Genomic DNA, 71,480 nt, shown 5'->3' on the forward strand with positions numbered 1-71,480 from the left:
GGACCAGTGTCAACATGACTGAGGAGACACATGACCTGGTAGTGGACCAGTGTCAACATGACTGAGGAGACACATGACATGGTAGTGGACCAGTGTCAACATGACTGAGGAGACACATGACCTGGTAGTGGACCAGTGTCAACATGACTGAGGAGACACATGACCTGGTAGTGGACCAGTGTCAACATGACTGAGGAGACACATGACATGGTAGTGGACCAGTGTCAACATGACTGAGGAGACACATGACATGGTAGTGGACCAGTGTCAACATGACTGAGGAGACACATGACCTGGTAGTGGACCAGTGTCAACATGACTGAGGAGACACATGACCTGGTAGTGGACCAGTGTCAACATGACTGAGGAGACACATGACATGGTAGTGGACCAGTGTCAACATGACTGAGGAGACACATGACCTGGTAGTGGACCAGTGTCAACATGACTGAGGAGACACATGACATGGTAGTGGACCAGTGTCAACATGACTGAGGAGACACATGACATGGTAGTGGACCAGTGTCAACATGACTGAGGAGACACATGACATGGTAGTGGACCAGTGTCAACATGACTGAGGAGACACATGACATGGTAGTGGACCAGTGTCAACATGACTGAGGAGACACATGACATGGTAGTGGACCAGTGTCAACATGACTGAGGAGACACATGACCTGGTAGTGGACCAGTGTCAACATGACTGAGAAGACACATGACGTGGTAGTAGCCCAGTGTCAACATGACTGAGAAGACACATGACCTGGTAGTGGACCAGTGTCAACCTGACTGAGAAGACACATGACATGGTATGAAAGACAAAACTAAACCAAAATGGGGAATATTATTGACATTACTTTGCACTTTTCACTGGCTGTCCCTCAGGTTGTGGCAGTGGGACACACATTTGGATGTCAAAACTTAACATTTTGGCTTTTCACCCAATAACTATTTGTTTTTTCATAATATTTTATAGTTTGAAATTATTTGTACTGAATGATAATTTTGGGAAAGAAAGATTCTCTTAGGTCTGAGTATTTGTCACAGTGTAATAAGAAATGCAGCTCTGTCTCTACCTCTCCCCTGGAGCAGAGTGAGCACAGACTGTCCTCTCTGAGCAGCCAGGTCTGTCTGTGACGACCGGTCTCTATAGCCAGACTGTCCTCTCTGAGCAGCCAGGTCTGTCTGTGACGACCGGTCTCTATAGCCAGACTGTGCTCACTGAGTCTGTGCCTAGTCAGTGGTTTCCTCGGTTTTCTATCAGTCACAGTGGTCAGGTAGTCTACCACCATGTACTGTCTGTTTACTTGGATTTTTTTGTGAAGTCTTTCAAATAGGTGTGATATATTGAAATTTTTGCTTTGTGATGATTTGTTTGGGCCAGATTTTCTGAGTGCTGTCCTGAGGCTCTATGGGGTTGGTTTGGGTTGGTGAACTGAGCCTCAGAACCAGCTGGCTGAGGGGACTCTACTCTTGTTTCATCTCTTGACATTGTAGAGCTGTGTGATAGAATCTTTTGGGGTCACTTGTTTTTAGATGGCTGTAAAATGTGATGGCTCTTTTTTCTATTTGAATAAGGAGGGGGTTTTGGCCCAGTTCTGCTCTAGATGCCTTATTTGGAGGTTTTCTTTGGACTTGCAATACAGTCTTGCAAAACCCTGCATGCAGTATTCCGATTGGATGTTTGTTCCATTTGGTAAATTCATTATTAGAGAGTGGACCCCATACTTCGCTGCCTTTTGTTCTATAACTGATTGGAAAATGTTGAGGGCTTAATAAATACATTTGATTGATTGATGTTCTAATAGAACTGTCCAAATAGTTTTTATATCTGTGATCCTGATTTCCAGACCTCTTTTGGAATATCCTTATATATATATATTTTTTTAGGTAAACGGTCAGAGCTCAGGTCTGTCAGAACCTGTGATTAACGGTCAGAGCCCAGGTCTGACAGAACCTTTGATTAATGGTGCCTTGATTTCAGTGTTGTGTAGGCTGAGACCAGGTGCCTGATTTCGGTGTTGTGTAGGCTGAGACCAGGTGCCTTGATTTCAGTGTTGTGTAGGCTGAGACCAGGTGCCTTGATTTCAGTGATGTGTAGGCTGAGACCAGGTGCCTTGATTTCAGTGTTGTGTAGGCTGAGACCAGGTGCCTTGATTTCAGTGTTGTGTAGGCTGAGACCAGGTGCCTTGATTTCAGTGTTGTGTAGGCTGAGACCAGGTGCCTTGATTTCAGTGTTGTGTAGGCTGAGACCAGGTGCTGCAGATTCTTCTACTGTTTTGGCCAGTTCATGAATGTAAATGTTAAATAGTGTTGGACTTATTGGGCCGCCCTGTTGCACTCCACGTCCCTGAGAGAAGAAGTCTGTTGCCTTGTTGCCAATGTTGACCTCACATTTGTTTTACGTGTACATTGATTGAATAACATCATATGTCTCCCTTCCAGTACCACTTCCTATTAGTTTGTGTTGTTGATATGTGGTAGTAGAGTAGTGGCCTGAGGGCACACACTTCATTTGTTGTGAAATCTGTTGTGAATGTTCTGTTGTGAATGTTCTGTAATGTTTTTAAAATTGTAAAACTGCCTTAATTTTGCTGAACCCCAGGAAGAGTAGCTGCTGCCTTGGCAGGAACTAATGGGGATCCATAATAAACCCCAGGAAGAGTAGCTGCTGCCTTGGCAGGAACTAATGGGGATCCATAATAAACCCCAGGAAGAGTAGCTGCTGCCTTGGGATCCATAATAAACCCCAGGAAGAGTAGCTGCTGCCTTGGCAGGAACTAACGGGGATCCTTAATAAACCCCAGGAAGAGTAGCTGCTGCCTCAGCAGGAACTAATGGGGATCCATAATAAACCCCAGGAAGAGTAGCTGCTGCCTTGGCAGGAACTAACGGGGATCCTTAATAAACCCCAGGAAGAGTAGCTGCTGTCTTGGCAGGAACTAATGGGGATCCATAATAAACCCCAGGAAGAGTAGCTGCTGCCTTGGCAGGAACTAATGGGGATCCATAATAAACCCCAGGAAGAGTAGCTGCTGCCTTGGGATCCATAATAAACCCCAGGAAGAGTAGCTGCTGCCTCGGCAGGAACTAATGGGGATCCATAATAAACCCCAGGAAGAGTAGCTGCTGCCTCGGCAGGAACTAATGGGGATCCATAATAAACCCCAGGAAGAGTAGCTGCTGCCTTGGCAGGAACTAATGGGGATCCATAATAAACCCCAGGAAGAGTAGCTGCTGCCTCGGCAGGAACTAATGGGGATCCATAATAAACCCCAGGAAGAGTAGCTGCTGCCTTGGCAGGAACTAATGGGGATCCATAATAAACCCCAGGAAGAGTAGCTGCTGCCTCGGCAGGAACTAATGGGGATCCATAATAAACCCCAGGAAGAGTAGCTGCTGCCTTGGCAGGAACTAATGGGGATCCATAATAAACCCCAGGAAGAGTAGCTGCTGCCTCGGCAGGAACTAATGGGGATCCATAATAAACCCCAGGAAGAGTAGCTGCTGCCTCGGCAGGAACTAATGGGGATCCTTAATAAATACAAATACAGTGTTTTTTCTATAGTTATAGTCACTGCCTGTTAATATCCTCTCTCTGTCCTGTCCTCTGATCTGTCATTTACCTGTAACTGGCCTGGTGATAAGAGACAGTTCTGCAGCTCTCGTGGATGCAGTCTTTTCTAATATACCCAGACCAGGACCAGGACCCGACCTTAACTTGACCAGGACCATACCTTAACTTGACCAGGACCAGACCTGAACTTGACCAGGACCAGGACCCGACCTTAACTTGACCAGGACCAGACCTTAACTTGACCAGGGCCAGACCTGAACTTGACCAGGACCCAACCTTAACTTGACCAGGACCAGGAACAGACCTTAACTTGACCAGGACCAGAACCCGACCTTAACTTGACCAGGACCAGGACCCGACCCGACCTGAACTTGACCAGGACCAGAACCCGACCTTAACTTGACCAGGACCAGGACCCGACCCGACCTGAACTTGACCAGGACCAGGACCAGGACCTTAACTTGACCAGGACCATGTCAGAGGAGGTCACAGTCAGCCTGGAGCAGAAGATGAAACAGATGCCTGGACAGAGGGTGAGGGGTCAGAGAGGGTGTCTGAACAGAGGGTGAGGGGTCAGAGAGGGTGTCTGGACAGAGGGTGAGGGGTCAGAGAGGGTGTCTGGACAGAGGGTGAGGGGTCAGAGAGGGTGTCTGGACAGAGGGTGTCTGGACAGAGGGTGAGGGGTCAGATAGGGTGTCTGGACAGATTGTGAGGGGTCAGAGAGGGTGTCTGGACAGAGGGTGAGGGGTCAGAGAGGGAGACACTGGAACTCCAACTAGATGGGCATCTTGGGTATTTTGGGTGCTTTAGGTATAAAGCTTTAAAACGCTCCAACAGACTGTAAATCCCAACTCACACTGTCTCACAGTGACAGCTTCACAGCCAAGCTGCCAGGTAAGTAACAAACATCTAGCACCCAACATTACTCGTAAACACTGTACACAGAGAGAGAGAGAGAGAGAGAGAGAGAGAGAGAGAGAGAGAGAGAGAGAGAGAGAGAGAGAGAGAGAGAGAGAGAGAGAGAGAGAGAGAGAGAGAGAGAGAGAGAGAGAGAGAGAGAGAGAGAGAGAGAGAGAGAGAGAGAGAGAGAGAGAGAGAGAGAGAGAGAGAGAGAGAGAGACTGCATGCATGCAGAATTCAGCAAACATATCCTGTACAACGTGAAACACCAAATAATGCAGAGCAGAATTAGGTCGATACCCACTAATTATCCAAATCTAGAGAAGAGCCATTAAATTCTACAACCACCTAAAAGGAAGCGATTCCCAAACCTTCCATAACAAAGCCATCACCTACAGAGAGATGAAACTGGAGAAGAGTCCCCTAAGCAAGCTGGTCCTGTGGCTCTGTTCACAAACACAAACACACCCTACAGAGCCCCAGGACAGCAGCACAATTAGACCCAAACAAATCATGAGAAAACTAAAAGATAATTACTTGGCACATTGGAAAGAATTAACAAAAAAACAGAGCAAACTAGAATGCTATTTGGCCCTACACAGAGAATACACAGTGGCAGAATACCTGACCTAAACTTAAGGAAAGCTTTGACTATGTACAGACTCAGTGAGCATAGCCTTGCTCCGCCGTAGGCAGACCTGTTTCTCAAGAGAAGACACTGCCCACAAAATGAGGTGGAAACTTAGCTGCACTTCCTAACCTCCTGCCAAATGTATGACCATATTAGAGACACATATTTCCCTCAGATTACACAGATCCACAAAGAATTTGAAAACAAACCCAATTTTGATAAACTCCCATATCTACTGGGTGAAATTCCACAGTATGACATCACAGCAGCAAGATTTGTGACCTGTTGCCACAAGAAAAGGACAACCAGTGAAGAACAAACACCATTGTAAATACAACCCATATTTATGTTAATTTATTTTCCGTTTTGTACTTAAATTGAATTGAAATTGATTTGAGAGAGAGAGAGAAATATATATATTGTGAGTACTTTGTCAGACCCCTTCCCCACTCCAGGCATCCCAATTTCTACTGAATATTAATTTATAACAGTAGAAAGTTGTTATGTTAATAATCTGTGTTTCTTAGATAGCATCAGTCCATTCATTACACTGTAACTACACACAGAGCAGAGAAGCGCATGGAAACGGACCTTTATGTAACAGAGGGGAACAGTGGGCCAGTCATCGGTAGGCCTATAGAAGAGGTGACGACAGGTCAGTGTCAGCAAGGATACAATGAGGTAGCATGGCAAATTGAAACAGGTGGGTTGATTTAGAAACATGAAACAGGAGGTTTGTGCTCAAACAGGAAAACAGCTGCTACCAAAAGGCAAAAATAAGACATTCATTTTCAAAAGTCACAAGTAAAATATGGTGAATTTTAGTAAAACAGATATACTTTTAGATTTAGACTCTTGTCTCAGATGTTGAATGGGTTGATGTCTCCTGCTTCTCCCAAACAAACCCATTCAGAGCCACAAGGACCAGGAAGTGCAATGTCACAAAACCTATTTTCTTTCACTCCTCAACACATCATTACAGGTGTTTGTGTAGGTTACTGTCTATTGGGGGTTGGCTGTTCAGTTCAGTGTGTGTGTGGCTTTGAGAGAAAGATAAGCCCAGTGCTGTTGTGTTTACCAGGGTTGTGCTAATGACACCAGCTCGTGTCTGTGAATCTGCCCGGGAGTCGCGCGGGGATGCGAGAGTCTCTGGAGTCTAAACTAAACTGAAAGACCGGAGGAGGAGGAGTCCCACTGTCTGAGTGAGTCTCTCTGTCTCTGTGTGTGTGTGTGTCTCTGTCTCTGTGTCTGTGTGTGTGTGTGTCTCTGTCTCTGTGTGTGTCTCTGTGTGTGTGTGTGTCTCTGTGTGTGTCTCTGTCTCTGTGTGTGTCTCTGTGTGTGTCTCTGTGTGTGTCTCTGTGTGTGTCTCTGTCTCTGTGTGTGTCTCTGTCTCTCTGTGTGTGTGTGTGTGTGTTTGTGTGTGTGTGTGTGTGTGTGTGTGTGTGTGTGTGTGTGTGTGTGTGTGTGTGTGTGTGTGTGTGTGTGTGTGTGTGTGTGTGTGTGTGTGTGTGTGTGTGTGTCAGAGAGAGAACTGGAGTGCGTGTGGCTCAGGTCGCAGAAGGGAGTGTGTCTGCGCAAGCGTTTAAGCACCATGGACAGCAACCGGGAGCCAGTCTCGTTAACAACCAACCAGTGGGAAGTTTAGAGCAGCCCGCTCTCCTCTCAGTGTTGACCGGAGGAGCTCCCGTTGTCAGCGACAGAGACGACTCACTTTTGGATTTGGAAATAATGATCTAGTCTTTGTTCATGCAGGTTAGTGTCTGATAAAAAAAATATATAGCTAAATAAATAAAAAATGAAAATCTACTCGACATCATTCCCTGATCTCCTCTTCCAGAACTTTCCTCAGCACCGGGATATGGACTAACATCACGCCACCCGCCAAGGGCCAACAGGCGGACACCGGCTCCTCCAGGCTCGGGTTGCTAGTTGGCACAAAAACATGACATTTTTTGAAACGGGATGAAACAGGGACCTGAACTTATCAGTTCATCTTTATTTAATCAGAGTCGTGACTGTTATCCGGGGAGTAGCTTAAGAAACGCTAGTTTTCGTTTCAAAACGTTTTGCTGCCAACCCTCCTGACTGAGGCCAACCTAGGAGGACAGACCGGCTGGTCTCCAGGAGGATGCCCGGGCAGGATGTGCTCCAGCCGAAAGATCCTGTGGAGCCTGCTGCTGCTGTCAGTGTTGGAGGTGGGTCTGGGGGTGACCAGTATCGTCCTGGGAGCCGTGGGGCTGAGCCGGGTCAGGGAGGAACACAAGCTGCAGCAAGGAGACGCTTCTCCCATCTGGAGCGGCATGTGTGTACGTAGAACTTTTAGCTTACCATCTCTGTGTGTGTGTGTGTGTGTGTGTGTGTGTGTGTGTGTGTGTGTGTGTGTGTGTGTGTGTGTGTGTGTGTGTGTGTGTGTGTGTGTGTGTGTGTGTGTGTGTTGGGTGTGAATTTAAAAAACTTTAAGTATTCATTTCCATGTTGGCTCTATGCCTGGAAATGCCCTTGTCTGGAGCAAAGATAGATCATTTCAAACTCAAATTTCAAAAAAGGTGTTTACAATTTTTAAAAGGAACTAGCAATAATTGACATTAACTGACTATGGTCTTGCAATAGCCCTCTGTGACTTTAAATAATATTTTTCTTAAAACTGTAATTCCTTAAAGATGTGTCTGGAGATTTGGTCAAGTCGTTCAGATTTGTCTAAATCCTAAATGAATCGGGCATGAGTAGGGTCAGCTACACCATAAGGACCCCTTCTTCATTTACCCATTAGTGCAACAAGACCACTCATGCTCTAGAAAATTCTCTACTTATGATAGATTTAAACAAACAGTATTGGAATCACCATGGCAACGAGCATAAACCGTCAACTCCACCTGGCTTGACTGAGGGACCTTACAGATTGTATGTGTGGGGTACAGAGATGAGGTAGTCATTCAAAAATCATGTTAAACACTATTATTGTACACAGTGAGTTCATGCAACTTATTACGTGACTTGTTAAGCAAATCTTTACTCCTGAACTTGTTTAGTCTTGCCATAACAAAGGGGTTGAATACTTATTGACTCAAGACATTTCAGCTTTTCATTTTTAATTAATTGGTGAAAACATAATTCCACTTTGACATTATGGGATATCGGGTGTAGAGGCCAGTGACACAAATGTTCAATTTAATCCATTTTAAATTCAGCAAAATGTGTGAAAAAGTCAAAAGGTGTGAATGCTTTCCGAGGGCTCTGTATGTTCTACATCTAGAAAAACATGCCACAATGGTAACGAAATTAGCCCTGGAGCATTAATTAGTTCAAAGATTTTTATAACATATTTGAATAATCTAACGTTAGAATTAAATAATCAATGATTTTAAAAACTTGGACAATAATTGTACAAATGAAAGCCTTTTATAGTGTGTGACAAGAGTAAATCCCTAAATCCAGTAACTTCCATTTTATGAAGAAAAAAAATTAAAAATTAGACAGTTGCTACTTTACATGGTATGATAGCTGATACATTTGTCTGTCAAAATATACAATTTTGTTGAAATTACGAAAAACTTTGGTAAACAAAGTGGAGACTGTCCTGTCTTTCAGGAATCCCTCATACAGTGAGATCTCCCGCTCTCTACATCTGTCTCCCCTTCGGATGACTTTTCCGCGCTCCCACCAATGAAAGCCGGTTTGGATTCGGATCTGATTGGGTTCTGTTCTTTCTCTCTCAGTTTCTAATCTGTGGGATGTGTGGAGTGCTCTGTTCCAAGAAGAGGACTGGACTCATCGTGAGTACACACACACACACATACGCTCACACACACACACACACACACACACACACACACGCTCACACACACTCACACACACACACACACTCACACGCTCGCACACACACACACTCTCTCTTACCCTCCTGTCTGAAGTCGCTCTCTCTCCCCAAAGGGGCTTTATTGCCATGGGAAACCTATGTTTACATTGCCAAAGCAAGTGGAGTAGATAATAAACAACATCAACAAAAAGCATAACAAAATTAACATTGCACTCAAAGGTTTCAAAAGGATACAGACATTTCAAATGTTATAATATCAGCTATGTACAGGGTTTTCAACAATGTGCAAATAGCTGTAGTACAAATAGCAGGGGAAGATAAGTAAACAAATAAATATGGGTTGTATTTACAATGTAGTTTGTGCTCGACTGGATGTCCTGTTTTCGTGGTGTTTTCTACTGGGATTGCATACTGCAGCATTTCGCCTAACAGATATGTGCGTCTATCAAAATTAGATTTTTTTTGACATTTCTTTGTGGGTCTGTGTGATCTGTGGGAAATATGTGTCTCTAATATAGCCATACCTTTAGCAGCAGAAGGAAAGGAAGTGCAGCATAGTTTCTACCTAATTCTGTGGGCACATAGGATGTTCTGCCTTGTGTGGCCTCTCTCAATAGCAAGGCTATGCAAACTGAGTCTGTACATAGTCATAGTCATATTCTGTTACTGTGTACTCTCTGTTTAGGGACAGACAGCATTCCAGTTTGCTCTGTTTTTTGGTTGATTCTTTCCAATGTGTCAAACAGTTATATATATTTTTTTCTCTTGTAATTTGGTTGGGTCTAATTTTGTTGCTGTCCTGGTGTCTGTTTGTGAACAGAGCCCCAGAATCAGCTGGCCGAGGGAACTCTTCTCTAGGTTGATCTCTCTGTAGGGGAGGGCATTGTCGTGAAATGTGTGGGCATGACTTCCTTTTAAGTGGTTGTAGAATTTAACAGCTCTTTTTTTCTGGATTTGAATAATGATTCCTGATTCTGCTTTACATGCATTGTACATGAATGATATTTTAGCAGATTTCTGCATGCAGTCTCAATTGGCTGTTTGTCCCATTTTCGTGAAGTCTTGGTTGGTGAGTGAACCCCAGACCTCACAACCATAGAAAGCAGTGGGTTCTATAACTGATTGAAGTATTTTTTAGCCAGATCCTAGTTGGGATGTCAAGTTTTATGTTCCTTTTGATGGCATAGAAAGCCCTTCTTTCTTGTCTCTTAGATCGTTCACAGCCTTATGGAAGTCACCTGTGGCGTTGATGTTTAGGCCAAAGTAGGTATAATTCTTTGTGTGCTCTAGGACAACGGTGTCTAGATGGAATTTGTATTTGTTGTCCTGGCAACTGGACCTTTTTTGGAAACCCATTATTTTTGTCTTACTGAGATTTACTGTCAGGGCCCAGGTCTGTCAGGGCCCAGATCTGTCAGGGCCCAGGTCTGTCAGGGCCCAGGTTTGTCAGGGCCCAGGTCTGTCAGCACCCAGATCTGTCAGGACCCAGGACTGTTAGGGCCCAGGTCTGTCAGGGTCCAGGTCTGTCAGGACCCAGATCTATCAGGGCCCAGGTCTGTCAGATTCTATGCAGAAGATCTAGGTGCTGCTGTAGGCCCTCCTTGGTTGCTGACAGATGCATCAGATCATCTGCAAACAGTGGGCCCAAGTTGCATGCCTGTCTCACCCCATGGGCCTGTGGAAATACATGTTTGTTTTTTACCAATTTTAACTGCACATTTGTTTATGTACATTGATTTGATGTCATATGTTTATCCCCCAACACCGCTTTCCATTCATTTCTAAAGCAGACCGTCATTCCAAATTGAGTCAAAAGCTTTTTTGAAATCAACAAAGCATGTTTTGGTTGGTTTGTTTGTCAATTAGGGTGTGTAAGGTGTATATGTGGTCTGTCGTACGATATTTTGGTAAGAAGCCAATTTGACATTTGCTCAGGACGTTGTTTTCGCAGAGGAAATGGACTCTACTGTTGATGATACTGCAGAGGATTACTGTTGACACAGGTTCCACTGTAATTATCGGGGTCAGATTTCTCTCTACTTCTGTGGATTGATTGATCAGACCTTGGTTCGAAACACTGGGGAAGATGCCAGAGCTGAGGATAATGTTGAAACGGTCAAGAAAATATCTTTTTAATTTGTGGTTTGTATATTTGATCATTTTGATTAGTAGGTCAACAACACCACAGGCCTTTTTGTGTTGAAGGGAGATTGGAGAAGTGGTTTATCCATACATCTCCGTTTTGGGATATATAACTCTTCATGTTGTTTGTTTAGTGTTTCCCAGAAGTGGTTAGATTCTACAGATTCTTCAATCACATTGAGCTGATTTCTGACCTGCTGTTCTTTCCTCGTAGTGTATATCTGTATTGTTTTAGTGAAGGTTATCCTTTTCTGGGTCTCTGTGTGTTTGGTTGTGTAACGCAGATGCTGGGAGACGACAAGCAAGTACGGGGGTGTGGCTTTAATAATAAATAAACATGAAGACAAAACACAAACGGCGTCTGGACATAAGAACAGGAACATAACAACAAGGCTGACTGGGGAACGAACCCGAGGGAGTGACAGATAGAGGGATGGAAATAATTTAAGTGATGCAGTCCAGGTGAGTCTCATGAGTCGCAGGTGCGCGTAGCGATGGTGACAGGTGCGTGTAATAATCACCACACTGTCGACGTGCGCCAGAGAGGGGGAGCGTGGGTAAATGTGACAGGTTGGATATTCTCAATATCTTTCAATGGTTTTTGCTTTCTTCATTAAACCATTTCTCATTGTTGTTCATTTTCTTAGGTTTTTTAAATATATTTTTTAAATTATTGGTAGTTACAGTCTTGTCTCATTGCTGCAACTCCCGTATGGACTCGGGAGAGGTGAAGGTCGAGAGCCGTGCGTCCTCCGAAACACAACCCAGCCAAGCCACACTGCTTCTTGGCACAATGCCCACTTAACCCAGAAGCCAGCCTCACCAATGTGGTGGAGTAAACACTGTACACCTGGTGACCGTGTCAGCGTGCACTGCACACAGCCCAGAACAGGAGTTGCTAGTGTGTGATGGGACAAGGACATCCCTGCAGGCCAAACCCGGATGACATTGGGACAATTGTGTGCCGCCCCATGGGTCTCCCTGTCGCGACAGAGCCTGGATTCGAACCCAGAATCTCCAGTGGCACAGCTTTAGGGGGGGCTTTAGACCCCTGAGACAGAGCCTGGACTCGAACCCAGAATCTCCAGTGGCACAGCTTTAGGGGGGGGCTTTAGACCCCTGAGACAGAGCCTGGACTCGAACCCAGAATCTCCAGTGGCACAGCTTTAGGGGGGGCTTTAGACCCCTGCGCCCCTCAGGAGACCCTTCTTAGGTTTTCTGCTAGAATTGTTTTACATTTCATACAATATGTTAACTGATATGTCAAATTTACTGTTCAGGCTTCATACTGCTAAGTTTACACCACTACTGCAGGGAAACATTTTGTCCAGGAAGTTGCCTAGGAGGGATTTATTGTAAGCTAATTGTTAGTTGGTAGATTTCTACACTAACCTCTGTCCATCTATAGCATTTCTTAACAACCAGCAGTTTGTTCAGCTTCGATAACTCATGGTTTAGTATTACTCTGTTCAAGTAGATTGTGATTTCGCTGTGATCTGATAGGGGTGTTAGTTGGCTGACTGTGAATGCTCTGAGAGACTCTCGATCGGTCAGTGATGAAGTAGTCGACCACTGCCAGGGAATGAGCTGAGGGTGTACCTACTAAAGGAGTATCACCGAAGCCAACCATTGACTATGTACAGACCCAGCGTGCGACAGACCTGCAGGAGTGGTGACACATTTTTGTTGGTTGTTTTGTCGTAGTTTTGTCTAGGGGGGCATATTTTGGGAAGGAATGCTGACACCTCCAGGAAGGTGCGTGTCCCCCTGTGTGCTGAGAATGTTGGGTTCTTGTCCAGTTCTGGCATTTAGGTCACCACAGACTAGTACATGTCCCTGGGCAGAAAATGATTGATCTACCCCTCTAGGATGGAGAAGCTGTCTTCATTAATGTATGGGGATTCTAGTGGGGGGATATAGGTAGCACACAGGAGAACATTATTCTCTGTTGAGATTATTTCCATTTCTAGCCAAATGTAAAATATTCCTGTTTTGACTAAGACCGTGTATATTCCAGGATGCTTTGTGGTCTATAGTGTCCAGTGTTGTTATTCGTGTGGTTTAGGCCCGGACAATTAGGTTTGAGCAAAGCATGCTGAGCATCTGAGGATGGGGCTGTTGCTTGGCTCACGGCCTGGGCGTATGTCTCGCTCTCCTCTTCTCTCAGCAGTCAACCCTCTCTCTCCTCTGACTCTCCATCTCCTATCCTCCCCCAATCTCTGTGTGATGATTAGGTTATGCTAGGTTAGTGTTTCTCTGGAGTCTGATGTGTTTCCAAACAATGGATAATGACTGAAACAGGAGCTCTGATTTTCCATGCGGACATTTAGTGAAGGCATGTGTTACATTAGGAAACCTAACGTGTCTATCTACACACACACATAAAGGGTGTGGGGCCTCTGAGTGGGACAGGATACTTAGAGGCTTGTTCACTGTAACTGAGCTCCCAGGAAAAGTCAGAAGTGTGTGTGTGTGTGTGGATAATTATGTATAGTACTGAACCACAGCCCAGTATTTACAGTGTGTTCCATCTCATTTTCAGGTATAGAGCAGGAAACTATAAACCGTGTTCCATCTCATTTTCAGGTATAGAGCAGGAAACTATAAACCGTGTTCCATTTCACCATGTGTTTCTGCTGACAAGGTGGCTATAGTATTTGCAGGAGCAGTCATTTAAGTCTGTTTGTATTTATAGCGCTTTGTTCTTTCTCTTGTTTTTTTCTCTCTCTCCATTTTCCCTCTCTCCCTCCCTCTCTGTCTCTTTCAATCTCTCTCCCTCTCTCTTTCCCTCCCTCTCTTTCTCTCTGTCTCTTTCAATCTCTCTCCCTCTCTCTTTCCCTCCCTCTCTTTCTCTCTGTCTCTTTCAATCTCTCTCCCTCTCTCTTTCCCTCCCTCTCTTTCTCTCTGTCTCTTTCAATCTCTCTCCCTCTCTCTTTCCCTCCCTCTCTTTCTCTCTGTCTCTTTCAATCTCTCTCCCTCTCTCTTTCCCTCCCTCTCTTTCTCTCTCTGTCTCTTTCAATCTCTCTCCATCCCTCTCTCTGTCTCTTTCAATCTCTCTCCCTCTCTTTCTCTCTCTGTCTCTCTCCCTCCCTCTCTCCCTCTCCAGATGATTCTGTTCTCAGCTTGCTGTATCTGTGGTCTGATTGGAGGGATTCTCAACTTCCAGTTCGTTAGGGCGTTGTCACGACGACCAGACTCTCTTCGTTCCCTACACCTAGCAGCCATGACTATTGCCTGCCTGGGTTTGCAACGCTATGAAACACTAGAAAACACTGAAATATAGTTAAACATTATATTACATTACATGACACTATTATCAACTCATTCCAACTCCAGGTAGTTGAGGTGTGCGACGCTGACCCAATACCTCCTCTAACCTGCATGAAAACGTCTCCGTATGTATATGAAAAGGTAACATTCAGATTCTGGCATCATTAAATTCAATTAGTCATCTCCCTCTCTCCCGTAGGTCTCTCTTCCTGTACTCTCTCAACCTGGTTAACCTGTCGTCTGGCCAATTCAGAACAACAGAGGATGTTTCTGGAGAGAGAACACTCATTACACCACTCACACGAGATGGCTGAGAAGGATTCATACACACACGGATCTTTCGTAAGAAACAAAACACACACTCACAAGCTTTGACAGCAATCATACATTACTCTTAATTGCTCCTCAGTGACAATCCACAGCTGAGTGATAATAACGTGTGTGTGTGTGTGTGTGTGTGCGTGTTTTTCCAACAGGAGATCCTTGACAACTCCAGCAATGGGATTCCCCAGATCTCCTACAATGCTAACACCACATCTCCTTAACAATGGACACACCTTGTTGCCCTGACAACTGGCACATCTTGTAACCCTGACAATGGAACCACCTTGTTGCTCTGACAATGGACACACCTTGTTGCCCTGATGATGGACACAACTTGTTGCCCTGATGATGTACACACCTTGTTGCCCTGACAACTGGCACATCTTGTAACCCTGACAATGGAACCACCTTGTTGCTCTGACAATGGACACAACTTGTTGCCCTGATGATGTACACACCTTGTTGCCCTGACAACTGGCACATCTTGTAACCCTGACAATGGACACACCTTGTTGCCCTGATGATGTACACACCTTGTTGCCCTGACAACTGGCACATCTTGTAACCCTGACAATGGACACACCTTGTTGCCCTGATGATGTACACACCTTGTTGCCCTGATGATGGACACAACTTGTTGCCCTGACAACGGAGTGACATCGTGTAACAGAGCTGAGCAGCATTATTACACAGCTGTGTGTAGAGAACTTCAACACAGATGGAAGAAGTTTCCCAAAATAAAACAACAATGAATGCTATTCTTGGACAAGTTGTTACGAGTTCTGATAGTCCCAATACACAGAGTCACATGACATATGCCCTCGCAGACAGGAGGGACACACAGCCAATCAGACACTTCAAACTAATGATCACAAAACACGCATGCAATTTATTTTAAATCTCTCTCCCATTCCTCTCTCTCCCTCTGGTTCTGGCTATATGAATGTAGGTGTATGGTGTATGAAGGAACAGTGCTTTAGCAATTTCATGCAGAGCAGAATATGGAATTCTTTAAAGTATCAGACATACAACCAACGATGCACACTGTAGAGCTGCTGTGGGTAACCGTCCTCCTGTAGAGCTGCTGTGGGTAACCGTCCTCCTGTAGAGCTGCTGTGGGTAACTGTCCTCCTGTAGAGCTGCTGTGTGTAACCCTCCTCCTGTAGAGCTGCTGTGGGTAACCCTCCTCTTGTAGAACTGCTGTGGGTAACCGTCCTCCTGTAGAGCTGCTGTGGGTAACCGTCCTCCTGTAGAGCTGCTGTGTGTAACCGTCTTCCTGTAGAGCTGCTGTGGGTAGAGCTGCTGTGGGTAGAGCTGCTGTGGGTAACCGTCCTCCTGTAGAGCTGCTGTGTGTAACCCTCCTCCTGTAGAGCTGCTGTGTGTAACCGTCCTCCTGTAGAGCTGCTGTGGGTAACCGTCCTCCTGTAGAGCTGCTGTGGGTAACCGTCCTCCTGTAGAGCTGCTGTGTGTAACCGTCCTCCTGTAGAGCTGCTGTGTGTAACCCTCCTCCTGTAGAGCTGCTGTGGGTAACCATCCTCCTGTACAGCTGCTGTGGGTAACCGTCCTCCTGTAGAGCTGCTGTGTGTAACCATCTTCCTGTAGAGCTGCTGTGGGTAGAGCTGCTGTGTGTAACCGTCCTCCTGTAGAGCTGCTGTGTGTAACCCTCCTCCTGTAGAGCTGCTGTGGGTAACCCTCCTCCTGTAGAGCTGCTGTGGGTAGAGCTGCTGTGGGTAACCGTCCTCCTGTAGAACTGCTGTGTGTAACCATCTTCCTGTAGAGCTGCTGTGGGTAACCCTCCTCCTGTAGAGCTGCTGTGGGTAGAGCTGCTGTGGGTAACCGTCCTCCTGTAGAGCTGCTGTGGGTAACCCTCCTCCTGTAGAGCTGCTGTGGGTATCCCTCCTCCTGTAGAGCTGCTGTGGGTAACCCTCCTGTAGAGCTGCTGTGGGTAGAGCTGCTGTGGGTAACCCTCCTCCTGTAGAGCTGCTGTGGGTAACCCTCCTCCCGTAGAGCTGCTGTGGGTATCCCTCCTCCTGGAGAGCTGCTTTTCTCCAGCAGTGCTCTAACCAGATCCCGAAGCAGAAACCTACACACCCAGTAACTCTCCAGGAGGCAGGTTAGCTTCACCTCCTGCTGTATATTCATGTACTGTATATCAGGAAATTACAATATTTTTCTATAGGCTTCTTATAACATTGAAATAAAACTATGGAAACGCTAGATGGTGGTGTAGATTTCATAGACAGTTCCTGGGACAGCTGAGAGAAACGACTGGTTGCCGTACGCACACTGACCTCAGGCATCCATCTTGATATCTTACAAGAGGAGACATGCTCTCTGCTGGGGGAACTATTGCTGTGGGAGTAACAGAGATTATTGATCTCATACGCCAGTGTGTGTGCCTGTCAATTGTGCTTTTAATCAAAGGGCTTCTCAATTGGTCCCCTGAAATCTGACTTAGTTAACCCTATTCACACACATCTGTCACGAAGGTCAACACAGTTAGTAACCAGACTACTTAGTTAACCTTATTGATCTGTCACTATTCTTTACTATAGACAGGAGAAACACAGCAACCAGAGTCTGTTACAGTAACTAACCAAGGTAAGACTGTGTGTGTTTGTTGACAGGGACAGCGCCAACAGATTCAGCAAGGGGCTCTTTCGCTGACTAAGGAGAGCTGCGTTACTATTTATCACTGTGACAACAACATACACACCCAGAAGAACACCACCACCTGCTCTAGTGTGTGTGTGTGTGTGGTTCCGAACACAGGCGCCCAGAGCTGAATCAGACAAAACACTTGAGCGTGGGGTCTCTGACCTGCTGTATGATAGACAATTTAGTTTGAGTTAAATTGGGTCTCTGTCCCTTTCCCTCTTGTTGTGGATATCAAGTGATCTGGAGCAGTGCTTGTAATAGTTTTCTATTGGTTTTTCATACTAAACTTGGAACTAAACTTAAAAAAGGGAATGGGACCAACATCAGATTAGGAACAGACAGCCAGATTAGGAATAGACAGCCAGATTAGGAACAGACAGCCAGATTAGGAACAGACAGCCAGATTAGGAATGCTAGACAGCCAGATTAGGAATGCTAGACAGCCAGATTAGGAACAGACAGCCAGATTAGGAACAGACAGCCAGATTAGGATTAGACAGCCAGATTAGGAACAGACAGTCAGATTGGGAATAGACAGCCAGATTAGGATTAGACAGCCAGATTAGGAACAGACAGCCAGATTAGGAACAGACAGCCAGATTAGGAACAGACAGCCAGATTAGGAACAGACAGCCAGATTAGGAACAGACAGCCAGATTAGGAACAGACAGACAGATTAGGAACAGACAGACAGATTAGGAACAGACAGCCATTTTCAAGTCTTGTACCAAACATTAGGAACACATTCCTAATATTTAGCTTGGCACCTACTACCATATCCTGTTTAAAGGCACCTACTACCATATCCTGTTTAAAGGCACCTACTACCATATCCTGTTTAAAGGCACCTACTACCATATCCTGTTCAAAGGCACCTACTACCATATCCTGTTTAAAGGCACCTACTACCATATCCTGTTCAAAGGCACCTACTACCATATCCTGTTTAAAGGCACCTACTACCACATCCTGTTCAAAGGCACCTACTACCACATCCTGTTCAAAGGCACCTACTACCACATCCAGTTCAAAGGCACCTACTACCATATCCTGTTCAAAGGCACCTACTACCACATCCAGTTCAAAGGCACCTACATCTTTTGTCTTGCTCATTCACCCTCTGAATGACACACATACACAACCCATATCTCAAGTGTCTCGAGGCTTAAACATCCTTCTTTAACCCGTCTCCTCCCCTTCATCTACACTGATTGAAGTGGATTTAACAAGTGACATCAATAAGGGATCATATCTTTCACCTGGATTCACCTGGTCAGTCTGTCATGGAAAGAGCTGGTGTTAATGTGTTGTACAGTGCCTTTGGAAAGTATTCAGACCCCTTGATTCTTTTCCACATTTTGTTACATTACACCCTTATTCTAAAATTGATCCAAATTTTTTATTTAATTTTTTATCCTCAATCCACACACAATACTCCATCATTTTAAATAAGTATTCAGACCCTTTTGATATGAGACTCAAAATTGAGCTCAGGTGCATCCCGTTTGCATTGATCGTCCGTGAGATGTTTCTACAACTTGATTGGTAAATTCAATTGATTTGGACATCAGAAAGGCTCACACACCTGTCTATATAAAGTCCCACGCTGGTCACACTAACAGAGCTCCAGAGTTCCGCTGTGGAGATGGGAGAACCTTCCAGAAGGACAACCATCTCTGCAGCACTCCACCAATCAGGCCTTTATGGTAGAGTGACCAGATGGAAAAGGCACATGACAGCCCACTTGGAGTTAGCCAAAATACACCTAAAGGACTCTCAGACCATGAGAAACAAGATTCTCTGCTCTGATGGAACCAAGATGGAACTCTTTGGCCTGAATGCCAAGCTTCAAGTCTGGAGGAAACCTGGCACCATCCTTACGGTGAAGCATGGTGGTGACAGAATCCTTACGGTGAAAGCATGGTGGTGACTACTCAGGATCAAGCGAAACATGAATGGAGAAAAGTAGAGATATCCTTGATGAAAACCTGCTCCTGAGTGCTCAGGACCTCAGACTGGGGCGAAGGTTCCCCTTCCAACAGGAAAATGACCCTAAGCACACAGCCAAGACAATGCAGGAGGGGCTTCAGAAAAAGTCTCTGATTGTTCTTGAGTGGCCCAGCCAGAGCCAGGACTTGAACCTGATTAAACATCTCTGGAGACCTGAAAATAGCTGTGCAGCAACACTTGTCTATATTCCATTCACAACTACAGTGACAACACCTGTTCAATGAATGGGGGAACACCCTGAACTTTAGGGGGGAGGAGTAGGTATAACTTTAGGGGGGAGGAGTAGGTATAACTTTAGGGGGGAGGAGTAGGTATAACTTTAGGGGGGAGGAGTAGGTATAACTTTAGGGGGGAGGAGTAGGTATAACTTTAGGGGGGAGGAGTAGGTATAACTTTAGGGGGCAGGAGTAGGTATAACTTTAGGGGGGAGGAGTAGGTATAACTTTAGGGAGGAGGAGTAGGTATAACTTTAGGGGGGAGGAGTAGGTATAACTTTAGGGGGGAGGAGTAGGTATAACTTTAGGGGGGAGGAGTAGGTATAACTTTAGGGGGTAGGAATGTGTATAACTTTAGGGGGGAGGAGTAGGTATAACTTTAGGGGGCAGGAGTAGGTATAACTTTAGGGGGTAGGAATAGGTATAACTTTAGGGGGGAGGAGTAGGTATAACTTTAGGGGGGAGGAATAGGTATAACTTTAGGGGGGAGGAGTAGGTATAACTTTAGGGGGCAGGAGTAGGTATAACTTTAGGGGGTAGGAGTAGGTATAACTTTAGGGGGTAGGAATAGGTATAACTTTAGGGGGGAGGAGTAGGTATAACTTTAGGGGGCAGGAGTAGGTATAACTTTAGGTATAACTTTAGGGGGGAGGAGTAGGTATAACTTTAGGGGGGAGGAGTAGGTATAACTTTAGGGGGGAGGAATAGGTATAACTTTAGGGGGGAGGAGTAGGTATAACTTTAGGGGGCAGGAGTAGGTATAACTTTAGGGGGTAGGAGTAGGTATAACTTTAGGGGGGAGGAGTAGGTATAACTTTAGGGGGAGGAGTAGGTATAACTTTAGGGGGGAGGAGTAGGTATAACTTTAGGGGGTAGGAATAGGTATAACTTTAGGGGGGAGGAGTAGGTATAGACTTCATAGATTATGAACTACACACAAAATATATTTTAATGTATAGATTGAATGAAGTCTCTTCTCTGAGTTGGGGTTAGACAGGGTATTGTGTGTGTGTTCGTCTGCCTCCATGCATGATGGGTGCAATCGTTTTTACATATGGGCTCCCGAGCAGAACAGCAGTCTCAGGCACTGCATCTCAGTGCAAGAGGTGTCACTGCAGTCCCTGGTTCGATTCCAGGCTGTATCACAACCGTCCGTGATTGGGAGTCCCATAGGGTGGTGTACAATTGGCCCGGCATCATTGGGATTTGGCCGTCATTGTAAATAAGAATTGGTTCTTAACGGACTTGCCTGGTTAATTAAAATGTTAGTTCACCCAGGACCAATGGAACGGTCTAAAGTGTGAAAACTCCACCCACCCAGTGCACCAGACTACATTTTGATCATTTAGCAGATGCTCTTATCCAGAACAACTTAATCAGCGCATTCAACGTAGGTAGTTAAATCAACCACCAACCTGGACTCAGGGGTAGACGTAACATAGTAAATGTATAATCCGGGACATTCCAATTAGTATGATGTTGTTTCATATGGTGTGTATTCATTTGTGGATGTCCATCATCCATGTCGTACAATATGTTAGGAATTGCAATTCATACTTACGTTTTTGCTAAACGTATTATAGGTTAGGAAAGATTTGTTGTGGCTAACGCTGACGTTAGCTAGGCGGCTAACGCTAACATTAGCTTGGCGGCTAACACTAACATTAGCTAAGTGGCTAATGTTAGCTAGGCTAAGGGTTAAGGTTAAAGTAGTTGCAAATGAGCTAAAATGCTAGTTGTCTGATGAGATTCGAAAGCACAACCTTCGGCTTGCTAGACGTAAACGTTATACGCCTACCCATCCACCATGACTAACCACCCTACTTTCGTTTTCACCTTAAGTAACCATACCAAATGTAAGAAGGTCATTTGAGAGTACCAAAAATTGATGTTTACTTTGCTACGTCTAGTCTATGAAACCAGGCTGCAACCACATTAGTCATTGCAAGTGAAACTTTCCTCAAAGCAGCTATCTGCAAAATCATAGTTAGAAAATTCAAGTGGGAGTGTTTGTGTAACTGCATGTACAACAGTTAGGTGTGCGTTTTGATTCACCCAATTATATGGAATAATCCTACACATTGTAAATCCTAGTCAAAAACCTCAGATTAAGTGAGGGGGTTGTGGCTCAGCATATTTACCAACTCCACACTCCTCTTCCCTGGTATGAACACATCTGATCTGATTGCATAATGATAACTTCCTAGTACAAAACGTGACAAACTGTACAATTATGTAACACCCACTCGGGTGACTTGGGGAGATGGACATACCTCAAATGAGTCCCTTTGGCAGTTGTTCTTGGCAAACCCTTCTCATGGACCTGCATCATCACCCACATCTACGACTGTAACTATCTCCTACCACACCAACTTATAAAAAGGCACAACACAGTCACTCCCAAATATATAATTATTTAATGAATAAAAACCCTTTTCTCTGCTTTGCTGAAGTCTTCAATGTGTCACCTATCCAAATGTAGAAGGACTAGACCCTGGCAACATCTCTTCCCTCTGGGGCCTTGAGAACAACAAAACACCATCTCCGTTCCAAATGAAACCCTAATTCCCTACATAGTGCACTACTTTTGGCAAATATGATAGCCCTATGTGACCCTAGCCCAAACTAGTGCACAATGTAGGGAATAGGGTGCCATTTCAGATTTGAAGACAGTGGTAAAGCCGTGATGAATAGCCCTACAGCATGTTGATGCGTTCTAACGGTAGCTAGAAGGGTAAAACCTGGCTAACAAACACTGGAGTTCTTTACCAAGAGCCATGGAGGCTTCTAGAAATGATTTGGCTCCCTCTGCAGGTTTGTAAATGGAACTACACAAAGAGCTGCATCAAGAGAGAGACACGAACCACTCCAACAGTATGGGAGGCCACATAGGGCTGAAGATGAAACCAAACTATGTCACCTGGTGTACTTAAGACATTCCATTATATCAACATCATCATCTTTTAATGTTCATTCAGTTTCACTCAATTTTAGTCGCAGTGACATCATTTATTTTTCTTCTTCTTAGTTTTGGGCGTTTCAGGATCTCCATGGAGACAGGACATGATATCGTCACCCTGTTTCCTCTTCCTGTTTGGCTTGTCACTAAGGTAACCACTGGAGTCGCTCCCCTGCACCTCCACAGGACCCCCCCCCCCCACTTCTTTCTCCTCATCCTCTTCGTTCTGTCGTTTCTCCTTCCTCTTCTTCTTCTTCCTCGTATCAGTGTGGCCGTTAGTGCTGCTGTCCTCCGCTGTTCCGCTGACAACGTCTCCGGGGGCTGGTACTGAAGCCACCTCCTCTCTGTGTTTCTCCTTTTTCTTCATCTTCTTGGGTTTGGCGGTGGCGTCGGGCCAGTCCTGGTTGGGTTCTAGAGCAGGTTCTGCGTCTGGTTCCCCTAGCTGTTCCGCGGGGTCAGTAGGATCAGAACTCTCTCCAGCTGCCATCAGCTCCTGAACCCTGAGAGAGAACACAACTGTTTAGCTTCAGATAACACAGCTCTAACATCCCCGTACAGCTTGCCCCCCTGTCGTGCGAGGGCCATACAGCTTGCCCCCCTGTCGTGCGAGGGCCGTACAGCTTGCCCCCCTGTCGTGCGAGGCCCGTACAGCTTGCCCCCTGCCGTGCGAGGCCTAGAATCACTGACCTTGATCAGTCGATCCAGCAACTGGGATGCAAAGTGATTTGTAGATCAGCGATTCTGCACAGTCCGACTGCAATGTAATCCATCTCAGACACACTGTAACCTACCGTGTCCTGCCAAGTCTTCCTTTGATCAGCAGTACGCCGACTATGTCTGCGTCTATCTGACAGACCTCAAACTCCAGCTCCGCCCCTATCCTGGGTCCTGCCTCCCTCCAGGTCTCCATGGTGACGTGGGCTGGCTTCGGAACGCTGGCGTTGAAACAGCCATGGACCAGACAGCCCACGTGACTCACACCAAGCTTATTAACTGTACCCTGGGGGGGGGGGGGGGGGGGGGGGGGGATAGAGTTAGCTGCACCTTGACTCTTTCCATATCGAATAGATTACCATCGTAACTAGCTACAACACATCAACACTGTGCCCTTCTCCGTAAGAAACACATCTGTTCTGTATCAGTTAGTCACCAACAGCTTGCCTCTCACCAGTAGTTTCTGTCCTCTCTGGGGTTGGAAGACGACAAAGTTGGCTTGTATGTCGAGGTGAATGTATCCGTTATCATCGTAGATGTCTCCATGCTGCCCCAGCAAACTGATCTCATCATAGGCCAGAGGCACACCTTTCAGACTGCACAGGGAACACAGGTAGACAGGGTCATATTCATTAGCGCAACACCATAGCAAAATATTTTTTTGCAACAGGACACTTTTAAAAACCACCATTTCAAGGTATGTCCCTCCCGTTCCGGCCAGTTTGCTTCTGTTTGGATTCTTAGAGAATACAACCCGGGTGTGTTATCGTCAGCAGAGAACACGACAAATACACAGATGATTATGTGCAGGCCTGTGCAGGTTAGAAGATCGATGTAACATATTTCATGTGGTTCCTTGGATGTTCAATATAAGTTCTCAGAGCATGGTAAAGATCTGATATATTCTGCACGCTATAGAGGGCTGGCAGTTGACGTAACGATACCTTCTGGCGGCCATGTTGGAAGACCACCACATGAATTATTCTGACAACAGCCGAGGGGCTACCCCAAACTGCATGATAACAGTGCCTGAAACTAGTTGATTCAGTATTTGGCAGCTCTAACAAGGCAGGAAAGAAAAAAATGGATTTTTTTTAAATATATATATTTTATTATATAAAACACCATCGATGACACCAAGAGTCCAGAACTGTCAGAAAAGCAAAGAAAACGTTTTACCCGTTAAGACCTGAACCCAGACAGCTGTCAGTAACGGGTCTGATACGGTCATTTAATCACGGGTAAGTCACATCTGATCGATTTCGAATTGACCCGTTAAGACCTGAACCCAGACAGCTGTCAGTAACGGGTCTGATACGGTCATTTAATCACGGGTAAGTCACGTCTGATCGATTTCGAATTTACCCGTTAAGACCTGAACCCAGACAGCTGTCAGTAACGGGTCTGCTACGATCATTTAATCACGGGTAAGTCACGTCTGATCGATTTCGAGTTTAGTTTAGCTGTGGTGCTAACCAGCTGTTGTTAAACATCATTTCCATTTGCGAATACAACACAAGACAACTTAAGAGTCCCTTCCTTTCTCTATTGCAGGATTGTGATCTGTGATTAGTCAACATCAACACTAGTTCAACATCCAAAATAGTTAAGTTAACAATTAAAAAGTTTAAACACTTCAAATAATCAACACTGACATATAATTTCAAAGTGTACTATTAAGCTAAATCATATGTAAAAGTTTGACATTTTAGTAACAACTAGGCTATTATTATTATTATTATTACCATTATCAATTTCAGGTGAACAAAAAAAGTAAATAACAGGACTGGAGTAGCCTAGTGGTTAGAGCGTTGGGCCAGTAACTGAAAGGTTGCTGGTTTGAATCCCTAGCCGACAAGGCTCTGTTGATGTGCCCTTGAGCAAGGTACTTAACCCTAATCGCTCTGGATAAGAGCGTCTGCTAAATGACTCAAACGTAGGGGGCCAACCTCGCTCCACTGGTCCCCGCTCCACGATCTACTAGGTCCCCGATCTACTAGGTCCCCGATCTACTTGGTCCCCGATCTACTAGGTCCCCGATCTACTAGGTCCCCGATCTACTAGGTCCCCGATCTACTAGGTCCCCGATCTACTAGGTCCCCGATCTACTAGGTCCCCGATCTACTAGGTCCCCGATCTACTAGGTCCCCGATCTACTAGGTCCCCGATCTACTAGGTCCACGATCTACTAGGTCCACGATCTACTAGGTCCCCGATCTACTAGGTCCCCGATCTACTTGGTCCCCGATCTACTAGGTCCCCGATCTACTAGGTCCCCGATCTACTAGGTCCCCGATCTACTAGGTCCCCGATCTACTAGGTCCCCGATCTACTAGGTCCCCGATCTACTAGGTCCCCGATCTACTAGGTCCCCGATCTACTAGGTCCCCGATCTACTAGGTCCCCGATCTACTTGGTCCCCGATCTACTAGGTCCCCGATCTACTAGGTCCCCGATCTACTAGGTCCCCGATCTACTAGGTCCCCGATCTACTTGGTCCCCGATCTACTAGGTCCCCGATCTACTAGGTCCCCGATCTACTAGGTCCCCGATCTACTAGGTCCCCGATCTACTAGGTCCCCGATCTACTAGGTCCCCGATCTACTAGGTCCCCGATCTACTAGGTCCCCGATCTACTAGGTCCCCGATCTACTAGGTCCCCGATCTACTAGGTCCCCGATCTACTAGGTCCCCGATCTACTTGGTCCCCGATCTACTAGGTCCCCGATCTACTAGGTCCACGATCTACTAGGTCCCCGATCTACTAGGTCCCCGATCTACTTGGTCCCCGATCTACTAGGTCCCCGATCTACTAGGTCCCCGATCTACTAGGTCCCCGATCTACTAGGTCCCCGATCTACTAGGTCCCCGATCTACTAGGTCCCCGATCTACTTGGTGAGCAGACTTCTGTTCCAGCCCAGCAAACTTGATTATTAACGTATTAGGGTTGATACATTGAATCAGGTGTGTTAGTGCAGGGCTGGAACAGAAGCCTGCACACCCAGCAGGGTTGGGTCTGTCCCAGTCACAATAGGTTTATACATTGTGTAAATTTTAAAACTGTATTTTTTGTTCACAAAATGTGCAATCACAGGTACACATATAATCCAGGGTTTGACAGCTCTGCCCTATGGGACTCCCGATCACGGCTGGTTGTGATACAGCCCGAGATCGAACCAGGGTCTGTAGTAGAGGTCGACCGATTAATCGGAATGGCCGATTAATTGGCGCCGATTTCAAGTTTTCATAACAATCGGAAATCGGTATTTTTGGTCACCGATTTTTTTTATAGCTTTATTTAACGAGGCAAGTCAGTTAAGAACACATTCTTATTTTCAATGACGGCTTAGGAACGGTGGGTTAACTGCCTTGTTCAGGGGCAGAACGACAGATTTTCACCTTGTCAGCTCGGGGGATCCAATCTTGCAACCTTACAGTTAACTAGTCCAACGCAATAACGACCTGCCTCTCTCTCGTTGCACTCCACAAGGAGACTGTCTGTTATGCGAATGCCAAGGTAAGTTGCTAGCTAGCATTAAACTTATGAAAAACAATCAATCATAATCACTAGTTAACTACACATGGTTGATGATATTACTAGATATTATCTAGCGCGTCCTGCATATAATCTGACTGAGCATACAAGTATCTAAGTATCTGACTGAGTGGTGGTAGGCAGAAGCAGGCGTGTAAACATTCATTCAAACAGCACTTTCGTGCGTTTTGCCAGCAGCTCTTCATTGTGCATCAAGCATTGCGCTGTTTATGATTTCAAGCCTATCAACTCCCGAGATGAGGCTGGTGTAACCAATGTGAAATGGCTAGCTAGTTAGCACGCGCTAATAGCGTTTCAAACGTCACTCGCTCTGAGCCTTCTAGTAGTTGTTCCCCTTGCTCTGCATGAGTAACGCTGCTTCGATGGTGGCTGTTGTCGTTGTGTTGCTGGTTCGAGCCCAGGGAGGAGCGAGGAGAGGGACTGAAGCTATACTGTTACACTGGCAATACTAAAGTGCCTATAAGAACATCCAATAGTCAAAGGTTAATGAAATACAAATGGTATAGAGGGAAATAGTCCTATAATTCCTATAATAACTACAACCTAAAACTTCTTACCTGGGAATATTGAAGACTCATGTTAAAAGGAACCACCAGCTTTCATATGTTCTCATGTTCTGAGCAAGGAACTGAAACGTTAGCTTTCTTACATGGCACATATTGCACTTTGACTTTCTTCTCCAACACTTTGTTTTTGCATTATTTAAACCAAATTGAACATGTTTCATTATTTATTTGAGGCTAAATAGATTTTTATTCATGTATTATATTAAGTTAAAATAAGTGTTCATTCAGTATTGTTGTAATTGTCATTATTACAAATAAAATATGATTATATATATATATATATATATATATATATATATATATATATATATATATATTGGCTGATTAATCGGTATCGGCGTTGAAAAATCATATTCGGTCGACCTCTAGTCTGTAGTGACACCTCTTGCGCTGCCTTAGACCGACGGAGTCCAAAAGGAACCCACCCAATGTTAGTAGTGTTTTACAGCAAATCAAATGTTATTTGTCACATACACATGGTTAGCAGATGTTCATGCGAGTGTAGTGAAATGCTTGTGCTTCTAGTGCTCCCGACCATGCAGTAATATCTAACAAGTAATCTAACCCAACAATTTCACAACAACTACCTTATACACACAAGTGTAAAGGAATGAATAAGAATATGTACATAAAAATATATGAATGAGCGATGGCCGAACGGCATAGGCAAGATGCAGTAGATGGTATAGAGTACAGTATATACATATGAGATGAGTAATGTAGGGTATGTAAACATTATATTAAGTGGCATTGTTTAAAGTGGCTAGTGATACATTTATTACATCAATTCTTTCATTATTAAAGTGGCTAGAGATGAGTCAGTATGTTGGCAGCAGCCACTCAATGTTAGTGGTGGCTGTTTAACAGTCTGATGGCCTCGAGATAGAAGATGTTTTTCAGTCTCTCGGTCCCTGCTGACCTGTACTGACCTCGCCTTCTGGATGATAGCGGGGTGAACAGGCAGTGGCTCGGGTGGTTGTTGTCCTTGATGATCTTTTTGGCCTTCCTGTGACATCGGGTGGTGTAGGTGTCCTGGTGATGCGTTGTGCAGACCTCACTACCCTCTGGAGAGCCTTACGGTTGTGGGCGGAGCAGTTGCCGTACCAGGCGGTGATACAGCCCGACAGGATGCTCTCAATTGTGCATCTGTAAAAGTTTGTGAGTGTTTTTGGTGACAAGCCGAATTTTTTCAGCCTCTTCACCACGCTGTCTGTCTGTGTGGGAGACCATTTCAGTTTGTCCGTGATGTGTATGCCGAGGAACTTACAACTTTCCACCTTCTCCACTACTGTCCCGTCGATGTGGATAGGGGGGTGTTCCCTCTGCTGTTTCCTGAAGTCCACAATCATCTCCTTAGTTTTGTTGACGTTGAGTGTGAGGTTATTTTCCTGACATCACACTCCGCGAGGGCCCTCACCTCCTCCCTGTAGGCCGTCTCGTCGTTGTTGGTAATCAAGCCTACCACTGTAGTGTCGTCTGCAAACTTGATGATTGAGTTGGAGGCGTGCGTGGCCACGCAGTCGTGGGTGAACAGGGAGTTGAGAACGCACCCTTGTGGGGCCCCAGTGTTGAGGAACAGTGGTGTGGAGATGTTGTTACCTACCCTCACCACCTGGGGGCGGCCTGTCAGGCTGTCCAGGACCCAGTTGCACAGGGCGGGGTCGAGACCCAGGGTCTCGAGCTTAATGACGAGTTTGGAGGGTACTATGGTGTTAAATGCTGAGCTGTAGTCGATGAACAGCATTCTTACATAGGTATTCCTCTTGTACAGATGGGTTAGGGCAGTGTGATTGCGTCGTCTGTGGACCTATTGGGGCGGTAAGCAAATTGTGGGTCTAGGGTGTCAGGTAGGGTGGAGGTGATATGGTCCTTGACTAGTCTCTCAAAGCACTTCATGATGACAGAAGTGAGTGCTTTGGGGCGATAGTCATTTAGCTCAGTTACCTTCACTTTCTTGGGAACAGGAACAATGGTGGCCCTCTTGAAGCATGTGGGAACAGCAGCCTGGGATAAGGATTGATTGAATATGTCCGTAAACACACCAGCCAGCTGGTCTGCGCATGCTCTGAGGACGCGTCTGGGGTCTGGGCCTGCAGCCTTGCGAGGTTTAACACGTTTAAACGTTTTACTCACGTTGGCTGTAGTGAAGGAGAGCTCACAGGTTTTGGAAGCGGGCCATGACCATCAACGTCTTTTGTGACACTGTTCTCGATATCAGGCATGCAACAGCAAATATATTCTAAATAGTAACTATTTCGGAATGATATGGATTTCAACTGCAAAGTAGGAAGCATAGTGGCTAGGTAGCTCTGGTCCATGGCGTTGTTCAGCTACGCTCTCACTAACGAGTTGTTTAGTGACTAGCTTCAACATAACTAACTACTTTCTTAACTCGCCAAAGTGAAGAGCGTTAGAGTAACCAAAATGTTTCTGTATGCACAAACTGTCATTTATCCTAAGTGCGAAATAAAGCACTTTTGAGCAATGCATGTTTACCGCCAGACTACCTCTGGTGCGCATGCGTCGGATCTACACTAGTACGAGCTACATGCGTATTACAACACGTTTAAACCAGCAGCACATCGCAGATAACTAGCAACTTCGTGAGCTAACTAACTAGCATATTCAACCCATAGCTTTACCTTTCTGAGTATCTTAGCAGTTCGGTGTTCAGTTCCTCTTGGATCCCTGTCCGTTTCTTCTTCAGGTACATGGGCGACAGGGCAATGTGTCTTCTGTGCGTGTCCATGACCAGACACGAGTACGGTGTTGACACCAACTTGCATGCGCTAGCGAACGACGGGATCAGACTTGGGAACGCGCCTGGGTCTCCACCGCCTGCCGCAGAAGGTCCGTTTGCTGTCGGATTGGTTAAAACTGAGACTTCGGTGGACATTTTTGCGTGTTTTGGGTCGTCTTCTGTCTGCTCCAAGTTCGCCATGATGCTGGAGACAGCAGGAAGGAAGTCGACGAGGGAAGACTTCCGTAGTGAAGAGTGACCGCGAGTTTAGACAGTCGGTGTTTTTGTTATGTCGTCTCCTAGCGGAGAGGAGTAGTCAAAAACTAAACATGCACACTTTCCACTCCACGTTCACTGACCCCCTTCTCTACGTAGGATATAGATACAGCGCTTCATTGATTGTGTGCCATGATTGAAATGCATTCAAGAAACTCAAACATATTTTTCCACTAGAATCATTATACAGGAATTTAGAGGAGTATTGGTGAAGTTATAGGAGTAGTGGTGAAGTTATAGGAGTAGTGGTGAAGTTAAAGGAGTAGTGGTGAAGTTAGAGGAGTAGTGGTGAAGTTAGAGGAGTAGTGGTGAAGTTAAAGGAGTAGTGGTGAAGTTAGAGGAGTAGTGGTGAAGTTAAAGGAGTAGTGGTGAAGTTAGAGGAGTAGTGGTGAAGTTAGTGGAGTAGTGGTGAAGTTACGGGAATAGTGGTGAAGTTATAGGAGTAGTGGTGAAGTTAGAGGAGTAGTGGTGAAGTTAAAGGAGTAGTTGTGGAGTTAAAGGAGTAGTGGTGAAGTTACAGGAGTAGTGGTGAAGTTATAGGAGTAGTGGTGAAGTTAAAGGAGTAGTGGTGAAGTTAGAGGAGTAGTGGTGAAGTTAGAGGAGTAGTGGTGAAGTTAAAGGAGTAGTGGTGAAATTAGAGGAGTAGTGGTGAAATTAGAGGGGTAGTGGTGTGTTACCCTGTGCTGTTGGATGTACAGGCGTTCTCTCTATGTAGTGTCAGTTTCATTTGAACCGTTAGATGGCAGCGTCCTGTATGGGATATGGCTCCAGCTTGGCCCTTTTTAAACATCCAGGGTTTAGTAACTCAGTTACATGTAATCTGATTACAACTAAACTAATCAGTTACATTACCAGCAAAAAATATTCTAATGAGATTACAGATAACCTTTGAAAAATTTGATGATTACTTCTTGGATTTAAATTCAGAAAGGATGTCTGCGAGAAGAAAAAACAATAACATTATGACACCACTTTCTGTTTTCTCAATTACGTTCAATTCAGCATTGGGAAAAAAAGATGCAAGTTTACATTTGTTGTACCTGAGCGAGTCTGACCACAAGTCAGAGACCAGTATGATGACACACCAAATGCATTTTATGGATCATTTTTTGTCTTCTAATGCCAGTTAAGGGGAAAGTAATCAGATTTACGTTACTAAATTTGGGTAATCCCAAAATTAAATGACTGATGACAATTTTGGACAAGTAACAGATGATATTTAGAAAGTAACCTCCTCAACCCTGCAAACATCGGTAGTCTACTGTTAATGTATATTTACTCGCTCTGGATAAGACCATCAGCTAAATGACTAAAATGTCAATTCAAACATACACTAATTGTTATTTCAGAAGATAATGAAAGATATTTACAACACTACAACATTTTAAATGCATTTAGAAATGTACCCATTCTTCGTTGTAACATCAATCAATAAATTGATATTTCAGAAGCCAGGAGAAAATAATCTGTATAACTTTGTGTGAGTTTGTTGATACAAAGACTGGAACTTCATCTGTTGCCTATCCCCATGGAGAGAAATAGAGTGTAGAGAGTGTTGAGGGGAGGACGGCTCGTAGTAATGGCCGGAACGGAGCAAATGGAATGGCATCAAACACCTGGAAACCATGGAAACCAAGTGTTTGATGTATTTGATACCATTCCACTAATTCCGCTCTAGTCATTACCACGAGCCCTTATCCCCCAATTAAGGTGCCACCAACCTCCTGTGGTAGAGGTCATGTGGAGCATTCTGACAGTCTCTATGTCTGTGCGTGAAGTCTAGAACAGACCAAAATGAGCTATAGTTGTCCACGGATGGGTTTTTGATCTATTATCTGCCCTGTGTGACCCCTATAAGGCCTATGGATTGTTGGAATCAAGCACACAGAAACAAGCCTGCATATCTCCCACCATAGAGATACACAGTACAGAAAGTGTTGTAAAATCTTTGTTTATGTCTCTAACATTCGTCGTTACGAGATGTTCCATCATGCTAGGCCGTTTAGTCCTGCGTTCTCCGGTGTACCACAGTCCAGTTGTAGCATGTTGAACCACCCCAACCAGTATGGATTCTCTTGGATAATCTGTAGATAAATAAAATATTGGATTAGTTACCATGTCTGATATTTTGATCAAATTTAAATCATGTTAATAAATATATTGTTCAAAAACAGATATTGACTAGTGTCATTTGGTAATCGAACTTGCCTTTATTTGTGTGTTGTACATCAATCACGTTAGGAGGGTAAGAAAGTTGTGAGGAATAAAACCACAACCTACCCTGTTTGGTTGTGCCCCTGCAGTGGAGGGAGCACTAGTGTGGTGTAGCAGACCCCGAGCATGCTTCCTCCTCCATCCTCCACACTGAGAAGACATAGCTCAGACGCTCATGGGCCACGTAACCACAGCTGGCTGCTCCTGACACATGCTCCTCGTCCAAATCCAGGCCCATCCCCTCGCCCTGCAGCACGTGGTGGAGGAAGTCTAGAATAAGAATAATCTTCATCATTCTCATCACTTTCATCATCTTTTTTTTGATTGACACCTTTTGTAATGACATTTACAGCCCAAAGTGCTTAACGGATTGGCACCTCAAATGTAGAATTGGTTAATTGGTTGCTTAATTGAGTATAACAACAGAAAGTAGCCTACCTATGTACCGCGTGGCCAGTTTGAGCGTCTGGATCTTGCTGAGTTTGTCTGAGGGCAGCGTGGGGATGATCTGTCGTAGCGAGGCGAAGGCCTGGTTGAGTGACTGGGTCCTCTGTCGCTCCCGTACGTTAGCCATGACACGCTGATTCTGCGTGTCCTCCAGAGACCTGGGTAGGCCGCTCACACTGCTGACGTCACTCCAGTCACTTCTGTCACTTCCTCTCCTCTTCCCCCTCTTCCTCCCCGGGCTTTGGATATTCTGGTTCCCTTCATCTTCTTCATCTTCATCCTGCTCCCTCGGTCTCCTTCGGCTTGCCCACTGTTTTCTGGTGCCTCTACGTGGCCTCCGGTGTTGGTCAATCTCTTCCTCACTGTTCCCAGCACTGTCGACCGGAGACCGAGACCCCACAGGGGAACACATCATGTCCCCAAACATAACCTGATCCCTTAAAACCTGACCGATGACCTAAACCCCTGACCAGGGTCACAGCATCCTGGAAACCTGGTGGATCCTGTCCCTTTAAGACAGGAGTAAAGATCCGTATTTCTCTATCTTTTTCTCACTCTCACTCTCTCCCACACTCGTTTGTTCCTTTCAGAGAGGAGTGTAGACAGTTAACATTGATCCAGTCTCGCGCCAGCTCCGTGTGTCACGGAGAAGGTACTCAAGGTACTCTGCCCGTTGGATATCTTTATAACCATGCAGCGCTCGGAGTGTGGATTTTGGGGAGCGCTGTGATTGGGTGAGAGGGTGAGGTGACGTCAGGGGGGGTGGGTGGGCGGGATAAGGTCGCTCATAGTCTGTTAGACCTTCTGAGCCAAAAACAACAAAACGCCCAGAAATGATTTCTGAATGTTTTGTGTTTTGCGCATGAGCACAGTCGCTATTAAAAAGTCAAATGTTCTATCTTTTAATGTATTAAAAGCGGACAAGTTGTTGAAAAACGTAATGGAAGGGATGGAGCGGGGGTGTCAGATCCTCCTCTTCGCGTTTTGCCCTATAGAGCACTCATGCGCAATTAGATGTGTCAAAACGACCACACATATTTATGGTTTTCTATACGCAAAACAGTCAGGTTTAATTTGCCTTAATTCCTGTATGAGGTCATGAAAACAGACCTAGACAATAGCTTATTCAGATAATATATGTAGCCTATAACCTATTCTGCATCACTGTATGCCTTTCCTAGTTAAAGAAAGGTTCAATCTTTTTTTTTATGCTACAAAGACAAGCCAGTGAGAACTTCAGCCATTTCTATCAGAAAATGTAAACAGCAGGTTTTCCGTAGCCGAAGATTGACTGTTTATTTGTCTTTACTCCAAGGTATGCAGCTAAGTGGTTCTGCCCCCCGCTGGGACCCCGGCAGAGCGGCTCAGGTTTAAAAGGCAAGCCGGCCCAGGGAGCTCATAGGGCGGATCCCAGCTCACAGCGGGTCGCTGATGCGGTGGACGGCTGGAGCGCAATGCAAACATTGGAAGTGCGTGGAGGGGAAAGCCGCAGAGAGCGAACCTACACGCGCGCGCACGCACGCACGCACACACACACACACACACAGGGACCAAACTATATTCGGATTTCCTCATAAGACCACCGTCATTAATACATTTCGCAATTAACGGAAGGTAGCCTAGTGGTTAGAGCATTGGACCAGTAAGCGAAAGGTTGCTAGATTGAATCCCGAGCTAACTAGGAAAACATCTGTCGTTCTGCCCCGGAACAAGGCAGATAACCCACCCAGGCCGTCATTGTAAATATTAATTTGTTCTTAAAACTGTTTTGTCTAGTAAAATAATTAAATAACCCTGCAAGTGACTCATGCATGAATAGTAGGCCATGAGAAAGATTAAATATGTATTTTAGATATTATGCAAAAGAGCAATTCGTGACAATCACAGAAACCTTTTCAGTTGAGGTTGGTATCCTATAGAGAGATACACCTGGTTATAATGAAAGGCCTCCATAATAAGTGGGCAGGGCATTATATTATTATATTGAACCGTGTGTGTGCGTGTCACAGTAGTTCAGACCATGGAGTCTGAACCCGGTCAGCGACCTAGCCCGCCCTTTTATAGGAGAGTACACCACTCTAGGGCTAGGTCACTGACCGGGCACTCCATGGTCTGAACTACTGTGACACACACACGGGCTGATGAGGTAGTTTTCCCTCAGTGGTAAATCTCTCTAATGGCCTCTACCCTGGAACCCTCTCTAATCACCCCTCTCTAATGACCTCTACCCTGGAACCCTCTCTAATCACCTCTATCTAATCACCTCTATCCTTGAACCCTCTCTAACCACCTCCCTCTAATGACCTCTATCCTGGAACCCTCTCTAACCACCTCTCTCCAATGACCTCTACCCTGGAACCCTCTCTAATCACCTCTCTCCAATGACCTCTATCCTGGAACCCTCTCTAATCACCTCTACTCTGGAACCTTCTCTAATCACCTCTACTCTGGAACCCTCTCTAATCACCTCTACCCTGGAACCCTCTCTAACCACCTCTCTCTAATGATCTCTACCCTGGAACCCTCTCCAATGACCTCTATCCTGGAACCCTCTCTAATCACCTCTACCCTGGAACCCTCTCTAATCACCTCTATCCTTGAACCCTCTCTAACCACCTCTCTCTAATGATCTCTACCCTGGAACCCTCTCTAATCACCTCTATCCTGGAACCCTCTCTAATCACCTCTACTCTGGAACCTTCTCTAATCACCTCTATCCTGGAACCCTCTCTAATCACCTCTATCCTTGAACCCTCTCTAACCACCTCTCTCTAATGACCTCTACCCTGGAACCCTCTCTAATCAACTCTATCCTGGAACCCTCTCTAATCACCTCTATCCTGGAACCCTCTCCAATGACCTCTATCCTGGAACCCTCTCTAATGACCTCTACCCTGGAACCCTCTCTAACCACCTCTCTCTAATGACCTCTACCCTGGAACCCTCTCTAATCACCTCTCTCCAATGACCTCTACCCTGGAACCCTCTCTAATGACCTCTATCCTGGAACCCTCTCCAATGACCTCTATCCTGGAACCCCCTCCAATGACCTCTACCCTGGAACCCTCTCTAACCACCTCTCTCTAATGACCTCTACCCCGGAACCCTCTCTAGTCACCTCTCTCCAATGACCTCTATCCTGGAACCCTCTCTTAACCACCTCTCTCTAATGACCTCTACCCCGGAACCCTCTCTAATCACCTCTCTCCAATGACCTCTACCCCGGAACCCTCTCTAATCACCTCTCTCCAATGACCTCTACCCTGGAACCCTCTCTAATCACCTCTATCTAATGATCTCTACTCTGGAACCCTCTCACACAATTAGATGCTGATTAAACAACACAATCTGTCCCAATCTGGATCCCCTCATTTTCTACAGACTAACCTCTTTCAGTTGGATACTGTTGTTCCTCCTCTAGCCTACATATTTTTCAATGACATCAATTAAGTTTTCTATTCTCATTAATTTCCCATGATAATTGAACCCATGACAATCAACTCAGTTCAACCTATTAAAACAAAACGAGTTGTGGTTTTGCTCAAGTCACATGTCATTTCACTTGGGGTGAATTAAAAGTAAACTGAACCCAGGTGTTTGCAAGATAATAATTATTTCCAGAATAATGCTAATAACACTTTTTACAACACCATAAAAAAGTATAAATAGTTACCACAGACCCATTAAAATGTGACATTCCATAAAAACAATAATATAATCAATATCATCAGTCTGACATCTCATCACTCAGATCCTGATCAAGTGTTTTCCAGTCTAGGTCCACCATAAATGTCTTGACTTCCACCGAAGGTGTGTAACGATCGTCTGTGGTGGAAGAAGGTGAGGACCAATGTGCAGCGTTGTACGTGTTCATCTTTTTAATAAAGTAAACTGAACACTGAATAACCAAACAACAAAGATACAACCGGAACAGTTCTGTCTGGTGTAGACACACAAAGACTGAAAACAACCACCCACAAAACACAATGGAAAACAGGCTACCTAAATATGGTTCTCAATCAGAGACAACGATTGACAGCTGCCTCTGATTGAGAACCATACCAGGCCAAACACAGAAAGAGCAAATCATAGAAAAACTAACATAGACAACCCACCCAACTCACGCCCTGACCATACTAAAACAAAAGACAAAACAAAGGACCTAAGGTCAGAACGTGACAAGGTGGCTCCTCTTCCTGTTCGGGCGGCGCTCGGCGTCACCGGTCTACTAGCTGCCACCGAATCCCTTTTCCTTTTTCTGTTGGTTTTGTCTTATTGGTTACACCTGTTTCTTGTTTGTGGTTTGTTTAGGGCTGTTTAACCCGGTTATGCCCGCCTGCTTTTGTGTGGGCTTGTTTCTCTGTTTCGGTTTTGTGGATGTGTTATTTTTGTATTTTTCCCGGACTGTTTGGGTCCTGTTTTTGGGCCGGTCATTTTATGCGCCTGGTGGTTTGGCGTGACCTTTCTTTCACAGGTTGTCCTTAACCCTCTGCACCCACTACTCCTAGTCACGTAACAATAAAATGAATATCTGATCAATCAATCATTTAAATCTGGTTCTGATCAGGCTGATAGATCCTGATCAGGTGTTCTCTAACAGGAAATGTATACGATGGTGAAATCATCAAAATCAAATCAAATGTATTTATTCGTACATCAGCTGATATCTCAAAGTGCTGTACAGAAACCTAGCCTAAAACCCCAGACAGCAAGCAATGCAGGTGTAGAAGCACGGTGGCTAGGAAAAACTCCCTAGAAAGGCCAAAACCTAGGAAGAAACCTAGAGAGGAACCAGGCTATGTGGGGTGGCCAGTCCTCTTCTGGCTGTGCCAGGTGGAGATTATAACAGAACATGGCCAAGATGTTCAAATGTTCGTAAATGACCAGCATGGTCGTATAATAATAAGGCAGAACAGTTGAAACTGGAGCAGCAGCACGGTCAGATGGACTGGGGACAGCAAGGAGTCATCATGTCAGGTAGTCCTGGGGCATGGTCCTAGGGCTCAGGTCCTCCGAGAGAGAGAAAGAAAGAGAGAATTAGAGAGAGCATATGTGGGGTGGCCAGTCCTCTTCTGGCTGTGCCGGGTGGAGATTTTAACAGAACATGGCCAAGATGTTCAAATGTTCATAAATGACCAGCATGGTCGAATAATAATAAGGCAGAACAGTTGAAACTGGAGCAGCAGCACGGCCAGGTGGAAAGCAAGGAGTCATCATGTCAGGTAGTCCTGGGGCATGGTCCTAGGGCTCAGGTCCTCCGAGAGAGAGAAAGAAAGAGAGAAGGAGAGAATTAGAGAACGCACACTTAGATTCACACAGGACACCGAATAGGACAGGAGAAGTACTCCAGATATAACAAACTGACCCTGACCCTAGAAATGAAGCATCAATCTAACCAGTCTGACTTTTATTGTTTTTATTTAACCTTTATTTAACTAGGCAAGTCAGTTAAGAACAAATTATTATTTTCAATGACAGCCTAGGAACAGTGGGTTAACTGCCTGTTCAGGGGCAGAACGACAGATTTGTACTTTGTCAGTTCGGGGGTTTGAACTTGTAACCTTCCGGTTACTAGTCCACCGCTCTAACCACTAGGCTACCCTGCCGCCCCAGGACTAATCTATCATGACACAAAGCGAGACCCAGATGCAGACACAGGAGGCAGATGGTTGGAGTCTTACAATATTTATTAATCCAATAGGAGAAGGCAAGAGAATGGTCGTGGACAAGCAAAAGGGTCAGAACCAGTTCAGAGTCCAAAAGGTACCGAAGGGCAGACAGATTCAAGGTCAGGCTAGGCAGGATGATCAGGCAGGCGGGAAAGTAGTCCAGAGTCAGGCAGGGGTCAGAATCGGGTGGACTATCAAAAAGAGAATAGCAAAAGGAGTATGGGAAAAACGCTGGTTGACTTGACTAACATACACAGAGAGACAGTAAACACAGGGATAAATACACTGGTAGAGAGAGACAGGAAACACAGGGATAAATACACTGGTACAGAAAGACAGGAAACACAGGGATAAATACACTGGTAGAGAGAGACAGGAAACACAGGGATAAATACACTGGCCCAGAGAGACAGGAAACACAGGGATAAATACACTGGTACAGAGAGACAGGAAACACAGGGATAAATACACTGGTACAGAAAGACAGGAAACACAGGGATAAATACACTGGTAGAGAGAGACAGGAAACACAGGGATAAATACAGTACATTGGTACAGAGAGACAGGAAACACAGGGACAAATATACTGGTACAGAGAGACAGGAAACACAGGGATAAATACACTGGTACAGAGAGACAGGAAACACAGGGATAAATACACTGGCACAGAGAGACAGGAAACACAGGGATAAATACACTGGCACAGAGAGACAGGAAACACAGGGATAAATACACTGGTAGAGAGAGACAGGAAACACAGGGATAAATACACTGGCACAGAGAGACAGGAAACACAGGGATAAATACACTGGTAGAGAGAGACAGGAAACACAGGGATAAATACACTGGTACAGAGAGACAGGAAACACAGGGATAAATACACTGATACAGAAAGACAGGAAACACAGGGATAAATACACTGGTACAGAGAGACAGGAAACACAGGGATAAATACACTGGTACAGAGAGACAGGAAACACAGGGATAAATACACTGGTACAGAGAGACAGGAAACACAGGGATAAATACACTGGTACAGAGAGACAGGAAACACAGGGATAAATACACTGGTACAGAGAGACAGGAAACACAGGGATAAATACACTGGGGAAAACAAGTGACACCTGGACGGGGTGGAGACAATAAGGAGGACAGGTGAAACTGAACAGGGTGTGACATAATCGATCTACTTGTGATCATGCTGATGGGCTCTATGTGATCAGGTCAGGTGTTCCCTAACAGGTCCATCATGAAGGAGATGTAGACGATTGCGAGGCGGAGCGTCTCGATAAGAGACAGCCTCTTCTCGTAGACAAAGGTCGGCTCTTTCCTCCACAGCTCGTCGAAGGCCTCGTTCAGACTGAACATCCTCTTCCTCTCCTGAACGTTAGCCACCTGACGCTTGCCCACGTTGATAAAGGGCGGCTCTTTCCTCCACAGCTCGTCGAAGGCCTCGTTCAGACTGAACATGCTCTTCCTCTCCTGAACGTTAGCCACCTGACGCTGGCCCACGTTGATAAAGGGCGGCTCTTTCCTCCACAGCTCGTCGAAGGCCTCGTTCAGACTGAACATCCTCTTCCTCTCCTGAACGTTAGCCACCTGACGCTTGCCCACGTTGATAAAGGGCGGCTCTTTCCTCCACAGCTCGTCGAAGGCCTCGTTCAGACTGAACATCCTCTTCTTCTCCTGAACGTTAGCCACCTGACGCTGGCCCACGTTGATAAAGGGCGGCTCTTTCCTCCACAGCTCGTCGAAGGCCTCGTTCAGACTGAACATCCTCTTCCTCTCCTGAACGTTAGCCACCTGACGCTGGCCCACGTTGATAAAGGGCGGCTCTTTCCTCCACAGCTCGTCGAAGGCCTCGTTCAGACTGAACATCCTCTTCCTCTCCTGAACGTTAGCCACCTGACGCTGGCCCACGTTGATAAAGGGCGGCTCTTTCCTCCACAGCTCGTCGAAGGCCTCGTTCAGACTGAACATCCTCTTCCTCTCCTGAACGTTAGCCACCTGACGCTGGCCCACGTTGATAAAGGGCGGCTCTTTCCTCCACAGCTCGTCGAAGGCCTCGTTCAGACTGAACATCCTCTTCCTCTCCTGAACGTTAGCCACCTGACGCTGGCCCACGTTGAAAAAGGGCGGCTCTTTCCTCCACAGCTCGTCGAAGGCCTCGTTCAGACTGAACATCCTCTTCCTCTCCTGAACGTTAGCCACCTGACGCTGGCCCACGTTGATAAAGGGCGGCTCTTTCCTCCACAGCTCGTCGAAGGCCTCGTTCAGACTGAACATCCTCTTCCTCTCCTGAACGTTAGCCACCTGACGCTGGCCCACGTTGATAAAGGGCGGCTCTTTCCTCCACAGCTCGTCGAAGGCCTCGTTCAGACTGAACATCCTCTTCCTCTCCCGAACGTTAGCCACCTGACGCTGGCCCACGTTGATAAAGGGCGGCTCTTTCCTCCACAGCTCGTCGAAGGCCTCGTTCAGACTGAACATCCTCTTCCTCTCCCGAACGTTAGCCACCTGACGCTGGCCCACGTTGATAAAGGGCGGCTCTTTCCTCCACAGCTCGTCGAAGGCCTCGTTCAGACTGAATGTGTGTGTGTGTGTGTGTGAGAGGTGTGTGTGTTTGAGATGTGTGTGTGTGTGTGTGTGTGTGTGTGTGTGTGTGTGTGTGTGTGTGTGTGTGTGTGAGAGGTGTGTGTGTTTGAGAGGTGTGTGTGTGTGTGAGGTGTGTGTGAGAGGTGTGTGTGTGTGTGTGTTTGAGAGGTGTGTGTTTGAGAAAGGTGTGTGTGTTTGAGAGGTGTGTGTGTGTGTGAGAGAGGTGTGTGTGTGAGAAAGAGCCTGGGGTGTAGGTATAGGCAGGTGTGGCCTTTTCATGCAGGTGAGGCCTGAATAAGAGGAGGAGAGAAGGAGAGAAGAGGAGAGGCCTGAGTAAGAGAGGAGAGGAGGCCAGAGGAGGAGAGGCCTGAGTAAGAGAGGAGAGGAGGCCAGAGGAGGAGAGGCCTGAGTAAGAGAGGAAAGAAGGAGAGAAGTAGAGGAGAGGAGAGAAAGAGAGAAGGCCAGGGTTTAACTAGGGGTCCTCAGGAATGGACCTTATCCACACTGGAACGCTGTGGGACACTTCATCCTGACCTGGAGTGCAAACTCACAACCCTCTTCAGAACAACAATTCATACTCAGAAAGCACACTCATCCATACCACTGAACCGGAAAAGCCATATGGTCTGGGTCTGGGGGGGGCACAGTACAACAGCGTTTGGTGCACAGGAGGTTGGCGGTACATTAATTGGAGAGGAAAGGTTTGTGGTAATGACTGTCGCGGAATCAGTGGAATGGTATCAAATACATCAAACACATGGTTTGATGCCATTGCATTTGTTCCATTCCAGCCATTATTATGAGCCGTCCTCCCCTCACCAGCCTCCACTGGAATGGTATGATATGTGTGTTCAGGTGTGTGTGTGTCAACACTCAAAGTTGAGTAGTTCTCCTTAATCTCTAACCTCTTCTCCCTGACCTGCCCCCCACCTCTCTCTCTCTCTCTCTCTCTCTCTCTCTCTCTCTCGCTCTCTCTCTCTCTCTCTCTCCCTCCCTCTCTCTCTCTCTCTCTCGTCCTGGCTCCTGGCGGGAGGGTAAACGGTGACATTCCAGTGGTAGTCGTTGTAATACTGAGAAAGCACAGCTGGATGGAGATATGAGGTAATCTCAACCTGGGGCTGCTGGGTAAATATTGGTCTTAAATAAGAAATAAAACCCCAAAGAGACACAGACAGACAGACAGACAGGTTGATATTAATCCACTTTAAAAGCCCTTTTTAACCTGACCAGCAGTCTGTGTTGACCCACAGGCTGCTGAGCTGTTTATACAGTGGTCATCTCTAACTAATGACTACAGACTGGTCTCTCTGAGGGACAGAGAGGAAAGTTGAGAGGCAGTGTGAGAGAGAGAGCTAAATATGGAGGAAACGGTGGGAGGTAGACAGGAAAAGACAGAAAGAATTTAAAAAAGACATTGTTTCCTAACTCCTCTCCTGCTCTCTAAGTTACATTGGTGTCTGTGTCTCTGTGTGCGTGTGTGTGCGTGTGTGTGTGCGTGTGTGCGTGTGCACGTAGACTGCCGTGTGTTTCAACAGAGGTCTTAGGGAGGGAGAGGAGGGAAAGATGGTGAAGAATGTGAGACTGGGTAGGTGAGAGGGAGTGGGGGATGGAAGGATCTCCCCTTCCTCAAGACAAGCAGAGCTATTTCTCTCTGTGCTCCTGTTGTGTGGTTGTCCTCCATCCCCACAATAACACACACACACACACACGCACACGCACACACACACACACACACACACACACACACACACACACACACACACACACACACACACACACACACACACACACACACACACACACACACAATCAGTGGAATGGTATCAAATACATCAAACACACACACACACACACACAGCCTGAAACTCAACTTTTCCTCCCCTTCATGTTGTTTTATCTCCTACTATCTCCTACTATCTCCTACTAAGTCCTTCGATCTACTATCTCATACTATCTCATACTATCTCGTAGTATTTAAGAACTCCTTAAGAGTCTGTTGAAGCACCCGTGCTTCAATCTAAGTAACGTAATAAAAAGAATCCACATAAAATGTCCACCGCTGTAAGCTGCGTCTCAGTCCACCGCTGTAAGCTGCGTCTCAGTCCACCGCTGTAAGCTGCGTCTCAGTCCACCGCTGTAAGCTGCGTCTCAGTCCACCGCTGTAAGCTGCGTCTCAGTCCACCGCTGTAAGCTGCGTCTCAGTCCACCGCTGTAAGCTGCGTCTCAGTCCACCGCTGTAAGCTGCGTCTCAGTCCACCGCTGTAAGCTGCGTCTCAGTCCACCGCTGTAAGCTGCGTCTCAGTCCACCGCTGTAAGCTGCGTCTCAGTCCACCGCTGTAAGCTGCGTCTCAGTCCACCGCTGTAAGCTGCGTCTCAGTCCACCGCTGTAAGCTGCGTCTCAGTCCACCGCTGTAAGCTGCGTCTCAGTCCACCGCTGTAAGCTGCGTCTCAGTCCACCGCTGTAAGCTGCGTCTCAGTCCACCGCTGTAAGCTGCGTCTCAGTCCACCGCTGTAAGCTGCGTCTCAGTCCACCGCTGTAAGCTGCGTCTCAGTCCACCGCTGTAAGCTGCGTCTCAGTCCACCGCTGTAAGCTGCGTCTCAGTCCACCGCTGTAAGCTGCGTCTCAGTCCACCGCTGTAAGCTGCGTCTCAGTCCACCGCTGTAAGCTGCGTCTCAGTCCACCGCTGTAAGCTGCGTCTCAGTCCACCGCTGTAAGCTGCGTCAGTCTTCTTCATCTGCGGTGGAAGCTGGCTGAGCTACCTCAGTGTTTGTCAGACCAAGAGACATGGCGAAAATCGGTATTCTCACAAAACATCTGTAGCATGGTTGGGGAAGACTCTCACGAACACGATGGCGTTCTCCATTTTGCTCTATGACCCCCACAAGCCCCACGTGATTCGTTTGAAGGTAACCCATACAAATGAATGGTGGTAAACTCAGCAAAAAAGAAACGTCCTCTCACTGTCAACCTCGTTTATTTTCAGCAAACTTAACATGTGTAAATATTTGTATGAACATAACAAGATTCAACAGCTGAGACATAAACTGAACAAGTCCCACAGACATGTGACTAACAGAAATGGAATAATGTGTCTCTGAACAAGGGGGGGGGGGGGGGGGTCAAAATCAAAAGTAACAGTCAGTATCTGGTGTGGCCACCAGCTGCATTAAGTACTGCAGTGCATCTCCTCCTCATGGACTGCACCAGATTTGCCAGTTCTTGCTGTGAGATGTTACCCCACTCTTCCACCAAGGCACCTGCAAGTTCCCTGGACATTTCTGGGGGGGAATGGCCCTAGCCCTCACCCTCCGATCCAACAGGTCCCAGACGTGCTCAATGGGATTGAGATCCGGGCTCTTAGCTGGCCATGGCAGAACACTGACATTCCTGTCTTGCAGACAATCACGCACAGAACGAGCAGTATGGCTGGTGGGATTGTCATGCTGGAGGGTCATGTCAGGATGGGTCTGCAGGAAGGGTACCACATGAGGAAGGAGGATGTCTTCCCTGTAATGCACAGCGTTGAGATTGCCTGCAATGACAACAAGCTCCAATGATGCTGTGACACACCACCCCAGACCATGACGGACCCACCACCTCCAAATCGATCCGCTCCAGAGTACAGGCCTCGGTGTAACGCTCATTCCTTCGACGATAAACGCAAATCCGACAATCATCCCTGGTGAGACCAAACCGCGACTCGTCAGTGAAGAGCACTTTTTGCCAGTCATGTCTGGTCCAGCGATGGTGGGTTTGTGCCCATAGGCGACGTTGTTGCCTGTGATGTCTGGTGAGGACCTGCCTTACAACAAGCCTACAAGCCCTCAGTCCAGCCTATTGCGGACAGTCTGTGCACTGATGGAGGGATTGTACGTTCCTGGTGTAACTCGGGCAGTTGTTGTTGCCATCCTGTACCTGTCTCACGGGTGTGATGCTTGGATGTACCGATCCTGTGCAGGTGTTGTTACACATGGTCTGCCACTGCGAGGACAATCAGCAGTCCGTCCTGTCTCCCTGTAGCGCTGTCTTATTCGTCTCACACTACGGACATTGCAATTTATTGCCCTGTCCACATCTGCAGTCCTCATGCCTCCTTGCAGCATGCCTAATGCACGTTCATGCAGATGAGCAGGGACCCTGGGCATCCTTCTTTTGTTGTTTTTCAGAGTCAGTAGAAGGGCCTCTTTAGTGTCCTAAGTTTTCATAACTGTGACCTTAATTGCCTCCCGTCTGTAAGCTGTTCGTGTCTTAATGACCGTTCCACAGGTGCATGTTCATTAATTGTTTATGGTTAATTGAACAAGCATGGGAAACAGTGTTTAAACCTTTTTATGCTGAGTTTAGTTTTGTGTTAAATACGTGTCAAAAAAATCTATACAGAATATATTTCCTGAGTTTTCTTAGGACACTTCAAAACCTTATTCCATATTATTTATTTTTCGGCTGTATTTTTTGCCATTTATGAATGTGTTATTCAATGCGTTTCTGTGGGCTATCGTAGTAAAGGCCAAATTCAATACGTTATCTAGGTTGTCCTAGCAGTGTCCTGAGATTGTCTTGTGGTTGCAGAAATTCCCTAAATGATCCATAAAGCTTTGTGGTATTCCTACCCGCAGAGAACCCGGCCCACTTCCTAGTGTCTAATATATCATATTTGAGTAAAGATAGAAGACATAGTATCCCAGCTAAGTAAATAACTACACATATGTGAGATCAACCACTGTTTCCTCTTACAGCCTCGTAACGAACAGCCATAAAACAGACAAGAGGTACAAAGTTCACTGAATCTCATGATGCAGTGTGAGCAGCAGGTGTTTGTGTGTGTGTGTGTGTGGTGTGTGTGTGTGGTGTGTGTGTGTGTGTGTGTGTGTGTGTGTGTGTGTGTGTGTGTGTGTGTGTGTGTGTGTGTGTGTGTGTGTGTGTGTGTGTGTGTGTGTGTGTGTGAGAGAGAGAGAGAGAGAGATTTAATAACTTGTCATTCTTCAGCCATGCAAAAGACACTGCAGCATTCATCTCCTCTACTCATCACCCGTCCTATCAGGTTAGACACACACACACACACACACACACGGTTAATATGAGAGAACGTTTGGGACCTGTGCAGTGAAAGTATGGATGACGACCTGGTGAGTGTGGCCTACCTCCCTGGAGCTGGCAGAAGAGCCTGGGACTATATTAGTCTCTACCCCTGCCTGCTGTGTGACCCTGCTGGGGCACTGCCCATCTGGAGAGAGGTAGGCATCCTCTTCTCTATTATCTCTGTAACTCGCTCCTCTTTCCAGGCTCCCCTTTCACTCTTTCTCTATCTACTTCTGTCTCCAGTTCTCTCACATCCCTTCTTTCTTCCTTCCCTCCCTCCCTGCGTACCAGCTCTATCTCTATCGGTCTCTCTCGCTCTCTCTCCCTCATGCCAGCATACAAAGACTGTGAGGTATAGCCAGGTTGTCAGTTGGTCTGTGAATAATGCATCTAGGTGGTTACTGTTCAGTCATTGGTCAATCATGTGACTCTCTCTCTCTCTCTGAATTTTATTCAATTCAAATTGCTTTATTGGCATGATGTAATAATGTACATATTGCCAAAGTGTACTTTGGAATTAAGTGATTACTTTAAAATATGAACAACAATAATAATCAAGATTGTCAACGGGACAATCAGTAACAACAATAATCAAGGGTCAAAATAACCATACAATGGACAATAACAATAACAATGGCATAGAGGACAAGTGCAGGTTGATTGGTCTGTCAGACACTGTCCCTCATCTTATGGCAGGCAGCAATGTAGTGCCCTGCCAACCCAAATCTCTATGCGTCCTCTGCTGTGTTGCAGTGGTTGCACAGCCTTTCCTCCACAGGGAGCCAGGTTTTCCTGTGTCTACCCTTCTCAATGGCAAGGCTGTGCTCACTGAGCCTGTACTTTGTCATTGATTTTCTAAGGTTTTGATCAGTAACCATGGTCTAATAGTTTGCCATGGTGGACTGTCGATTTAGGGCCAGATAGCACTGAATTTTGATTTGTGCTTGTGTTTCCCAATAAGTAATGTACATTTTCCTGCCAATTGTGATGCTGCACGTATCCATTTAATTATGTCATATATTTTACTCCCTCCACCAGTTTCAATTACTTTGTAGAACAGTCATGTATGCCAAATAGAATCAAATGCTTTTTAGAAGTCAATAAAGCAAATGTATATTTTGGTATTATTTTGGTGGACATGTTTATCTATCAGGGTGTGTAGGGTGTAAATATGATTGGTTGTGCAATAGAGACAGGGAGAGGTTGAAAATGTCAGTGAAGACACTTTCCAGTTGGTCTTACCCACATCGGCTGCGGAGAGCGTGATCAAACAGTCGTCCGGAACAGTTGATGCTCTCATGCATGTTTCAGTGTTACTTGCCACGAAGCGAGCATATTTAGTTTGTCTGGTAGACTTGTGTCACTGGGCAGCTCTCGGCTGTGATTCCCTTTGTATACAGTAATTAAGCCCTGCCACATCCAACGATCGTCGGAGCCGGTGTAGTACGATTCGATCTTAGTCCTGTATTGACGCTTTGCCTGTTTGATGGTTCGTCGGAAGGCATAAATATCACATGTACATAAGTATTCAGACCCTTTACTCAGTACTTTGCTAAGGCACCTTTGACAGTGATTACAGCCTCGAGTCTTCTTGGGTATGAAGCTACAAGCTTGGCACACCTGTATCTGGGGAGTTTCTCAAATTCTACTCTGCAGATCTTCTCATGCTCTGTTAGGTTGGATGGGGAGATGTTAGATCGAGTTCAAGTCTGAGCTCTGGCTGGGCCACTCAAGGATATTCAGAGACGTGTCCTGAAGCCACTCCTGCATTGTCTTGGCTGTGTGCTTAGGGTCGTTGTCCTGTTGGAAGGTGAACCTTCAATCTCTCTGTACTTTGCTCTGTTCATCTTTCCCTCTATCCTGATACTTCACCGTAGGGATGGTGCCAGGTTTCCTCCAGACATGATTTTTTTTTGGGGGGGGGGGGTTTCCAATTTTGCCAGAAGTTGTTTGTATTTGGACTCTTTAATTAATTAATTGAATTAGTGTCAGCTGCTTGCTGTTGTACTGGGCTTTTTTGTTGTTGTTCTGAGTGTTACGTTTATAGAGTTTTAAAGTGTCACAGTAATGAAGGTGTAATTCACCATTATTTGGGTCTCTGGGCTTTTTGGTTTGATCGTGTTTATGTTTTTTCTGTTAATGTAGAATCTGTATCAAATCATCTGTATCTTTATTTTAGTTGTGCTTCTTTTGCTGTATGCCTGAATATATTGTTATTGTTTTTTCTACTGCTACGTTGATGTCTTCTTTGGTGTGAGTGTATGTGATATACAGAAAGTTAGGAGTGTCTGGACTTTTTGGTTACCGGTTTCTTCTGTGCTATTTTAGAACCATCTGAATGCCTTTCTGATGTTGTACAGCTTACCGGGCTGTTAATGAGTGGTTGTTTCCATGTCTGGTTTGACAGTGAATGAGCTGAGAGAGAAAGGGTTAATGTCTGTAATCATACATTGACTGTGCTTGTGGACAAGAGGTGAGCAGTAGTTGAATCTCCCCAAAGAGTCCCCCTGTAACCTACCATTGACAAAGTACAGACCCAGGCTTCAACAGAGCTGCAACAGATCCCTTCTGTTTTTGTTAATGGTGCTGTCACTGTTGTTTCTATGGGGGAGATGAAGACAGTTAGAAACAGTATGGCCTGTAATAAAGCTGTCCCCTCGTGTGGTCATTAGATCAGGTGTTCCCGTGTGCGTATTTGTATCCCTACAGATGAGCACATTTCCCAGGGTCTGGAAATGGCACGTCTCTTCCTCAAGGGTGGAAAATATCTCCTTTGAGTAACATGGGGATTCTGAAGGGAGAATATACAGTGTGTTCTAGAAGAATACGGAACGCGTGACTTTCCCCACATTTTGTCACGTTAAAGCCCTATTCTAAAATGGATTAAATAGCCCATAATACCCCATAATGACAAGGCAAAAACAGTCCAGGGGTTCCCAAACTTTTTCACTCAGACCCCCATTGCAGAAAAAGGTTATTCCTTGTAATTCCACACATATGGTCATGGGGTGTAAAGAACATATTGCCGTTGTATAGCCCTTTTTTCTCGCAATTCTATACATTTTGACATGACTATTGTGTATTCATTTGATATTTGAGTGACTCGTACATTACTACAACAAACAGTGCATTCGGTAAGTATTCAGACCTCTTGACTTTTTTCACATTTTGTCACGTTAAAGCCTTATTCTAAAATGGATTAAATCGTTTTTTCCTCATCGATCTACACATAATACCCCATAATGACAAAGCAAAAACAGGTTTAAAAAAAATAATAAATTAATAATAATAATAATAAACTGAAATCAAATCAAATTTTATTTGTCACATGCACAATACAACAGGTGTAGACTTTACAGTGAAACGCTAACTTAACCCTTAAACCCCCAATGCAGTTTTAAGAAAATACCAACTATTTTTTGGTTTAATTACAAGAAAGAAATATAAAAAATTATGTAAGAAATAAGAGTAACAAATAATTAAAGAGCAGAGGTAAATAACATTACTAATACAGGGGGTACCGGAGTCAATGTGTGGGAGCACCGATGTGGAGGTAATTGAGGTAATATGTATGTAGGTAGAGTTATTAAAGTGACTATGCATAGATAATAACAAAGAGTAACAGTAACAGCATAGAAGGGGGGGGGGGCAATGCAAATAGTCTGGGTAGCCATTTGATTAGCTGTTCAGGATTCTTGTAGCTTGGGGGTAGAAGCTGTTTAGAAGCCTATTGGACCTAGACTTGGCGCTCCGGTATTGCTTGTCGTACGGTAGCAGAGAGAACAGTCTATGACTTGGGTGGCTGGAGTCTTTGGCTATTTTTAATGCCTTCTGACAGTGCCTGGTATAGAGGTCCTGGATGGCAGGAAGCTTGGCCCCGGTGAAGTACTGGGCCGTACGCATTACCCTCTGTAGTACCTTGTGGTCAGAGGCCAAGCAGTTGCCAAACCAGGCATTGATGCAACCCGTCAGGATGCTCTCGATGGTGCAGCTGTAAAACCTTTTGAGGATCTGAGGACCCATGCCAAATCTTTTCAGTCTCCTGAGGGGGAATAGGTTTTGTCGTGTCCTCTTCACGACTGTCTTGGTGTGCTTGGACCATGTTAGTTTGTTGGTGATGCGGACACCAAGGAACTTCAAGCTCTCAATCTACTCCCCTGCAGCCCCATCGATGAGAATGGGGGCATACTCGGTCCTCCTTTTCCTGTAGTCCACAATCATCTCCTTTGTCTTGATCACGTTGAGAGAGAGGTTGTTGACCACACGGTCAGGTCTCTGACCTCCTCCCTATAGGCTGTTTCATCTTTGTCGGTGGTCAGGTGGCTACCACTGTAGTGTCATCAGCAAACTTAATGATGGTGTTGGAGTCGTGCCTGGCCATGCAGTCATGAGTGAACAGGGAGTACAGGAGGGGACTGAGCACGCACCCCTGAGGGGCCCCTGTATTGAGGATCAGCCTAGCGGATGTGTGGCTACCTACCCTTTCCACCTGGAAATTTGATAAAATCTCTAAAAACCTGTTTTCGCTTTGTCATTATGGAGTATTGTGTGTAGATTGATGAGGATTTTTTTTATTTAATACATTTTAGAATAAGGCTGTAACGTAACAAAATATGGAACAAGTCAAGAGGTCTGAATACTTTCCGAATGCTCTGTATATTGCGCAAAGGAACACATATTTTTCTGTCAGTAAAAGTTTTTTTTTCAGTTTTTTTTGAGGGGATCAATTCGATTTTGTAGTTGGGATTTGTACCAAATGATCAATCCTCCAGAGTCTCTGCTTCTATTGACAGAGCTGTGTTTCTTTGATAGGGTGATTACCTCTGTAGCCTGTGGGACAGTGAGTGACAATGTCTGCCTTATACCATGTCTCCTGCAGAATGATGACATCAACATCTTTAAGATTTTTGTTGAACTGCAGTGCTAAACTCTTCAGTCCAAAGGTTGAGGAGTCTAGGCCCTGTGATTTCATGTTGCAAGAAGAAAGAATAACACTGTATAAAAATCCAGTAACTATTAACTGCTAAGTTGTTAAGAACAATGGATAACAGCAAGCATTCCTTCTCTTTTGCTCACGTTTAGTGCAATAGTTGTGTGACAAAAAAATTGTCAGAGACGCCAGTCACCCAAGTCATAGACTGTTCTCTCTACTATCGCATGGCAAGCAGTACCGGAGCGCCAAGTCTAGGTCCAAGAGGCTTCTAAACAGCTTCTACCCCTAAGCCATAAGACTGCTGAACAAGTAATCAAATGGCCACCGGACTATTTACATTGACCCCCCCTTTTGTTTTGACACTGCTTCTACTTGCTGTTTATTATCTATGCATAGTCACTTTACAAATGACCTCGACTAACCTTTAGCCCCACACATTGACACGGTACCGGTACCCCCTGTATATAGCCTCCACATTGACTCTGTACCGTAACACCCTGTATATAGCCTCCACATTGACTCTGTACCGGTACCCCCTGTATATAGCCTCCACATTGACTCTGTACTGTAACCCCCTGTATATAGCCTCCACATTGACTCTGTACCGTAACCCCCTGTATATAGCCTCCACATTGACTCTGTACTGTAACCCCCTGTATATAGCCTCCACATTGACTCTGTACTGTAACCCCCTGTATATAGCCTCCACATTGACTCTGTACTGTAACCCCCTGTATATAGCCTCCACATTGACTCTGTACTGTAACACCCTGTATATAGCCTCCACATTGACTCTGTACTGTAACACCCTGTATATAGCCTCCACATTGACTCTGTACTGTAACACCCTGTATAAATCCTCGTTATTGTTATGTAAATGTATTGTGCTACTTTTTGATTGATTCGATTTTTTAAACTTTAGTTTATTTAGTAAATATTTTGTTAACTCTATTTCTTGAAATGCATTGTTGGTTAAGGGCTTGTAAGTAAGCATTTCACTGTAAGGTCTACACCTGTTGTATTCAGCACATGACAATTACAATTTGATTTGATTGTGTGTGTGTTTGTGTGTGTGTGAGAGAGAGTGTGTGTGTCTAACCATGTGTATGTGACAAATAAAATTGGATTTGAAGTACAAAAGGGAAAATAAATTAACATAAATATGGGTTGTATTTACAATGGTGTTTGTGCTTCACTGATTTCCCTTTTCTTGTTGTAGAAGTTAACGGCTATTTTCTGGATTTTGATAATTAGTGGGTATCATCCTAATTCTGCTCTGCGTGCATTCTTTGGTGTTTTATGTTGTACACGAGGAAGGTTGTGCGGAATTGGGTGTTTGTCCCGCTTTGTGAATTCTTGGTTGGTGAGCGGACCACATGCCTCACAACCATAAACGGCAATGGGTTCTATAACTGAAGATCCTAATTGGGATGTTGAATTGTATGTTCCTTTTGATGCCCTCTCTCTCTCTCTCTCTCTCTCTCTCTCTCTCTCTCTCTCTCTCTCTCTCTCTCTCTCTCTCTCTCTCTCTCTCTCTCTCTCTCTCTCTCTCTCTCTCTCTCTCTCTCTAAGTTGTCAACCACTGGTCAATCGTAGACTTGATAGTTATTTTCTACTTGATTTGATGTTGAGAGGTAGGCTACGCTACATTTTGATGTAGCTGTTGTGTATTTTATTTGTAATTATTAAACATTTGTATTTAACCTTTATTTATACAGGTTTTAATCAGATAAAATCATTTTTTCAAGAGAGACCTGGTCTAACACCTACAGTCCATCAAGCAATAACTTTGTAGGGCAAGCTATCTGCACAACAGTAGCAACAATCGAAGATAACGTTGCACATTTAATTCAACATCATAAATGTCGACTATGTGTTTGAGTGTTTCAGAGAAAGTTTTTTCTGGCTCAGCTGCAGTTTAAAAAGTAATAAGATGAGAACGTTTATAGAATTAAACCACATTGCCACTTACCGGTGTGTTGGATGCGTCATAAAAAACATTCAACCAATCAGAGAGCGACGTCGAGAAACGGGGTGCCTGAGACGTATAAAGCTGCAACATGGCGACTCTCCGAAGAGACTACGGAGAGTGGCGATACAACCGTTTTTAAAACATATAGTTACGCCTCGTGCAATGTGGTGGGATTAGCACAAGCCTCGACACCCACAACATTGTAAACTATGTTTGCAGAGGTAAGTTCATACTCGCTCAAAGGCGTGTCTATAGTTTGTTTTCTGCCCCTGGGCAGGTGACAGCTAGATAGCTAGCTAACCGTTTAGCATCTGATCACAGGTAAACAGGAAGACGAGCACAGACAGACTTGTCTGTTTTGAAAAAGCCTCTTTGCTAACTCGGTGTTTGTCAGTCCAGGATTAGACAGCTAATACGATGAGCTGAAGTTATCCTTAGTGACAACACTGTGCTGAAATTAGCTTGTTGGCTAGGTTAAATAACCGACGTTATGCGATCACATGAGTTGTAACGACGTTGCTAGTTAACTAGTTAAAGAGGTGTTTTTCATCGTTAGTCCACTGTTGATACAGTCCCGAAATGTTTTGCATGTCAGCAGTCAAGTTTAGAAGATATTGGACTTTCAAGAAGCAAAGTGTGTCACTGACCTCATCACCAACTACCTTCAGCGCTATTGGACTATAGTCCGGGGGGATCCTGACACTCGTTCTGAACATTAAAACACATCTCTTGCTGTACGGTTTTGGAAACATAGGAAGAGATCTTTAAAACATCAGGACAAAAAAAGAAAGAAGTTACATTACTACACCTCTTTATAGGAGTAGGGTTAGTGTTCCCACAACGGAAGACAGAGGTGGCCACCTGTGTTAATTAGCTGTCTAGCGTGCTCTGAACATCTCCGTGTAAGCATAACTGTGGAGGAAGTGTATGTAGTAAATCAACAGGAGGCACACACAGAGTATGGATCTGTTCAAAACTGCTACAGTAAGTGTGTGTATTTAAAATTAAAATAAAAAGATATATATCATTTTTTGCAGATATGAAAGATGAGGGTCATCAGCAGTGATTCCTCTGGAAGAATGTGTAGCAGTGGGGGGCAAAGGTCATAGGGGGTGGGGAGTTATGTAGAAGGACTGAGAATCTCACTTCTGGTGTCTTTCTACTCCAAATTGAATGAAAATAAAATGATGCTGATGTAACAGTATAGACTTCACGTCCGTCCCCTCGCCCCGACCTGGGCGCAAACCAGGGACGCTCTGCACACGTCAACAGTCACCCTCGAAGCATCGTTACCCATCGCTCCACAAAAGCCGCGGCCCTTGCAGAGCAAGGGGAACCACTACTTCAACGTCACCGATTAAAACGCTATTTAGCGCGCACCACCGCTAACTAGCTAGCAATTTCACATTGGCTACACTGACACTATCTAAAATATGATATCCACCTCCAGAAATGAGCCCAAAAACAAATTGGTACAGTTATTTGTTTAAATCAGGTATGCTATTAGCAATAAGCATTATCACCTGTTGGAAACCTCCCTAAAGGGGCCACATGAAGATCGGGGGAAACTAAAAATAAATCTTCTCTCAGCTTCAACGTGACAATGGCGAGCGCTAGCGAGATTTGATGAAGCACCGGCGTCTTTCAAACCCGCCGTGCGGGAACAGCGTACAATACGATGACGAGGGTACGAAGACGAGGGTACGAAGTCCCGCAAACAAACAGAGTACAATCTGCAGGCATTGCTTTGCCACCGTCAGGCTTACTCCAGTGGAAGCACTTCTAACATGAAGTGTCATTTACGCGGCCGTCACCCGGCCGTATCCCTTGCGCGTGAAGCTGGTGCAAGGAGAGTCCGCTCGTTAGCGAAAACACGCTCTCGCTGCTGCCTTCCAGCGACAAAGGAAAGCAGTGGGAGTATTCATAGCCAAAGATTTCGGTGGCAACGGACTCGGGATTTCGACACCCGTTTCATTTGTTTTTTGTTGCCACGTTACAATATCCCCTCCCGCACACATTTCAGCAGCGAAGTAATTCCCAAACTCTTATGAAACATCATGGAGAGAATATTGAAAAGGAATTGACACAGACACCCTATCTAGCTCTCTCCACTGACAGTTGGACCTCCAGAGCAACTCGAAGCTACCTCTCTGTGACGGTTCACTGTGTACTCGAAGCTACCTCTCTGTGACGGTTCACTGTGTACTCGAAGCTACCTCTCTGTGACGGTTCACTGTGTACTCGAAGCTACCTCTCTGTGACGGTTCACTGCGTACTCGAAGCTACCTCTCTGTGACAGTGCACTGCGTACTCGAAGCTACCTCTCTGTGACGGTTCACTGTGTACTCGAAGCTACCTCTCTGTGACGGTTCACTGTGTACTGGATCGGGAGATGAAGAGCTACGTGTTAACTCCTCCCCTGTATGAGAGTCATACATGCGCACACTTTTCTTAAATATAAAGATACCGAAACTGTACCGCGGCCCACAAATCGTGATGCGTACTGGACCGTGGGCCCACTGTACCATTATATCCCCAGTGTGGTGGGCCTCATCTAATCTAGTTATATCTGCTGATAAAGTCCCTCTCCTATGTAAACATCTCTCTGCTGCGAGATTGTATCTAATACCTCCACTGTTTCTGCTTGTACTCAGTAACTGCTAATATGTAACACTCTGATTACTAACAGGTCTATATATGACCTCTCTAGGCAAGGTAAGGCTATGGTCGACTGGCGCATTGTCTCCAGTTAGCCTGGGGTGTTATGGAAGAGGGAGAGCATGGTGTTGTGCCAGATATCACAACCCTCTTACAGGCGGTGCCTTTCTGTTTCTCAAACCCTCTTAACAAGTCACTGTTTCAATGACCTGGGTCGAACTCTGGAGGCATATAATCAAATCCCATTTTATTTGTCAGGTGCTTAGTCTACCACCTGTTGTTTACAATCTGTCCTGAGCCGATGTGCAGGTGTAAGAGGTAATGGAGGTAGATGCAGTATGTACATATAGGTAGGGATAAAGTGACTAGACAACAGGATAGATAATAAATAGTAGCAGCAGTGTGATGAGTCAAGAGTTAGCGCAAAAAGGGTCCATGCAGATAGTCGCTATCGGTGAACATTTTAAATAACTGTTTTAGTGGTCTTATGGCTTGGAAGTAGAAGCTGTTCAGGGTCCTGTTGGTTCCAGACTTGGTGCATCAGTACCACTTGCTGTGGGGTAGCAGAGAGACTTGGGTGGCTCCAGGCCTTCACCACCGTGCCGGGGGACAACCCTGCTACAGTGTGCCGGTGCCTGACTGAACAGCACAGTTTCCAGGCAGACTGAAGGGAGATTGTTGTTGTGGTGTAGCTGGTGTTAGTGTAATATAGATCCTCACTGAGATGTGTTCCCCTCACAGCTAAATCTCATTCATCTGTCTTAATCAAAGCTTAGTGACAGGGATGCGCCAATCCATCAGAGCTGCTCCTCCGCACACGCGGCCTGCATCAGCCTGGGGTCACCCTAGAAAGATTTAACAGTCCACATTCTATGGGAGAAGCATGAGCATTAAGCCCAGTATGCATCATCATACTGAGGCCTGACTGAGCCCCCCCCCCCCAGCCCAGCTCCCTCCCCTCTCTCTGGGATATCAACTCACTTTCTCAGAGGAGAGCTTTAATGTGTGAAGTTAATTCCTCACTCACTAAACCCTAACCCCTCACTCACTCACTCACTAAACCCTAACCCTTCAATCACTCACTCACTAAACCCTAACCCTTCAATCACTCACTCACTCACTAAACCCTAACCCCTCACTCACTCACTAAACCCTGACCCCTCACTAAACCCTGACCCCTCACTCAACCCTAACCCCTCACTAAACCCTGACCCCTCACTCAACCCTGACCCCTTGCTAACATTAGTAACTCCTCACTGTGGAGGGGGCTGTGCCGCTGACAGAGCTGAAACATGCATTCTCTCCCAGTGACCTCTTACCCCTAACCCCAGTGACCTCTTACCCTTAACCCTAGTGACTCCTTACCTCTAACTGTTTCCACTGTTTGCAATGTTATTTAAAACAAAACAAAATCAGAGGTAAATAAATCACCCTATCCTTTAATTCTCCTGCCCCCTAAACAACTTAATGTGAAAATGTGCGTGATATTCTAAGAATTTATTTGTTTTGGGCCGGCCCGGATTTATGGTTTGTGTAACATCGTAGCCTCTAGAGCAACGTGTGGCCATTGTGTGAGTGAGTGTGAGAGAGCGAGATCTGTCTTTCGTAGGAGTAGAATGAGATTCACTTTCAATGATCTATGTGTGCAATGCTTCATATAAAGGGGATTTTAGATTTTTATTTATTATTGTCATGCATTCCGGTACCTAGGTCAACCCCCCCCCCCCCCCCTCCTTCTCGGCTCACTTTTTGTTCTGGCACCTTCACAAATGAATCACTGCCTAACCCCTTAGTCACTGCCATGGGTCACAGGGGCTGTGGTAACAGAGGGAAGTGAAACCAGACTGATGGACAGATTTCATGTGACGGGGACAACTGTTTTTCAGTCTTCAAGGAATGCTTTGTGCTCCTTCAGCTTGGAACCTTCAGCTCTTGTTTTAGAGCCAGAATCCTTCATTGAAAACTGGTCACCCCACCTCTGTTTTGGTAAAAAGCTGAGAAAAAAAAAGCCGCTCAGCAAGGAAGAAGCCAGTGCTCCAAAACCGCCATAAAAAAGCCAGAGAAATGTCCTCTGGTCTGATGAAACAAAAATAGAACTGTTTGGCCATAATGACCATCGTTATGTTTGGAGGGAAAAGGGGGAGGCTTGCAAGCCGAAGAACACCATCCCAGCCGTGATGCATGGGGGTGGCAGCATCATGTTGTGGGGGTGCTTTGCTGCAGGAGGGACTGGTGCACTTAACAAAAGGGATGGCATCATGAGAAAATACAATTTTGTGGATATATTGAAGCAACATCTCAACACATCAGTCAGGAAGTTAAAGCTTGGTCGCAAATGGGTCTTCCAAATGGACAATGACCCCAAGCATACTTCCAAAGTTGTAGCAACATGGCTTAAGGACAACAAAGTCAAGGTATTGGAGTGGCCATCACAAAGCCCTGACCTCAATCCAATAGAACATTTGTGGGCAGAACTGAAAAGCGTGTGCAAGCAAGAGGCCTTCAACCCTGACTGTTACACCAGCTCTGTCAGGAGGAATGGGCCAAAATTCACCCAACTTATTATGGGAAGCTTGTGGAAGGTTACCAGAAAGGTTTGACCCAAGTTAAACAATTTAAAGGCAATGCTGCCAAATACTAATTGAGTGTATGTCAACTTCTGACCCACTGGGAATGAGATGGAAGAAATAAAAGCTGAAATAAATAATTCTCTCTACTATTATTCTGACATTTCTCATTCTTAAAATAAAGTGGTGATCCTAACTGACCTAAGACATGGAATTGTTGCTAGGATTTAATGTCAGAAATTGTGAAACTGAGTTTAAATGTAGTTGGCTGAGGTGTATGTAAACTCCCAACTTCAACTGTATATATCATTACATGCAAGTCATAAAATGGACGTTGCAACTAGTGTTGCACATTTTGGGGAATATTCAGAGGTGGTAACTTTCCATGGGAATTAACAGGAATATATGGGAATTAATGACAATGTAAGCAAATTAATGTTAATAGTATTTAAATGTAATGTTTTTTTGCATTGGATATATTTATCATATGTGGAGACAGAAACCTAAACCTTTTACCTTATCATAAGTAGACATAATAGAATCCAATAGAAATTTAAAAAAAGTTTAGTTACGAGTTGAACTTTAATTAAATGAGTTGACTCTCCCAAAAATGTTTTCGACATGCATCTGTAAAATTATCGTCTAGAAACTAAAGCTTTGGTTGTCTTCCCCTCAGGCTTCCATGTCTTCTCCCTGGACCTCCTCAATGTCCACCTCTTGAACATCAGACTCTGAGGCCTCACCTTCACTGTCACTCTCCAACCTTGTTGAGGATGGCTCGTTGTCAGGCTCAAAAATCTTTCAATTTGTCCAGATGGCCACCGATTTTTCAATACTTGTATTGGTCAGCCTGTTACGTGCTTTGGTGTGTGTGTTCCCAAGCAAGGACCTGTTGCGCTCTGAGGTGGCTGATGTTGGTGGGATTTGGAGAATGATGGAGGCAACAGGGGAAAGAGCCTCATATCCACAAAGTCCCTTCCACCAGGTGGCAGATGAGATATGTTGGCACGACTGCCATATTGCATCTCCATCCCAAAGCCCTTGCTTGGAAGTGTACTTCGCCAGACTGCCAAGAACCTTGCCCTCATCCAGGCCAAGGTGGCGAGACACGGTATTGATGACACCATAGCCCTAGTTGATCTCTGCACCAAACAGGATGCTCTTGCCATCATACTTGGGGTCCAACATGTACGCTGCGGCATGTTTGGGCTTCAGGCAGAAGTCTTCACGCTTTTTGATGTATTTCAGAACTGTAGTTTCTTGTTGCTTGGAGCAACAGTGAAGTTGGCAGGGTAGTATGGATATCTTCCCTTACATCTGCAAGCAGAGTCTGAACATCAGACTGGATGTCATTGTCTCCCTCATTCCGTGCAATGGCTGCTGCTTACCACTCTCTCCCAAAATACATCATCCAGGAGGATCCTCTTGATGGGGCTGTCCATATCGGCAGATTGTGACATAGCCATTTCTTGGAGAGGTTCTTCTCCTCCAGAAGACTGTCAAACATGATGACAACACCACCCCAACGGGTGATGCTGGGCAGCTTGTGGTGTTCTTATTCTTCTCACTTTGCTTGGTGAGATAGATTGTTGATATAACTTGATGACCCTTCACATACCTAACCATTTCCTTGTCTCTCTTGTAGAGTGTGTCCATTGTTTTCAGTGCCATCATGTCCTTGAGGATCAGATTTAATGCATGTGCAGCACAGCCAATGGGTGTGATGAGAGGGTAGGACTCCTCCACTTTAGACCAAGACTCTTCATGTTCGCAGCATTGTCTTTCACCAGTGCAAATACCTTCTGTGGTCGAAGGTCATTGACTGCCTTCAGCTCATCTGCAATGTAGAGACCGGTGTGTCTGTTGTCCCTTGCATCTGTGCTCTTGTAGAATACTGGTTGAGGGGTGGATGATTAATTAGTAGTTAATTATTCCTTGCTCACGAACATTTGACCGCCCATCAGAGATGATTGCAATAGTCTGCTTTCTCTATGATTTGCTTGACCTTCACTTGAACTCTGTTGAACTCTGCATCCAGCAAATGTGTAGATAAAGCATGTCTGGTTGGAGGGGTGTATGCTGGGCGAGGAACATTCAGAAATCTCTTCCAATACACATTGCCTGTGAGCATCAGAGGTGAACTAGTTGCATACACAGCTTGAGCAAGACATTCATCGGCATTTCTGACTACGTTCCTCCATTGAGTCAAAAAAACTTCAGATTCCAGGAGGACTATGAGCTGTTGCAATCGAACAAAAAATCATGTATGTCATATAAAATATATTCACCCCACCCAGTATTGTAATCCAAATGTACCAGAAATGTAGTCATGGCTCAGACAGTGTAGTAGTGTGGGCTCAATAGCATCTCATTAGTGTGCAAGATCTTGAGAATCAGCTGCACATGTGATGGAAGAATGCACTGTGCATGCAGAGGGTTGCAATTCCAATTTATTTGGGGATAAGTTTAACTAGAATTGCCTTATTTGTATCCCACAAAAAAAAGTTCACTGTTATAAGCAAACTTTTTTTTAAAAGTAATTTTTAAGCAAAATTCCCCAAATTCTTGGGCTTAACTTCCCATGGAAAATTTCTGGGAAAGTTTTTGACCCTTTGCAACCCCAGTTGCGACTAAGGATTCTAGCTTTGAAACTCTGTTGCTCTTGTTTTGTAACCCTTCTCTTGCGTTTGGAATAGAGGTCGACCGATTCATCGAAATGGCCGATTAATTAGGGCCGATTAGAAATTTTCATAACAATTGGAAATCGGTATTTTTGGACACACTGATTTGGCTGATTTAAACATTTTTTAAATTAAATTTTTTTAAATTCACCTTTTATTTAATCTTTATTTAACCAGGCAAGTCAGTTAAGAACACATTCTTATTTTTCAATGACGGCCTGGGAACAGTGGGTTAACTGCCTGTTAACCCACTGTTCCCAGGCCGTCATTGAAAAATAAGAATGTGTTCTTAACTGACTTGCCTGGTTAAATAAAGGTAAAATAAATAAAAAAATAAAAAGGTGCAGAACGACAGATTTTCACCTTGTCAGCTCAGGGGATCCAATTTTGCAACCTTACAGTTAACTAGTCCAACGCTCTAACCACCTGCCTCTCATTGCACTCCACGAGGAGTGCCTGTTACGCGAATGCAGTAAGCCAAGGTAAGTTGCTAGCTAGCATTAAACTTATCTCATAAAAAACAATCAATCATAATCACTAGTTAACTACACATGGTTGATGATATTACTAGTTTATCTAGCGTGTCCTGCGTTGCATATAATCGATGCGGTGCGTATCGTTGCTCCAACGTGTACCTAACCATGCTCATCAATGCCTTTCTTAAAATCAGTACACAGACGTATATATTTTTAAACCTGCATATTTAGCTAAAATAAATCCAGGTTAGCAGGCAATATTAACCAGGGGAAATTGTGCCACTTTTCTTGAGTTCATTGCACGCAGAGTCAGTGTATATGCAACAGTTTGGGCCGCCTAATTTGCCAGAATTTGACGTAATTATGACATTGAAGGTTGTGCAATGTAACAGGAATACTTAGACTAATGGATTCCTAGAGATAGATAAAATACAGAATTTGCATATTTCACTGAAAGAATAAACGTTGAGTTTGAGATGATAGTTTCCGGATTAGACCATATTAATGACCTAAGGCTCGTATTTCTGTGTGTTATTATGTTATAACTAAGTCTATGATTTGATAGAGCAGTCTGACTGAGCGGTGGTAGGCAGCAGCAGGCTCGTAAGCATTCATTCTAACAGCACTTTCGTGCGTTTTGCCAGCAGCTCTTCGTTGTGCGTCAAGCATTGCGCTGTTTATGACTTCAAGCCTATCAACTCCCAAGATGAGGCTGGTGTAACCAATGTGAAATGGCTAGCTAGTTAGCTAATAGCGTTTCAAACGTCACTTGCTCTGAGACTTGGAGTAGTTGTTCCCCTTGCTCTGCATGGGTAACGCGGCTTCGAGGGTGGCTGTTGTCGTTGTGTTCCTGGTTCGAGCCCAGGGAGGAGCGGGACTGAAGCTATACTGTTACACTGGCAATACTAAAGTGCCTATAAGAACATCCAATAGTCAAAGGTTAATGAAATACAAATGGAATAGAGGGAAATAGTCCTATAATTCCTATAATAACTACAACCTAAAACTTCTTACCTGGGAATATTGAAGACTTGAACCACCAGCTTTCATATGTTCTCATGTTCTGAGCAAGGAACTTAAACGTTAGCTTTCTTACATGGCACATATTGCACTTTTACTTTCTTCTCCAACACTTTGTTTTTGCATTATTTAAACCAAATTGAACATGTTTCATTATTTATTTGAGGCTAAATAGATTTTATTGATGTATTATATTAAGTTAAAATAAGTGTTCATTCAGTATTGTTGTAATTAAATTGAAAAATCGGCCGATTTAATCGGTATCGGCTTCTTCTTTTTGGGTCCTCCAATAATCGGTATCGGCGTTGAAAAATCATAATTGGTCGACCTCTAGTTTGGAACCGTTGGTTCTCGTCCTCTGACGTCAGACAACTGTATCATCCTCTCTGGTCTCCACCAGCCTGTTGAACAGTTGAAGGTTGAATAAAATTCCTCTCTGCCCACAATAGACTCAGTCAACTGTAAAGAGTCTCACCTATAGCTATCTGTGGTCATGCCTTGCTGTCTCGTCTCTCATACTGACACTGTAGGTTCTACTCAGTCTTTTTGGCTCAGTGCTGTTTCTGTTACACATTTAGGACTGTACACTGACTGACCAATCCCCTCTGTGTTAAGCCAGTGGAGGAGTGGATCAGCTACCTCAGCCTGTAAATATTAGAAGTTAACCCTGTAGTGGTTTAGTAAGCCCTGTCATTCTCTAGCTGAAGGATGGACACTATTCATACAGTGTCAGTATGTCAGCCAGGCCAGTATGTCAGCCAGGCATGACCACAGATAGCTATAGGTGGGACTCTTTACAGTTGACTGAGTTGTGGGCAGAGAGGAATTTTATTCAATCTTCTCAGACCCATTTCTGTTGGAATAGTTTCCCTGAACCTTCTTGCTACCCTACATTGTCACGGAAGACATGAACATGATTGTTACGCACAGTTCTGTTGTTTTTTGATTTGTCGTGGCTGATGACTGACTCACCGTGCTGAGCTGCTGTTTTCATTTGTATTATCTCACACTAGCCCCTCCCTACCTGTCTGCCCTTAATGCTGATAAGGTTAGCCTCGATCAGAATATGGAAGGCTAGCCACCAATAATATCACGACTACCAGTCTGTCCCTGTGTTCAGACCGTGACTGTTCCCTGGAGGCTCCACTGTGACGGCAACACTGTGATAACCTTGCACTGGCCTGCTGATATGGGCCCGCTAACACCATTACGTGTGTGTGTGTGTGTGTGTCAAGGACGTCTACTTGCAGCCAGGCACCTCGTGAATATGTAGAGGCCTCCTTTATCCCTGCTGTTAGTAGTATAAAGACCCTGACTGTCTGATGATAAATTAATACCACGTGAGCCTTACAATCAAAAATGTGTGTTGGACCGGCTGGTGGTGTTAGCAGTAGGAAGCTCTGACTAGTGACCGGGCTTTTTCATTCCTCAGTCGGGGAGAGTGACATGTTTTTAGGTCGTCTCACATGACAGCCTACTAGTATGCTACTTCTCACCAGAACTAGTCTAGGATAAGCATTTTGAGATTTAACCTACCATTAGTGACAGCCCAGTCCCTTAGCTGGCGTGTGTCAGATGCAGGCTAGTTTTTTTACATTCCCCTGTGTGTAATAATGTAATGTAGTAAGGCTGTAGCACTAAGGTCAACGACCTGTAGAAGTCAGACTGCTCTGTTGTTATTTGGCCATTGTGTTGTTTACGCTCAGGTGAATGTGTGAGCAGGAAGATACTGACAAGGCTGTATGATTCTGTGAGTGAGGGGAAACGCTGCCCTTGTGTGTAATATAACGTTGAGTTAGGGATAGCCCGGCTCGGTCCAGTGTGGTTGATAGAAACAGATGGTGTTGATGTTAAAACTGTGTAAGCTGGAAGGATTCAGAGTATTCTGCTGCTAGCTCTTGCCTAGTTGTGGTGCTTATAGCTAGAATACTGCTGTATTAGTCAACACCATCACCCTGACCCCTGGAAAGGTCAGGACCCATCCACTGTGTGTGTGTGTGTGTGACGGGAACAGGGACGCCATGTTCTGGAATCCTCTAAACATTCCATACATCCATCACATGACCAGTTTTTTTTTAACAGACGACAGATACTCGTGTGTGTGTGTGTGTGTGTGTGTGTGTGTGTGTGTGTGTGTGTGCATGTACATGCTTGTGTATTGTGTGGTGCAGTCATATTTAATACAGTACATTGGAGTAGCTTGTAGTCTGTCACTGTTCTGGCTTCTTGTTCATTCTCAGTAGCAGGTGGTAGTAGTAGTAGTGGCTCCTCAGACTTACTGGTCTATAGGATTTAGACTAGGTCCTATTGTTACTGTGACAGAGGAGTGGCCATGTTTCAACACATTCTAGAACACTGTTACTATGGTTCCAACACGCTGAGTCATGATCTCTAGACTAGGTTTGTCTGTTATTCTGATTTTCCATACTGTTGCTGTACCGTACCAGGTTATACGGTATTACCGGCAGTGCACAGAAGGAGCGCTATTTATATCCAAATGTAAATGTTTTAAAAAAATTAAATACTCAATATTCATTTCATGCTTAGATACACATCATTGGGTCTAACGGTCGTCACAAGCTGGACTGCGCATGTAGAACATTATTTTTTATGACAATGTAACAGTGTCAGTAGGAGTGACATCGGCCGGAATCTAGGCTGTGCCTTGACATTAGGACAAAATGAACAACTAAGAAATCATTTTTAACTTCTCTCATTGACTTCTCAAGCCCCAAACCTCAGTCTGGTCTGCAGCGTTCCTGTAAGTCTTGCAATGTTGAACCTCCCGTGTTTAGAAACTCTGTGGTTCTAGTTAGGGATGCACGATATATCGGTGAACATATCGGAATCGGCTGACATTAGCTAAAAATGCCAACATCGATATCGGCCCGACCGTCTAGTTTAACGCCATTGTTAACCGACGTCAAAGCATAGCCATTTTTCCAAAGATAGGAGTCACAAAAAGCAGAAATAGAGATGAAATGAATCACTAACCTTTGATCTTCATCAGATGACACTTTGATCTTCATCAGATGACACTTCATCTTCATGTTACACAATACATGTATGTTTTGTTCGATAAAGTTCATATTTATATCAAAAAAAATCTCAGTTTACATTGGTGCGTTATGTTCAGTAATGTTTTGCCTCCAAAACATCTGGTGATTTTGCAGAGAGCCACAACAATTTACAGAAATACTCATCATAAATGTTGATGAAAATACAAGTGTTATGCATGGAATTTTAAAACATACTTCTCCTTAATGCAACCACTGTGTCAGATTTCAAAAAAGCTTTACGGAAAAAGCACACCATACAATAATCTGAGTACAGCACTCAGGGACCAAACCAAGTCATACAGATACCCGCCATGTTGTGGAGTCAACAGAAGTCAGAAATAGCATTATAAATATTCACTTACCTTTGATGATATTCATCAGAATGCACTCCCAGGAATCCTAGTTCCTCAATAAATGTTTGTTTTGTTCGATAACGTCCATAATTTATGTCCAAATACCTCCTTTTTGTTTGCGTGTTTTCGTTCACAAATCCAAATTCATGATGCTCAGGCACTTAGTTCAGACGACAGTTCCATTACAGTTTGTAGAAACATGTCAAACGAAGTATAGAATCAATCTTTAGGATGTTTTTAACATAAATCTTCAATAATATTCCAACCGGACAATTCCTTTGTCTTTAGAAATGAAAAGGAACAGAGCTCGTGCTCACTGCTGTGCACGTGAGACTGACCTCATTGCATTCTGCCAGACACCTGACTCAAACAGCTCTTATTCGCTCCCCCTTCACAGTAGAAGCCTGAAACAAGGTTCTAAAGACTTTACATCTAGTAGGAAGTGCAATTGGACCAAATGTTACACTCTATATTGGATAGGCAAAGACTTGAAAACCAACAAACCTCAGATTTCCCACTTCCTGGTTGGATTTTGTCTTGGGTTTTTGCCTGTCATATGAGTTCTGTTATACTCAGACATCATTCAAACAGTTTTAGAAACTTCAGAGTGTTTTCTATCCAATCCAATAATATGCATATCTTAGCTTCTGGGCCTGAGTAGCAGGCAGTTTACTCTGGGCACCTTATTCATCCAAGCTACTCATTACTGCCCCCAGCCATAAGAAGTTCTCTGTTGTGGGTGATGTTGGCTTTCGCCGACTGGTCGAGCACCGGTTAACACTGCCAAGTGCGCTGTTTTTCCGATGTTGTCCTACCAGAGTTACACAGTAATGGCGTCACTGCTATTAGCTTCACGACATACATACTATGGAACGCCGTTTGGGTCTTTGCGTGTCAAAAAAGATACAGTAGCACTGTCAAAGCGGTACAATAAAGTCTGCAAACACCGGCCATGAACGATGTGTTTACGGTACCGCGTTGGTAATAAAGCATCATTTGTTCAACTGCAACTTCTGGGGTAGCTAGCTTTAGCTTAGTACCTAGCTAGTACCAATACAACCAGCCTAAAAACAATGACCGATTTAGAAACTGCAGTCATTTTCATTATTCTTAGCAATGATTTAGGAATCCTTGAATGTATTATCTAGGTTAACACTTGTTGTTCGCCTATTGAAATTGGACTTTAGCTCATGAAAATTAATAGCAAGCCAGCTACTTAACCCTGTTGCCCTAAGCTAATGTTATAAGCAGCCAGCTAGTGAGGCTCGACTGGACCGGGTTATGTGTTGTGAAGCTAGCCACGATAAGGATTAGGCAAAATAGTGGAATTTGCGGTTTGCCTTCAATGTAAAAAGTATGTGTCTATTTCAGGAAATGGCTTGTTAGGATGGATTCCCCCAAGCAGCTGATTGGTCAGCCCCGTTGCAGATTGGAGCTCTGATTCCGCCCTCTCATTCAACCAATTACCGACTCCTTCTGCAGCTTGAAAAGCCGGTGTTCCTTTGTCAGGAGAGGGAGCTTCCTGGATGTCCTGTGTTGGTTGTTGCTCAGAGACAGTTTTGTTGGAAGTATTTTGTAGCCGCTACTTCTGAATTATATGTGTGCCAATAGGACACAGTGTTTTTGATTATTGAAACGGTTCACTTTAACTTAGTAATTATTCTGTGTTTGTTCCCAGGGGGGAAGGGGAAGGCACCTTGGGAGTGCTTAGGAAGAGGCCTGCGGCCATATATATATATATACCCGTTGTATGTACTCTGTCACACTAGGTAAGACCTGGGCAGACCACCCCCTGTATTTTGGTTAGCACGCCAGGTGGCATTAAGGTTAGGTAAGTGGTGGGTAGGCAGGTAAGGTATGAGAGAGGACTTTTACTTTCTTTGCTTTGGTTCCATCTAGCCCCTTTTCCCCACATTACCGTGTTAAGGAAATACATTCCCAGTGAACGGTAATATTCTCTGCATCTGTCATCCTTATCCGCACCTACAATCTCACATGCCTCTTTCACTCCACGGGGAGTTGAGTATAGCAGGGGGTTGCGTTCCCTCTTCCAAGAGGCGTGCGTAACAACCCCCCACAGCAACTTGCCCAAGCCCCCCCCCCTTCCGCTTCTTCTTCACCCAAATCCAGGTAGCTGATGTTCTGAAAGAGCTGCAAAATCTGGACCTCTGCAAATCAGCTGGACTAGACAATCTGGACCCTCTCTTTCTAAAATTGTCTGCTGCAATTGTTGCAACGCCTATTACTAGCCTGTTCAACCTCTTTCGTATCGTCTGAGATCCCTAAAGATTGAAAAGCTGCTGCGGTCATCTCCCTCTTCAAAGGGGGAGACACTCTAGACCCAAACTGTTATAGACCTATATCCATCCTGCCCTGCCTTTCTAAAGTCTTCGAAAGCAAAGTTAACAAACAGATCACCGACCATTTTGAGTCCCACCGTACCTTATCCGTTATGCAATCTAGTTTCCGAGCTGGTCATGGGTGCACCTCAGCCACGCTCAAGGTTCTAAACTATATCATAACCGCCTCTGTATACATCAATGATATCGCTCTTGCTGGTTTAGACTGTAAACTTTTCTTCCAGACTCACATTAAGCATCTCCAATTCAAAATGAATACTAGAATCTTCTTCCTATTTCGCAACAAAGCAACTAACCCTAACCCTTCACTCATGCTGCCAAGCATACCCTTGCAAAACTGACTATCCTACCGATTCTTGACTTTGGAGATGTCATTTACAAAATAGCCCCTGACACTACTCAGCAAACTGTATGTAGTCTATCACAGTGCCATCTGTTTTTGTCACCAAAGCCTCATATACCACCCACCACTGTGACCTGTATGCTCTCGTTGGCTGGCCCTCGCTACATATTCGTTGCCAAACCCACTGGCTTCAGGTCATCTATAAGTCTTTGATAGGTAAAGCCCCGCCTTATCTCAGCTCACTGGTCACCATAGCAACACCCACACGTAGCACGCACTCCAGCAGGTATATGTCACTGGTCATCCCCAAAGCCAACACCTACTTTGGCTGCCTTTCCTTCCAGTTCTCTGCTGCCAATGACTGGAACCAATTGCAAAAACCACTGAAGCTGGAGACTTATATCTCCCTCACTAACTTTAAGCATCAGCTGTCAGAGCAGCTAACCGATCACTGTACCTGTACACAGCCCATCTGTAAATAGCCCACCCAACTACCTCATCCGCATATTGTCTTTTTCTTTGCTCTTTTGAACCCCAGTGTCTCTACTTGCACATCATCTGCACATCTATCACTCCAGTGTTTAATGCTAAATTGTAATTATTTAGTCACTATGGTCTATTTATTGCCTTACCTCCCTAATCTCACTACATTTGCACACAGTATATTTAGACTTATCTACTGTGTTATTGACTGTACGTTTGTTTATGTGTAACTCTGTTGTTTTTTGTCACACTGTTTTGCTTTATCTTGGCCAGGTCGCAGTTGTAAATGAGAACTTGTTCTCAACTGGCCTACCTGGTTAAATTAAGGTGAAAAAAAAAAACACACACCTGTCTCACCCGTATAAAACAAAAGATATATATATATTTAACTAGGCAAGTCAGTTAAGAACAAATTCTTATTTTCAATGACAGCCTAGGAACAGTGGGTTAACTGCCTTGCTCAGGGGCAGAACAACATATTTTCTACCTTGTCAGTGCTGGGATTAGATCTAGCAACCTTTCAGTTACTAGTCCAACGGTCTAACCACTAGGCTACCTGCTGCCCCCGTATCACCTCATCTAGCACTCCTGGAATGGTTACCTCTCACAGAAAACTATCAGAATAATGTCAACTAAAAAATGAATGTAAACTAATTTAGAGCCTCTGGAAGACAATCCTCATGCAGAATAGATTTGGGACCAGCTTTAGCTGTTAACCTGGCTGTCTTTCACGTAGCCTGAATGATCCCTCAGATGTAGGCTAATCACCCGAGGTAATGAATTAACTCATTGTAGGCTGTTAGCATGTATGATATGTGCCAGTATTGGCTGGAGACTGGGTTACGTAGACAGTCTGCTTGCATTAGCTTGCTAGTGTTAGCCTGTAAACTGTATGAGACTGGGTTAGGATGCAGGGAGAACGCTAGGATAGCATTAGCAGTTTGTTAGCTTGAGACTGGGTCACAGGTTGCAATGCTAGACATAGCATTAGCAGTTAGCGTGAGCCTGTAAACTGTTTGAGACTGGGTTAGGATGCAGTGAGAGAGCTAACGCCATTAGCGGTGAGGTCAGCAGTTAGAATTTCTTTGTTTCCTGCTCTGACAATACCAGGAAACCTGAAGATGAGGAACTCTATCTCTCTCCCCCCTCTCTCTCTCTCTTCTCCCCCCTCTCTCTCTCCCCCCCTCTTTCTCTCTCTATCACATTCCATCTGACTTTCTTTAGGGTTATGTAGCTAAAATGTGATATTGTTGCTGATTTGTTACTATACGTGAACCCACTCACGCGCTCTCCTGTGCTCGCTCGCTCTCTCTCTCTCTCTCTCGATCTCTCTCTCTCGCGCACGCTCTCATTTCAAAGGGCTGCATTGTCATGGGAAACACGTTTACATTGCCAAAGCAAGTGAAATAGCTAATAAACAAAAGTGAATTAGTGTCTTTGTTTCTCTCTGTAGGCCAGTCTGTCTGTGTGGGGATGGGGGGGTCTAGGAGTGGTGCTGTTCCTCATTACTTTTGGACCCTTCGCTGTCTTCTACCTAGCCTTCTATATCTTCTGCTTCGTAGGAGGGTGAGTGTGTACAACAAGTTTTTCAGTTATTAAGTCATTTATTGATGTGTTCATATGAAATGGGATGTCTTTGTTGTCTTAAAATCTGGTTTACTTGTTCTCTCCCTTCTCCTTTCCTCCCTCTCTTCGCCCTCACCCTCCCTCTCTTCGCCCCTGTCCTCTCCCTCACCCTCCCTCTCTTTTCACCTCCTCTCTTCTCCTCACCTCTCTTCTCCTCACCTCTCTTCTCCTCACCTCTCTTCTCCTCACCTCTCTTCTCCTCACCTCCTCTCCTTACCTCCTCTCCTTACCTCACCCCCCCTTCTCTCCTCACCAGTGGTTTTGCGGTCACTCTGTTGTTTGGGAAAACCAACTCAGAGAGACATCTAGAGAGGTGTGAACACTCCTATCTTCCGGCCACACAAACGGGTATACTGAAGGTAGGATCCACACGCGCATACACACACACACACACACACACAAACGGGTATACTGAAGGTAGGATCCACACGCGCATACACACACACACACACACACACACACACACACACACACAAACGGGTATACTGAAGGTAGGATCCACACGCGCATACACACACACACACACACAAATGGGTATACTGAAGGTAGGATCCACACGCGCATACACACACAAACAAACGCACG

The 71,480-nt window shown here is 45.0% G+C and overlaps 4 protein-coding genes across 5 annotated transcripts in view; 2 read left to right on the forward strand and 2 right to left on the reverse strand.

The window, feature by feature from the left end:
• Positions 1–6,197: 6,197 nt before the first annotated feature.
• On the forward strand, positions 6,198–16,876 carry LOC109879879 (transmembrane protein 196). The gene is made up of 6 exons (XM_020472074.2): positions 6,198–6,863; positions 6,949–7,417; positions 8,828–8,884; positions 14,177–14,312; positions 14,540–14,682; positions 14,817–16,876. Exons 2-6 carry the CDS (start codon positions 7,253–7,255, stop codon positions 14,883–14,885), a joined length of 570 nt encoding a protein of 189 aa, XP_020327663.1. The 5' UTR covers positions 6,198–6,863; positions 6,949–7,252; the 3' UTR covers positions 14,886–16,876.
• Positions 16,877–21,945: 5,069 nt separating this feature from the next.
• Positions 21,946–30,335, reverse strand: polr1f (RNA polymerase I subunit F). The gene is made up of 4 exons (XM_020472077.2): positions 29,986–30,335; positions 23,675–23,816; positions 23,298–23,506; positions 21,946–23,006 (listed from the first exon to the last, which is right to left on the reverse strand). Exons 1-4 carry the CDS (start codon positions 30,282–30,284, stop codon positions 22,553–22,555), a joined length of 1,104 nt encoding a protein of 367 aa, XP_020327666.1. The 5' UTR covers positions 30,285–30,335; the 3' UTR covers positions 21,946–22,552.
• A 185-nt stretch (positions 30,336–30,520) lies between these two features.
• LOC109879878 (twist-related protein-like) lies at positions 30,521–33,684 on the reverse strand. Its single transcript, XM_020472073.2, has 3 exons — positions 33,012–33,684; positions 32,640–32,843; positions 30,521–32,443 (listed from the first exon to the last, which is right to left on the reverse strand). Exons 1-2 carry the CDS (start codon positions 33,445–33,447, stop codon positions 32,674–32,676), a joined length of 606 nt encoding a protein of 201 aa, XP_020327662.1. The 5' UTR covers positions 33,448–33,684; the 3' UTR covers positions 30,521–32,443; positions 32,640–32,673.
• A 12,592-nt stretch (positions 33,685–46,276) lies between these two features.
• Positions 46,277–71,480, forward strand: part of LOC109879886 (sorting nexin-13) — a 63,288-nt gene continuing 38,084 nt past the window's right edge. Inside the window, exons 1-3 of one of the 2 annotated variants that reach the window (XM_031789013.1) lie at positions 46,277–46,519; positions 70,723–70,835; positions 71,152–71,254. In XM_031789013.1, the coding sequence (XP_031644873.1) occupies positions 46,397–46,519; positions 70,723–70,835; positions 71,152–71,254 (339 nt within the window). In that variant the 5' untranslated portion in view covers positions 46,277–46,396. Of the gene's footprint in view, positions 46,520–53,320; positions 53,491–70,722; positions 70,836–71,151; positions 71,255–71,480 lie in introns of those variants that run through there. The other variant, XM_031789014.1, reaches the window with a different exon arrangement.

This window comes from Oncorhynchus kisutch, linkage group LG14, assembly GCF_002021735.2.
Source record: "Oncorhynchus kisutch isolate 150728-3 linkage group LG14, Okis_V2, whole genome shotgun sequence".
In the NCBI taxonomy this organism is placed as follows: domain Eukaryota; kingdom Metazoa; phylum Chordata; class Actinopteri; order Salmoniformes; family Salmonidae; genus Oncorhynchus; species Oncorhynchus kisutch.

Bases quoted from the DNA above. Each gene is read 5' to 3' on its own strand.
- LOC109879878 (XM_020472073.2), bottom strand. From the start codon at position 33,447: ATGTTTGGGGACATGATGTGTTCCCCTGTGGGGTCTCGGTCTCCGGTC. The intron at 32,844-33,011 runs GTAGGCTACTTT...TTCTTATTCTAG, and splicing joins ACTGGCCACGCGGTACATAG to ACTTCCTCCACCACGTGCTG.
- polr1f (XM_020472077.2), bottom strand. From the start codon at position 30,284: ATGGCGAACTTGGAGCAGACAGAAGACGACCCAAAACACGCAAAAATG. The intron at 23,817-29,985 runs GTAAAGCTATGG...TTCCCTGTGCAG, and splicing joins CTGCTAAGATACTCAGAAAG to TCTGAAAGGTGTGCCTCTGG. The intron at 23,507-23,674 runs GTGAGAGGCAAG...CCCCCCCCCCAG, and splicing joins AGAGAGGACAGAAACTACTG to GGTACAGTTAATAAGCTTGG.
- LOC109879879 (XM_020472074.2), top strand. From the start codon at position 7,253: ATGTGCTCCAGCCGAAAGATCCTGTGGAGCCTGCTGCTGCTGTCAGTG. The intron at 14,313-14,539 runs GTTTGCAACGCT...TCTCTCCCGTAG, and splicing joins CATGACTATTGCCTGCCTGG to GTCTCTCTTCCTGTACTCTC. The intron at 14,683-14,816 runs GTAAGAAACAAA...TTTTTCCAACAG, and splicing joins CATACACACACGGATCTTTC to GAGATCCTTGACAACTCCAG.